General features: G+C 44.6%; 2 protein-coding genes across 2 annotated transcripts in view; one reads left to right on the top strand and one right to left on the bottom strand.

Annotated features, from left to right (window-relative positions):
• The first annotated feature begins 35,961 nt into the window (after window positions 1-35,961).
• Window positions 35,962-58,675, top strand: CHRNA4 (cholinergic receptor, nicotinic, alpha 4 (neuronal)). The gene is made up of 6 exons (XM_010569512.1): window positions 35,962-36,132; window positions 37,404-37,555; window positions 40,961-41,005; window positions 41,100-41,209; window positions 50,882-52,262; window positions 58,088-58,675. Exons 1-6 carry the CDS (start codon window positions 36,072-36,074, stop codon window positions 58,211-58,213), a joined length of 1,875 nt encoding a protein of 624 aa, XP_010567814.1. The 5' UTR covers window positions 35,962-36,071; the 3' UTR covers window positions 58,214-58,675.
• Window positions 58,676-65,870: 7,195 nt separating this feature from the next.
• COL20A1 (collagen, type XX, alpha 1) overlaps window positions 65,871-71,296 on the bottom strand; it is a 48,563-nt gene continuing 43,137 nt past the window's right edge. Inside the window, exons 34-39 of the mRNA XM_010569513.1 lie at window positions 71,267-71,296; window positions 69,884-69,950; window positions 69,113-69,301; window positions 67,701-67,778; window positions 66,741-66,896; window positions 65,871-66,235 (exon numbers count right to left, since the gene is read on the bottom strand). The exon at window positions 71,267-71,296 is cut by the window's right edge and continues 6 nt beyond it. Of these exons, the coding sequence (XP_010567815.1) occupies window positions 66,222-66,235; window positions 66,741-66,896; window positions 67,701-67,778; window positions 69,113-69,301; window positions 69,884-69,950; window positions 71,267-71,296 (534 nt within the window). The 3' untranslated portion in view covers window positions 65,871-66,221. The remainder of the gene's footprint in view (window positions 66,236-66,740; window positions 66,897-67,700; window positions 67,779-69,112; window positions 69,302-69,883; window positions 69,951-71,266) is intronic.

The raw sequence follows: 71,296 nt of genomic DNA on the forward strand, positions 1-71,296 counted from the left end.
AATTTTGCCATGTGGGTGTTCAGTGCAGAGTGAAAAAGAAGTGAAAGGATTTAGTGCCAAGCATGAGCACATTTCTCATGAAAATGAATCAATTCCAATCTACTCAGGGCGAAGAAGGAATTTCATGCTTTGGTAACTTTTCCTGACATAGTAATTCATATGGGCCCTGTCTGTGTAACCGCTGAAGTGCTGAAATGAGTGTTTTTCCCGAGGAAAACACAGCTCATTTCCCCATGTGACACCACGCGGAGTCGCTGAAGCTGGAGGAAACCTCTGGGTGCCTCCTGCTCCAGCCCCGCTCCGCAAGCAGGGAGGACTACGACGTTTGACCTGCCTTTGAAGTCAGACCAGGTTCTTCAGACCCACTTGCAATCAATTTTCGAACGTCTCCAAGGATGGAGACTTCACAGCCTCCCTGGGCAGCCTGAGGGCTCGGCAGGGGAAACCTGCAGCCGAGCAGCAGAAGGGTAGAGACAAAGCTGACTGTCTGCTAATGACCTGGTGGTGGCTGTTCTTATCAAAATAGAGACAGCACTTGGTTATTTTATCTAAACTGCATAGACACATATGCTCTCCCTTTTCAGTTTTTCTGTCAAATCACATAAGCACATAATCAAATGAAATCAAGTTATGGCATGACAAGTTTAAGCTCACCAGATGAGCAGAGTAGAAAACCTTATACATGCTTTTATCCCTTCGGACGGTGAAATGTATTTGCTCAAGCTTCTCTCATTAAGTCAATCTAACGTGATCATATTAGCTGGCACCCTGGACCAGTCCATGCTGATGTGGAGGCTAGGATTATGAAAACAAATCAGCGGTCTCCCCTCTGTCCTTCCCTTTTCCTCTCTACACAACATAAGATAAGGCAAATAATGCAAAAATGAATGCAGTTTTGTCAGGTGTCAAGATTGTGGGAAAAGATGCTATTCCCTTCTACAGGGTGATAAGCATTGAATATGGCAGTAGGAGACAGTCTGCGGGCAGTCAGCAGTGGTTTGGGAGGTTTAATTTAGCGCTTTTTGCAACAGCACGATTCAATCCGGCATGATAGCATCTGGACACAAATAATGTAATTCAGCCAGACAGCTAAGGGAAGGAGATACTTTTACTATCCTGAGAACCACAATATGGTGTGATTTCAGACTACGATAATGAGCATACTGTTATTTTGTCACACCAAGAGTGATTGCATTCAAGTCCTTTTGCAACATTACAGCTGACAGATCTGGTCTCAGTGGGAATCCCAAGGAAGTGAGTCAAAAGCCAAAATTCATCCCCTGTGGGTAGAAGAGAAAAACTTCTGATGAACAAAAAAAATTACCTTGATAATATCTAGCCCTAAAATGTCCAAATGTCACCAATGCACTGACATTTCAGCTCTGCAGGCACCGGCTACTGGGATTGACGCAGTATCCACAGCAGTACAGCTTACCAAAAGAGTCTGAAAATGTCTCAGGTGTCTCAGATCCTGGTTTCTCAGCCTAAAATGCAATATTGCAACCCCTTCTGTTAACTCAGAATCCTAGACTTAATTTTTAAATTAAAAGAGGAGGCTGTCTAACCTCCATCTATGAGCTTGTCCTTTGTGAGCTTTCTAGTGCATCCTTACATCCATCCATGCATCCATCTATCCAGTCTTTTCAGACCGTTTAAACAGTACCTTCAGGTGTCAGGCTGCAGAGCTGCCTTACAACAGATTAAACACCAAGGATATTTCTTCCAATGCAATTCAGACATGAATCTCAGGAGACATAGCTTTATTCACTTAAATGCTCTGTTTTAAAACTAGTGAAATTCAGAGTGTGCTAATTTTATTAGTAATCACCAAATTATAGCAGTCTTGGCTGGAAAGGGCTTCTGGAAGTCTCTAATCCAACATCCAGCTTGAAGCAGGACTATTGCCAACACTTGATCATGCCAGCCATGGCCTTAAATCCCTGACCTCGTGGGTTTTATCCCTGCCCTTCACATTGTCCTATTGTCCCATATTTTTCTCACTCGGTTAGTATTTGTATTATTCTGCATCCAAGAACCCCTAACTGACATCGTGCACCACGGTGCAAAAAGATGCACGGATACATAATAGATGTGATTTGCCTGAAAACTGTCTAAGTAAGCAAGAACCAGCACTATCTTTATTTTGCAGTTGGAGACACATGGAGGTACAGATCTATACATTATATGCCTTAGGGCAGATGAAGGGCAGAAGGGACACAGGTAGAAAGATGGTGACAAACGAGGGACTGTGTGTGTGTCTCAGGACACAGACGCTGGTGGGTGTGATGGATGGGGAGTGCGCACAGTAAAGTGTCAAGACCTCAGTACCCTGATGCCTGGAACAAATCGGCTCATCAGAGTTTAAAATGATTTGTGCTGCCCAGGACTCATCTCTTGCTGTCTTTTGTCTTCTAGACTCCAGACCAACTTTAATCCAAAGCAGGAAAATCCCACTGGTCTCCTACTTACTTCCCACCATAAGAGCTTCTGCAGCAGGGGCTGTTCTTGCTGGTCTTCAGAGTTCTGTCACCTTGCAACACTTCATGATTTTCTGCAATAATTTACTCACCAAGAACACCTCAGAATCAGTGGTTGCAGGACCTGGGCTTGTAATCTATTCTGGGAAGGGAATCCATCTTCATTAACTCCATAAGCAGCCATGTGCATCCAAAGTCCTACGTTAATAATAACCAGTCCCACACTTGATTAAAACAGAGGCACAAGTCCAACACTCATTAAATGTAAGGGCCCAAATCCCATAAACATTCCTGGTGCCTTAATTACAATAGAACGGAGAATAGATAGCAGATAGTCACGTTTTTTTTGACAGACAGTTGCTCTGTATTACAAGGGTGTAGGGAATACAGACCTTATTTGAATGCATCAAGAAACAGCAGCCCACAGAAGAGCCTGAAGAAAATGTCTACCATATTTTAATTATTTTTCCAGCTAATTTTCCACTTAAACAAGGGAGCAGTATCATTGTACAATCAGCTGAGACTCTGACACTAGCTTCCAGTGCTTCCTTATCACATTTACAATAGCTCTTCTGTACAGCTTAGTTGGAATTAGCATTCAGGACCAGCAGCAATGCAGGCTCCCGAGCCAAGCACCTGTATGCGATAGGAAATTAAAATCAGGAGCCAGAACTGAAAGCCAGATCCTGCATACAAGCAACCCAAATCTCCAGAGATGTAGTATAGACTGGAGGATTTCATGCTGCATTGAGCATGAATGTAGCCTGATTTCTAGGACCAAATCTGTTCTTATTAAAGGCATACAGAGCAGGAAAAACCCACAAGGTAGGATTCAGGGTTGGGAACTCTGCCACAGATTAATCTTGATCAGTCACTTTGCTTCTCTGTCCCTCAGTTCCCTGTAAAATGAAAACAGCAGCTTTTCTCCATCCACCTTTCAGGCTGTGAGATGCTGAGATCTTCTGGGTGGGAGAAGACAGAGGAAGCAGGCAGCAGAGTTGCTTGGATAAGCTGTCCAAATACCAAATTGTTATTTGAGTGGAAAATACAGAAATCCCACCAAAAAAAAAAAAAATAGGGAAGGAAAAAAAAAGGCACAGATTCCCTCCTTCACCCATTAAAATGCAAGTTTATAGAAAGGAAAACCTGCCTGCATCGAGACCTGAGATCACGGCTTTCTCTGTTTCTGAATGTGCATTAAGTTACCTGAATAAAAAGCCTTTATTCTTATCCTTGTCTGGTCACGCGGAGCAACCTAGCAGAACAGTTATCTGTCGCAGGCAGGCAGCTCACGACGGCTCCCAGGTCTTTGTGCCCGTTCCTCCCTCTATTTGGAGGAACGATGCTGATCTCCCTGATCAAGCATCTGGTCACCGACAGCTCCCATCAACAGCAGCTCCCCAAACTGGGCTCCACTATCACCAGGCTCCAGCTGCAGTTGGTGCCTCTCCATCTCTCGCACCTGCAGTGCCCCACTTCAGATACCTGCCTGCTGCCACCACCTTGGACATCTTTCCTTAAACACATGCTGAAAAAAAACCAAAAAAAGCAGATTTTTTTTAAAAAATTCACAGCCATTTTTTACAATGTCATAGACCATGAAAAAGTAAAGATCATCTCCACCTTGTAAGCAGGTCCAAGGGCAAGATACTTGCCTTGTTGCACCCTTCCGTGACCCAGAGCAGCTTTCGCTCCTCTTAGAGATAGGGACCACCTGGTTGCAGTGTTTTAGCTGGGCACATCCCTCTGGGAGAGGGGAGGCTGCAGCTTTTCTCCAAGAGGACCGAATCACTGAACTGTGGTTTGCTCTGTGCCCTGAGAAAGGAGCTCACAGGACTTTGTCCAGACAATGTCTTTTTTTTGGTATGCTATCTTTATAACCAGGGGTTACATGCTGTAATAGTGGAGGGTTTCTGTCGAACCCCAGGTCATAGACAGCAGAACCTCGCTGAGAAGTTACTTTCTGGATTTGGGCCGTACATCTGAGATGCCTGCTTCCACCACAGTCACTGCAAGCAACGGGAAGGAGGACGGGGTGTGCTAATTGAGTTCAAGGCATGGCGCTTGGGTCTTCACCATTCAAGTTGGCCCAAAGGAAGCCTGAGATGAGCTGGTGGAGGTCAGACTTTCAGATGCTCACGGGTTAGAGTCATTCACTGAGTCAAGAAGTGTTTTGTAGCACAAAGACCCCAAACCTCTCTTGGAAAAGTGAGGCAGGACCCATCTTAGGGCTGAAAGGAAGACAGACGTATTAATCTTCTTCTCACACCTTCCCAAGCAGGGCTGAACTGTTTGCCAATCCTTAGTTTATACGAGGTAGATAAGAGTCTGGAAAAACAAGATTATATTCACTGAATGCTTCAAAGAGAAGCGGCAAGAGTTTCACGCAGCAAAACCCACTCTGCCTTCCCTGTGCGTGCAGCCGGAGCCCATCGGGAGGAGAAGTGGGATCTGCCTCGACCGAAAACAGCAAAGGGGCTGTCCCCGTCGTTGTCCCCATCCCTATCACTGGGACAGCCCTGCCATCGCACGCTTAGCCACCTCCGCAAGGCACACTGCGAGCACTGCAGCAGCTTTCTCCTTCAGAAATATTAAATCTGGATTTCACTTCTCCCTGGCATTTTCCTTTCATTCCAGATGGCACATGATTAGAGTCCTAATCGGCTATTAGCTTATCAACACCATCCCTAAGTACTGACCAACCCATAAGAAGAAAAAGCAAAAGGGAAGAAAAAAAAACATTCAGTGGATTGCCTCATTTAGCTTATAAGGGTTTGCATGAAACAATTAACTGGAATCCTTTTGATTGGTATTTTGTAGTGAGGGATGCCCCTGTTGACACCTTGGAGGAAAAATCATTATGGGAAGGGGAGTTATAATGTGAGGGGAAAAATATTGAAAAGGATTTGGGTTCATTCTTTCATCTTAAGAAAAAAAAACAAAGAAAAAGTAAAATGTTATTTGTGCCCAACCGCTATTCCCACCTCCACAGGCTCTGAGTCACTCTAACACGCACAGTCTAAGGTGTATGAAAACCTCATTTGGCTCTTGCAAGATCTTTCAGGCACATCCACAGATCGTGAAAAAGCATCTGAATTTCATCATTTTCACCGGAATGATGCTGATTCGTATCCCTTTGATGATCTAGCCCTACCTATGCCAGCCGTGACAGAGAGGGGTTGGAGCAGTTGAGGTGATCAAAATGATACATCAAGAAAACTGGAAACCAGCTAAGACAGCAAAATAGAATGAGAAGCTAATGAGGCATTTAGGGAGACAGAGGAGAGGGAAAGCATCCTATCCGGAAGGGATAGGAAGGAAGGAGCTGAATTACAGAGTCAGATACAAACTTGGCTTGGATGTGTCTCATTCAGTAGGGGGAAAAAACATCTCATTAAAATAAAAGGTAGAAACTTGCTCAATTCTTGGAGCAAGGAGCACCACTGGATGCACAGCTTCTGTCACTGTTAGGATGAGCAGGGCTCCTTCCCCCAAATGTTGCATTGAAGTTAAATTCAGGAGTGACCTCTAGAGTCCTTCCAGAAATGGGAGCGACTTGCCTTAAGCTATATGTATGTTGGGAAGTGAAATAGAGAAAATATTCCTCTTTCTTCATCATGGGTTTGTCTCTTCTCCTCCATGCCACCGTAAATTTGGAGCAGTTCATGTTCCCAAATGCGCTGCGGACTTTTCCCAGGCGCTGCTGCTCCACTGGTGGGCTCCAGCGTGACAGTGCTGTGTGTGGGAACACGCAGGCTCTCCTTTCTGGAGGCAACCCTGTAAGGATAAACACTTCCCCTTACCAATTATTTCCTCCTCATTACAACTGGGAAATCTATTTATTGCCAAATTGTCCATCTTCAGCTGGGCTATGTTTAGAATCACTCATTGCTGCCCTTTTCTAAATATAAAACCACTCCTGCTATAGTTAGAAATGTATTTAATTTTCCTGTATTACAGGAACTAATCTAAAATTCAGCACAATCTGAGGATTCTCCCTCTCTCTCCTCTTGTTGGGGCTTGTTAAAAAAAGAAAGCAAGTCAAATCTCAGGCTACTTTTGAAAGAGATAATGGATTCATGTAACCTAGGCCCTTTGAAGCACCAATGGAAGCTCTTTATTATACATAGCTGACTGGTTTCTCGGGATGTCAGACAAATCAGATCAAGCTCTACAGGTAGAATGAATGTATTCATGTGATATTTTATTCATACACACGGACGCAGCGCTGATAATGCGGAATCGCTCAGCAGGCGCTGAAGGGGTGGGAGCTGACACTGCTCAGCTTAGGTCTCTCTGACAATGTCCTGGGGGGCTCCGACTTTTGCATTAGCCCCTTCTGGGCACTCTCTGCCCTCAGCCCCCACCAGGCAGGGTTCACGTTTCATTTGCTACCAGAACAGTCCTATAAATAGGAGCCTCAGCTAACCCTTCAGATGGCTGATGCTGGCCTCTTTCCCAGCCTCTGTAACTGCCCGAGCAACTCTAGATCAGAAATTGGTACTAACCTGTCCCCAAAGGATGTTGTTGGGCCTTTTTTGCCAGGATAGAAAATTTAGGGTTGGAGTTATGAGATCTTCCACTTTTTGGACAGCCTGGGAAGCTGGTTTCCTCACTCTAATCTGCTTGTTACATGTGATCATAATTCTAATGCTGAATTACTTGTAATTAAGAAGGGCAGCGAGGTGGCAAAGTGGCTTCCCTTCCCCTGCCCCATTTCCCATGGCCCTTTCAAAGGACAATCTGAGAAGTCTGCAGACAGGGATCATTGCCACTATGGCTTGGGTTATTTACCAAAAACCAGATCTGACATTTGAAAGGAGGAGACATTTGTGAATCTCCTGTGAAAGGAGGAGGACAGCTGAGGGACTGGGGAAGTTTAGCCAACTGTAAAACTTTTTTCTTTCCTGGAGACAGGATGAAGACTTTCACACATGCTTAGAGTTGCCCCAAGTCTTCCTCCATAGAAATCAAGAGGAATTGTTTGCGCTGGTTGGGAGCTTTTGCTGGCAAGGCTTTCCTGCTTTTGAAAATCCCATACACTTTTTTTTTTTTTAATTATTATTTTAAATCAAGGTAGTGGGAGATCCCAGTGAGAAACTATCTGGGCTGCTCAACAAGAAGAACATGAAAAGAGTGTATTCTGTGGGGGTGGTGGCTGTTTGTTTGTTTTAATTATTAAACCTCAGATGAAGGTCCATGTTTCATGTATTAGCAAAACCTAGATTTTCCCCCTTGCAGTAAACAGGTATTTAGTTTTGACTAAGTGAACCGAAACTTCGCCAAACCTTCCCCTTCTCCGACAGTAACTTCATGGTGAAATTCCACGCTGAGGCAATTCCCAGCTCAGCGTGCGCTTTGTATTGACAACTCCTGTTAGCAAAAAAGGAGAAAGAAAGAAGTAATCTGAACTGAAAAACTTTGTATGAGTCTATGAATGTTTGATTGCTGGTGCCCAGAAAAAGGCTGTTAATAATGTATTATTGCTGAAGGCTCTACACAGCCTGGGGAGGAGGGCATCAGTATGACAACTAACGTAGTGAGGCATGAGTGTGAGCACCAAAACCAGAGACATCCGCCAGTACGTTTCCATCATACCTTTTACTCTTAAAACCAAAATAATGACAGGCTGTGAAGACATGTAGTACAACTTAACTCAATGTAGATGTGATGACCTCTTCTATTATGTGCATTTCCTTTATAGAAGGTGACATCTCCAGGGGTACCCAGCAATGCACTGCTATCTCCCATGACTACATTTACGTGTCTAATGCAAACATCACCCTCCAGGAAAGATGGCAAAAAAAAAAAAACCTCTCCAAAAAAACCCTCACAAGCTAGTAGTGTTTGTGATGCTTGTTAAACAAATATTAATGAGCAGGATGAGACAGTCTAGCTCAGACCACCTTGTAAATAAATCCACTCAATATGTCAGTGCTGCACCAGAAGGAAGGAAGGTTAGATGTAGAGTCCCTACTCCTTTTTGAGGATAAAGTGCCTGAGGTTTCTTAAAAATATTCAGCACATTTAAGTGTGTTTAATAACTGCCTGTGAAACCTAAAGTAAGAGAGCATGCATCTTTCTCTTTCACTGGCTAAAAAGCTAACCAAAATATAAGATGGGATGCATTATAGACTCTTAAATGAGAACCACCCAAGGAAAAACATATGACCATAAATTTAAAAATATGTCTAATCAGAGGTAGCTGCTAAGAAGGGCATTATTACGCTCTATGAGAAACTGCCAATATTGGTGCATTTTTCTCTTCTCCAGCAAGACTGACAGTGCCTCTGGTCAATGCCATTAGACTAAGGCTGTCTTTGAAATGTTTTTCTTCTAGAATGAAAGGGAGTGAGTCAGATCAAAGTTGAATAATGCAGGCTAAAGAGCCCCTCTTTTCCTCTTCCACTTCCTAATTAAGATTAGTGTGTAATCTCCATGAAGACAGAGGTTCAGCAAAACCAAGAAATGGAAGTGCTGCAAATACAAGGCCAGAACCTTTCTTCGCTAATTGAAGCTTTTCAAGTAGCCTCCACAAGCCATGAAGAGACAAATTACCCTCTGGGACCGGGTGAGTAGGAAGAGGAGGATTGCTAAAGACAAAAGCAGGAGGAGAAAGGAGGAGAAAGGAAAAATATTCTGAATCATATTTTTGATGGGATTTCCAATTCCCTTTATCAGCCTGTACATACTTTCTGGCTCTCTGAGACCTGAGATTGGTGATGTTCACCCTCATCATCATCTTGAACACCAAACCCAGCCACTTCCAGTGCGTGGCTTTAGAGCAGCCCTTTGAAGGAAATAACACTGACTGTCATTTTGGGTCCGCTTAGGGCTTTTGAATATGAATATGATCATTCCTTCCAGAACAAACACAATGCTGTTAAAACTGAGCAGCTGAAGAGGCGGAGGGTCTTAGCTGCTGCCTTTTTTTGCAGGCAAAATTTAGGGAGGGGAAGCAATGTTGGGTGCTGTGGACCTGTCTGGCTCTGGCTGAAGGCTTCTCCCGTTTGCTTGCTCTCTGCTTGCTTGGCAGAACAACTTGTCAGAGCAAACCAGAGCACCCCAGGGACTGCTCAGAATTGTGCCAGGGTCAGCCTGGCCTCTGCCTGGCTCAGGGTACAGACAAGCAAAAAACCTGTGGTTTGCAATAGTTTACTTAAGTAGGGATTTAGTCCTTTTGTCCTGCTGTCTCAAATCGTTGCTTTTGTGCCATATTGCATCCCTTGCACAAAACCTGACCCCGACTTCTCTGCTCCTAGCATCTGGCCAGTATTAAACAGTGGCCTCGTGAAAGCGAGGTGAGCCAAGAGGATAAATAATTATCCTTTGGTGTGGCGAGACGGGCTGGGAGGAGGAAGAGATTAAAATAATCTTTTTGGAAAATGGATCAAAAAGCTCTAAGAGGAGATTATCCACAACCCAAGCCAGGCCCAATGCTATACCTTAAATAAATAAAAAACCACACTACTAAAATGAAAAGTCGGAAGATTGACATAAAGCCCACGGAAATTCGTGGCCAGCTCACTCCCTGGCTGTTTAGACCTAACAGCAGCAGCAGAATGACAACAGACAGATTAGACTCAGCAGGGTGCCTTTTGAATCTGTTCCACTAATCGCCTCCTCCCACGGGCTTATTATTATCTTGTGTGGGTAAAATCAGCTTGTTCCCAGTATATCCCCATACAGGGCTACCAAGAACTCTAGTAGGGCTTTTTCTCTTCTCCCACTGGTGACAGATTAGGGCAATCTGTCTTTAAAGGATGCCAAGAGCACGGAAGCATCACAAAAGATAATGAGTAGATGGTTTTGTGATTTTCAAATTCACAACAACAGGGGGTTCTGCTACTTCTTTTAGCATAAGAGAAGAAATCCATGGAGAAAGTGTGCAATTACCTGTCTCCAGAATTGATGCTGGGGAACCCCAGCAGAGCCAGCAAGGTGTGTGGGGACACGGAGATGTGCAGTGTGAATTCATGGGGACCGGCAGAAGGTGAGAGGGCTTTTGTGTCACCAGAAACATCATCAGAGGAGACTCCCACGCCCTTGTCCCACAAAGAAATCCCAATATCTGTAAAGTGAGGCTGCACCTACCACTGCTGGTCACTCCTGAGCTGCTCTCTCATCCCAATGAGAGTGAAGGGGGCAGTTCAGAGCCTTGGGGGTGGAAAAGAAATGCAAAAATGTTACGTTTTGCCTTCAATTTCTATTTTCCAAAAAAAGGATAAATATTACATGACTCCTTTTGCTTAAAATAAAATGCTGTGAGTCAGAGAGAAACTGGCAGCCAGTTCAAGTGGGCAATGTTGAAAGATGCAGCTTGGTTGTCTTCAAGGTAAAATGCCACGGCATAAAGTGATTGATAAAGGATGCTGGAGTCAAAGTGACAAGTGACCATTCAGGAACACTTGGCTGAAATGTCAAAATGCCCCAATTTCTTTTTATAATGGGATTATGCTTCCAGTTACACAAAGGGAATGGGCCAACCCCTAGGAACTTCTCTGCATGCATGTGGTGGGCAAGAGCAATAGAGGGGCTGCTCGTTGTCTGGCCTCTGGTCCATCCAGGCAGAAGGAAACAAAGCTAAAAGTTCATTTTATGCTGTGGTTCATTTCTCCTCTTTCTCATCTCCCTGCCTCGCTGCTGTTTTTGTTTGCTAGCATCAGGCACGGATTCAGTCCAAAGCCTGGGTGGCTCATCTGCATCCCTCTTTCACTTGAGGAGTAAATATGGCCCTTCTCCCCCGGCAGTGCTGAGTCATTATTTTGGCATAAAGGACAGTCTGTTCTGCAAAAGGAAAACGGGTCTCGGAGGGGCATTTTTCTACGCTTTGTCAGACAGAGAATTTGTATAGACATGCGTGTAAACAGAAATGGCAGCGTAGGTCCCAGCAGGGGTGAGGAGGGAGCAGAACAAAAGCTCAGACATCAGAAAGGATTTAGAGTGATCAGGAAATGAAAGGAAGGACAATTTGAGATGGGGAGAGGGAAGGGGAGATGAGAGAAGGGGGCAAATGTCGGGAAAGATGGGAAAAAAAAGAAAGGGAAGGGAAGAGGGGGGAGGGCAGCCAGGCGAAAGAAAATGAGCTTGCAAAGTGATTAAGACCAAACAGGCAAAAGGCTGTGTTCTGGGGGGTGAGAGGACCCAGCCTTTCAGCAGAGAGAGCCCAACGAGTACGTCTGGATGGGGCCAACCTCCCTTTGATGCTCAGCCCAGCCTGGTCCATAGGTAGAACGAGGGCGACAGCTATTTTTAATGACCTGCTGTTTCAGGGCTCTGCGTTGGGATGCAGAGGCCAGTTTTATTCCTACCTGCTTCCCTTTTCCCTAGGAAAATCCACAGCCCTCTTGTCTCCCAAAACACCATCTCTGCCCAAAGCAGGGGTGCAGCAAGATGCCCTCCCTCCCCGGGGCTCACGGCAGGGCTGGAAGAAAACCCTTTGGGCTGGCTGAGCCCCTTCTGCCCCCAGAAGTGACAGGAGGTTTATTTTACACAAGAGGCTTTTTCCCTACGTGTTTTCACAGTTTCTAGGACAGGTAAACCCTGTTTTTTAGCTCTTGAGACATAAATAAACGGAGGTGTTTCTCCCTCACCTGCATGTTCCCAAGTACCCTGCAATAGACTCACCACCTCCCTCAGCCCCTGTTACATTATGCAGTAGCATAAAACTGTAATTTGCTACTGAATTAAAATGAGATTCTTGGATTATGTATGAAAAGATATCTTAAAGGTAAGAGCCTGGATGAAGAGTCGGGGAACAGGGGAGGCTGCACGCTGCTCACAAGGCAAGGGGTTAGACTCAAGGTCAGTAAATCAATCACCATCCAGGAGACAGAAAAGAAATTGGACAACGCAGAGTGTCTCTGACACGCAGATCCTAAACACAGTCTTTTGGCATGGCTCCAGCGACACAAATAAAGGGTTTCATTCCCTGCGGCACCCTGGGTGTTTCTTCCTTCAGCACCTGGGCAATTCTTCTTCCCACAGTCGAGACAGCTTTCGGGATCCATCACTGCACTTACTTGAACTTCTTGCCCATCCGTCACACTTGTCGGCACTCACAGTAATGCGGACCTCACACTTCACATCCCTCAGACACATCCTTGCCCTTGCAGGGCTTACTTGCCCTCAGGTTGCAGTCCATGGCATGTCAGCACCATAGATTATTACTGCTGAGCGAAATCTTGGGGCTGCTGGGATAGCCTAGCAGCTCTCTCTTCCACCCTTTAGCTTCAGCACTGTACAACTCTAACTTGTATCTGACAACTAAAAAAAATAATAATCTGCTGCTGCCTTTTGTGTTTTTTCCAAGAATTGAGTTGAAATATTTGATTGACATGAATTCTGTCTAACGTGTATTTATTTAAAATCCTAGCCTGCCTGCCCTCTGCTAAGAATAGCTCCAGTTGACATCAGCCCTGCTAATTGTATGTTTGAATGAATCCAAATATCCCCTCAAAATATACAAAAATCAGCAGGTACAGTGTTTGCAGGGATCTGTAGAGCTAGCCAGGTAAAGTACGTGGTGGATTTTTTGTCCAAATGCATGTTGTTATATAAAACTGGTACACCTCCTTCATATCCCGTGGGAACATGATTCATAAGACCATATCACTGCACCAAGGCTCAAACGTGTCATACAATTAAATGTGATTAACCATCTTCCCCAAATCAATTCAGTCATTTCAACTAATTTTAGCCATTTTTCAGCATGACGGTTGAAAAAAAAAGTTATCTTAAGGAATGGCTAACCATGGGGAAGAGCAGAAAACATCTTCATTTGTTGTCATAACAAATTAGCTGCCCAATAGAGGGCAAAGACTCAATCGGACATTGATGCCGTCTGACACCTTTCCGATGCCAATTTTCCGACTGCTGTGACCAAGTGGATTTTTGCTGGTCATGCAGCAGCATTAGCAAAGGCGATGCTGACCAGTGGGGAGCATTGCTTGAAACAAAGCCAAGGGGGTCCTGCTCATGCTGCTTCAGGGTTTCGTTGGGTTTTACACTTTCCACTTCTCCCATGAAGCTGGTTTCTTTCTGTCCAAAGGAAGAGCAAACCTTGTTATCCTACTGACAAGATGACAAGTACAAGGCTTGTGCTTGTCCAGATGACATGGAAAGACAGTTGTTCCAGCAAACCCCACGTTGGTATGCTGCTTCAGGGTGAGAGCCAGAGATCGGACCCAAAAAAATTAAAACCGCAAATGTTCCAGCTAGAACAGTAGCTTGCTCTGCTTCCCTATTTTATTTGCCCTTGATCAAAGTCAAGCTCTTGTTAAGAAAAAATCTTGCCAACCACTAAGACTTGAGTATCTGAGAACTACCACAATCTTTATTTTCCAAGGTGAATAATGATAAGTGATGAATAGGTGACCAGGGGACAACATACTTCAGAATATCAATTTTTTTAAGCTGTCAGTCAAGAAGTATATTTGCAATGAGCTTAACAGTGCTCTCCCCTGCAATTCCAGGAGGGAAACCCTGGACAAATTTGTACTGTTAGGTCTAAAAAAGTAACACAAGAGTGACATGAAAATAGGGATCCAGCAGTCCTCTGGGTGTGCAAGAAATTGTTAAGTGTTGTGTTCATTGACATGTGCAGGTGCTCAGAGGAACATGGGGCAGATCAGGGACCTGCACATTGTAACGAAGAGCAGATTTGGGGTTGCTTCCTCACTCCTCATGCACATGCTTCTCTTCTCCATGCCTCCCCAAGTGAATCCTTAAGGCTGCAGTAACTTGCCACAGCCCAAACACTGTTAGAAAGATTTGGAAATAGATAACGCACTGCACTGCCTCCTCCACTCCTGCACGTCTTGAAAGACAACATGGCATAAATTGCAAGCAAAAGTAGTTTGGAGAGCATGCAAGCCACATCTAATGACACCACTCAGCCCCTAAATGCTTGTCACTCCCATTACAGAATTAGTCCTGACAAGGAGTCATTATCCATGCAGTAAACACACTCAGAGTGTGCAGCAGGCTGTCTGGGCTGAATGATGCTCCCAACTTTATTCCTTTGACGGTGCTGCTGAAAAGCAGGCTGATGTTTGCCACCTTGATGAGATGCAGCCATTGAGGAATCAGCAGCCTGGATATTTCATGGATGTTCTCTGAAACTGTATGGGTGCTGGGGAAACCTCTCCCTGCTATAAGCGAGGCTTCATCCTAGCTTGTAGGCTGTGTGTTATTGCAATTTGTCTGTCTGTGCTCTTCCTTGTGCCCTGTGCTCAGCAAGGCTGAATGGAGGGATAGTAAAAACCCCACTGCAATGCCTTGGCGGCTCCTGGGGCAGGGCTGGAGGAGCACCCTCGGATCTCAGCATAGCTACTCCTGATTTCTCTGTGTCTGTGACAAGATGTAATCACAGCAATGTAGTGTAGGTACAGAAGGCTTACATCAAGCAAACCAAAATTCCAGTTAAATTTCAGTGTCCTGTCAAACACGTACATGAGAAGACCTGTCCAGACTTCAGTGCTTACTTAGAAAGCCATGCCTTAATATTGAGAGTCATCCTAAAACATTTCACCTAACAGCATTGTCATGTGGATGGTCAGTAGTAGGTGCTCCAGTCTAACAGTCAATTTAAAGGATACATGGTCCCCTCCTGGGGTGACTGTTCCCAATATGTTCTGGGAAGATGCTTTTTCTCACAGCCTGAGCTGAAACTTCTTTTATGAAGTTAGAAGTGAGGCAGTCCCTGGAATAAAAATACAGTATTTTAAAGGAGAGGAAAGGGTGGAAGCACCTCATTGCTACGCTGTTGTTGCATGTGAGGGAATGGCTGATGAACTATGTAAAATGGCCTATTCCTGCAGGGCAAGGTTATCTCCCTGCTGTGCTGACCCTCCGGCCTCAGCAAGTCCATCTGCTGAAGATTGAGCCAACGCACCACTTCACTGGGACACGGCAGGAGGAGGAATTAGGAATCTTCTTCTGCTCAGCCTGAGCAAACAGCTCAAATCCGAGTGTGGTCCTCCCTCTGAGATGCTCCAGGCTTTCTGAACAAATACTCACAATGTACAGAATCACAGTTCTCCGCTGCACAATAATCCCAAGCAACCAGGTATTATGCTTAATAACCCTAAAAAACTCATTCTCTCCATGCACACAGAGTATGAAGCTTTGTTAACACTATTAACACAGACCTCACAGTTTGCATAGGTTCAATGAATTCCTTCTTGCTAAAACCTTTCCAGTCTCCTGTTTCCTCTTTAAAGAGGTGGAGAGTTACCCTCAAACTCTGCTCTGCAGCAGATCCTGTGGAGAGATGATCCTCTTATGAGGAAGGTCCCACATTTCTCAAGACTTTAAATCCACTCCAGACTAAGTGTGGATATGGGTTTATTCAGGCAGAGGCTGTCAAGTATTTCTGCTAATTATTTTCATTATTATTTGTTTAAGTGTTAGATTTGAAATTTGCATTATGCTGCAAAAGTCGAGTAGGTTGGTCATACAGCTGTCAGGTGAGAAACCACACATTGCTGGTCTCCATGTGCACATCCCACCATCCCTGTCCTGTCTGAGTACTTCTAGCTCAGAGCACATTGTATTTAAAAGTATCTGGATAAAACTTTTTTCTCGTCTTTGTAGAGAGAGCAGATGACCTTTGTTGAAAGCTGAAAAATGTTCTTTTTGGAGTCTGTTCTTGGTCTCAGTTTTAAATTTCATGGGGAAGGGAGCAGATGAATCAGTTTCCATCCATCACCTGCTGGTTTTAGTGCTGAGCTTGTGGAACAGATCAACCAATCCATCAGAGCCAGCCTTAATCTATTGCTGGTAACTGATTGAAATTTAAGGCCTGGACTCTGACAAACTGTGGGTTAAACTGTTCGATGTTTTGCAAATTCCCAAGTGCTGTTTGTGCTGGAATGTCAAAGCAGATTAGCCACAAGTGTGGTCAGCTTCTTTGGGGACCTAGTTTTTAGCTATTGCTGCCCCAGTCCTCCTGAGTATTTGGACTGGTCTTTGAAGTTTTTTCCTTGCTAAATCACAGCAAACAGATAATGGAAGCATGATTTAAAGCCAAGACTCCAGTAAAAATAAAACCTAATGCCTCATAGCAAGCGTGAGGCTGATGAATGACGCCTTATACTTCTATTGGTTTATTCAATAACTTTTCCTAAGTGAGGGCTGGCATGGGTTATCTCATCCAACTTTATCTAAATAAATTGTTGATACTTCTGTTAGGGAAGAAAAGAACAAAGCAATGAGTTTGCCTCTATTTTGCACCCATACCAAATAAACTGGGTTGGTAAAATGACTTCCAGTGCTAAAAAAGCAACCCTGACAGATCTCAGACAGATTTAACAATTTTCAGGAAGTCTCCTTAAAGCTATCAGAGTATCCCAGGCTTCTGGAAAGAACTGAAATGTTAGCATAACACAGCACAGGTCACTTTTTTCCTTGTCTTTCTTCCCCCAAAACATGTGTTACACTGGGTTGCTTTCCAAAGCATGTCTCAATAAGGCTAGAAGTCAAGAATTCCTGCACTCTTATCCTGACTTTGCCCTTTTGGTCTGCATGGTTTTGGGGCAAAGGTTTCGCTTGGATCAATGGCTCATAGCTGATTTACTCATCAAGGTGAGTAAGCAATTGCTCCACCATGATGCCATGATTTCCTAGCAAGCGTTTATGCTTTCTTCTTGAGTGTTAAGCCTGTTTTTTTATCTCTGAGGTTCAATTAGTGTGCAATGATGTGTATTGACCACAGAGAAAGGCTAGGCATGATAACAGGGCTTATTCTCTGTAACTGACGGGTTTTGTTCGAAGCCCTTTTCCCTGTGATCAGGCTGAAATGGTGCCACCTTGTATCCAAGGGGATGTATGGTGGCTGAAAGGGATGGAGCAGCCTCCCCGCTCTGGAAAGGAGGTTGTGGAGACAGACTGAGTGGTTGGGTGGGAAGATGCTCAGGGAGGAGGGGGCTTATGTTGTCTACATTTGAAAGAAAATCCTGGAAAGCACTTGCTGTGTGGGCTGGAATCCTCAAACAGAGAGGAAGACATGAACTTCCAGACCTTGGAAGATTGCTTAGTCCATTCACCTACCCTAAGGCAAGATCAGCTCTGCTGAAACCATCTGCTTATAGTCCTGCTTATGCAGAGCTGGTAGGAGTCAAACCTCCTGAACAGGCACATAAAAATGCCCTGGAGTTCTGCTCAAAACCAACTTGCTTCATTTTTCTTTTCATGCAATAGTGAAGCCTGCAAGGGTCTTAATGGACAGAACCCCAAAAAGCCCATATTTTGAGAACAGGCAAAATAAGTAAAATGCATCTTCAAGCTCCTGGAGAAGGGAGCAGAAGGGAAACGACAAACCCCAGTGTTCCCATGGCATCCAGTAAATAATGCAACAAACACCTGAAAGGACAAAGAGGGGGAAAAAAAAAGTGCTAGAGTTCACGCAGCAAGGAGCATCTATTGCTGGCACTGTAAGAGAGGGAACTTTGTCCTGGATACTAATGGCTGTGGAAAAGACACGGCAGCCAGGAGATGAACCTAAGTGGGGTGGTGGATGTGATAAGACTCTTGATACAACTTGAGGCAGGTAGTAGCAGTGGTTTGGTTAGTTTTAGACATATGGGACTTTCTACTTTTTAAAAGGCTCTGCTTTCAGCTGCACCAGGAGGAATCAGTCAGGGAATCCCCTGTTCCTGCCTGGCCAGATGGATGGTGCAGAACTGCAAGCAGCATTTGGTTCTGGAGGCTCCATTTCCACTCACCACACACAGGTTGCAAGAAGAGAGATACTCCTGTTGTGGGAAGAGTCACCAGATGGTGCTCTTACACATGGTCGTAGCAGGTCGTTGCCTGCCAATGCTGTAGAGGAGGGCTGGCTTGCTAGTTTGAGCAGTCCTTGGAGCAAAGCGTTGGGTGCAGCAGAACTCATCCCTAAGATACCTAGATCATCTGTAAGATGACCGCAAACGGTGGCACCGGATTAAACTGAGAAGTTGTTTTATCTGACTAGATGCATGCGCTGAGTCCACAGACAAGCTAATTATACGGGATAACATATTTCACCGTGGGCTGGAAGCACACATAGCTATTTGCTGGGTTTCACTTGACTCAAACTGTGACAAAGCATCACTTGTAATTGCCTGTTCATATTTTTTATCTCCTAAGACAGTTTCTGTGCATCAGGTGTTCTCTTGGTACTGGGCAGCTCAGCTTTACCATGGCTATTGTAGGAACGCATAACCAGCACTAAATAGGAATCATTCATCTAGTGTACAAGAAACAAATTTTACACAGCTCTTGAAGACCTCATGTCATTCACTTCTAACAGGAAACCAGTCTGGGATGATCCAACTGTGTTCCAGTCAGATGGGGCTTTGCAAGTATCTGCGAGCTGAGTCGCACAAACAAAAGCAGGAGTTGTGTTGTCTTCTTCTCCTGAGAGACCTCCTTGGAAGAGGTGGACTGGGCTTTGAAGCTTGGTTCCACTTTGTTTGTCCCCTATCCCATTTGGTACCTTTTGAAGTTTTTCCTCTCACTGTTCCTCACTGCTCAAGCTCTGGTGTTCCTCTCAGTGAGTGAAAATAAAAAAAAAAAATAAATAAAAAATATAAAAGTATATATGTGGGGTTTATATTTATTAGTCTATATATTCACATCTAAAATATATTTTGTGTGTATATATACACATATATATAAATGGTGCATGTATATAAATATACAGGGTTTTAAAGTGAGGCTTTAAAGAGTTTCTACTGCCTGCTTAAAAATAAAAAATCTTTAGGGAAAATGCAAACCTGTAATTTCTTATGACAGTAAAGTTATGTTTATTTAACCTATTTCCTGTGCTGGCTTTCAAGTCTTATCCTGCAGAAAATGTTATGCCAATGCATTATCATTTTTTCACAACTTGGACTTTAAAGAAAATGATCATCCGTGAGCTATTTTTTTCAGATCTTCAGAAACTTTAAATAGCATTTTTCTGCCTTCATCACAAAACCAGTTAAGCACTAGCTGACTAAATGCATGAGCAGAAATATCTCACTTTGTTCAAGCTTTTAAACTCTCCTTGTCAACAAATGATTTGAGCATCTCTGCAAAGTGTACTGTCGCTTCTCTGCCATCTGTCATATGTCACTCTTTCTCTCTTATTCCCCAAAAAGAAATGTCAATTGCTGATTTATATTTCATGTTTTCCTTTACAAAGGAAAATTCTGTTAGGATACAAATGAATTTTGTGGCTCTTACTCAACTTCACAGAGGATATTAATTGTTCTCTTCCAGGCACTACATAATTCCTTCCTACCAGCATATTCTGTTTGTCTCTCTCTTTTCTTTTTCCAATTGTTTTTTAAGAAGCCATACCTTCTGTTCATTTTAAAGTAAAGCAAGCGTAAACAAGGTTCAGCAAAAATACTAATTGTCTGTTGATACTGGTGGGAAGATGCTACTGTGAAATCAAGGGCTGTGGATAAGATTAAATAAGAGGGGAGAAACATTATTATAATTACTTGAGTCTAGGACAGCCTCAGACTCACAAGATTTGCTTTTGGAAAAAATATTTTAAAATCATCCGTGGCAAACCTTTTCCAATTATCTCTCACTTACTGTGGGGTAAGAGCTTGCATATGGGCAGACCAGAACAGCTGACGTGTTCAGAGATAGACAGAATTTAGATACCCTTTTGATTTTAAATCTAAGGAAGAAGGAAGGGAGGGAAGAGTTCTTTTTACTGCTGTGTATTTAAATTGATCCATTTATGTAGCCACTGTCTGTCCATCTAAGGAGTCTGTTCATTCATGGAAGAATAACTAGTAAAATGCTGCTTTTCTACCCATGGAAAATTATTGTTAACCTTGAACCAGAGGACCTCCTGTTTAGCAGTTTTTGGCTCAAGAAGTGTGATCATGGTGTCTGACTGTCCCTTCTCCTTGGATGCTCCTGCTGAGCTTCCCATCACCTGGCTCAGAGCCTTGTGGGACGAGGACTGACAGGGAAAGAGGCACCATGGTCCCAGAAGGGAAGCATCACAGTGGGTTGTATCAGAGAGGCAGAAAGAGGCCAAATTTGGAGAAATGGTTAGAAACCTGTTTGAAACTCTCCATGCTCTTATTTCCTTGTAAATGTGTGGGCAGCGGAGGAGTCGCAGATGGAGGGAATGCTTTTGCAGCAAGGGTACCTGACTGCAAGAACCATGGAGGAGGAAAGCAGGGCTCGTGGGGGCCAGCAGTGGACTTTCCCTCTTTAAGGCAGTGGGGGGGGAGTTTGGAAGCTTCCAGAAATTTTGGTCACAGTCTATACTTCACTTTCACAGGAAGATTTATGCTTTTGAGAGAAGAAAGCTCTGACACAGCAAGAACCCAATTTGCAAATTTTAATAGTCGCCATGTGTTTATTTCTTTTCCATGTGCATTTGATCGCTTCTGCTCTCAAGCTCTGGAGAGTCTTCAGCTGATGTCTAGTATTTTCACTTTAGCTTAGAAAAGATGATGGTTTCAAGATCTAATTAAAAGTAACACTCATATTGATTTATGAAGTTTCCCTATTCCACATGGCAGTACCTGCACCAGACTGCTGATGTAGAGCAAATGGTGCTGCTCCAGCTTTGGGAAGAGCCTTGGCTTGGATCAGCAGCTCCGACTGTGGTTATGAGGTGAAATGTGCAGTCAGGAGCAATTACTTACAGCCCTTTTCCCCTGCCTCAGATTTCTACCTTTCTTGGAAAACTCCAATCTGTCTTCAGTTTAAAATGCCATTAAGAGAAGCTCAGGCTGTGGGGAAGCAAACCAGGAGCTCGGGTAACCTTCACTTGGATCCCCTATGAGGGGATTCGCTAGAAAAGAGTCACTCAGTGTCCCGTACCCCTCTGCTGCCCCTTTGTAAGCATTTTTCTACTAAACCAGGGCTGAAATTTGAAGTGAATTGAGCAATAGGATTTTTAAGCTGAGCCTCTTCAGTAAAAGCAGGTACAATGTTAAGCTAGATGAATAATTTTAAAAGAAAAATATAACACATTGCCTAGAGAAGCCCTGATGATGTCATTACCTTATTTTCGCTGTGCTTGTGATGATGTGCTGTTTCCAACAGAAGGTGAAAGACTACTCACCCCTCTGGATTCCTGTACATTACAAATTAGACCCAGATGAAGCTGACTTTGATTTAAACACCCTTGCAGTAGGAACATTGGCGAGCTGTGCTTCAGCTAATTAAACTTTCAGCAGTTCACCTTTGTGAGAGCTTAATTAGCTGAGATACTGCCTTCTCTATATTTATCTTGTGTGTCTTCCAGAGATGCATGTCGAAAGGAGGTTTGATTTGCAGGTTGTGTAACCACGAGTATGCATAAGGTTTTCTTCTCATCTCCCAGGAAGGATAGGTGCTGTGTAAGGGTCAACAGCGAAGTTGGTTTTTTTACACGGAGCCTGAATGTTAAAGGTACCTGCATGTTTTCAGAGACACAAGTCCCATCATTTTAATAAGAGTTGCATGGTGAGATGTCTCAAACGCTTTCAGTGCTGAAATTGCAGAAGCAAACCTGTTGCGTGTGCAGAGTCTCATATATCACCTCTGCTGGTATTTGGATCAGGAGCGTGAAAACCAACTTTGGTAAATGGTCTTTACTTCCAAATCACATCCACTGTGTTTAAAATAAAGTACAAAAGCCACTGAAATCCCAGCTCATCCCTCTGCATAGCACCTGCAGCAACTTTCATTCTTGCCTGGATTTCTCAAGATGTTAAACTTCTCCTTCCCTCCCTCTCCTCCCTGCCTGTGCTGGTTCTTCAGTCTTTCTCCCGTGGGAATGTGGGTGCCGGTTTCCAGTGCAGTTGAGGCACGTACTGCCTTTACTGGGGGCAACGTGCAACACTGGGTGGGTGGGAGAGGCATGAATGACTTGTGTATAATGCCTTTTCTCCAAACCCCTGTGTCAGTTCCTCCCAAATCCTGAGAAAAGCTTAAAATCATGAGGCTTTAAAGGTGATGCTGAGATTTGTCTTCATGCTTGATTTGTTTGCGATTTCTTAATGTCTTCTTTTACTTTAGCAGCAAATATCAGATTTACAAATTTACATTAAAAATAATATAAAATATAGGATGGTTTATGGCTCCACAATCTGTAATTCTAAAGGAAAGGCATTTCACAAGCAAGCCTCGTGAGAGCTGGGCTCAGAAAGTTCTATTCATGTGTAGCCTTTTCTCAGGCAGTTATCACTAAAGTCCTTCAAAATCCCACCTTGGTAGCCCAGGCTAAAAACCAGCAACTCAGCCTTGCCTTCTGCCTTCTAATGGTTTCAGGGCCCATATCCCAAATACACAGGCATCATTAAATCTGCAGCTGCTGTGACTGTGTGATGTGTATCACTGCTTGACTTGCACGCTCTGGCTCCAGAAACTTTCCCCTCCTCCTGAGAGACTGTTATGATCAGTGGCTTTCTTGAGCCTGCACAGAATGCCACACACAGCCCAGGGCACAAATAACACCTTAATTCCTCAATGTATCTCCAAACTATTGTAGAAATAGCAGGTGAACCACTGTTTCTGTTAAGGTCAGGTCACCTCTTCTATGTACCTTGAGAAAAGTCATCGTCCTTCCCTGTAAAAGTAAAAAATATTATAAAAATCATATAAGTGCCACAGCACACTGCAGTTCTGGAAAATAATTGCTTTAGAAGTACATATATCACTTCCTTCCCCTAAAACTACCAGTCCTCTTGGAGAATACCTGCGAACATTCCCTACCAGGGCAATAAATATTCAGCAGGGCTTTGGTGGATGGCTTTAGAGGACTTCTAATTACCTCTAATTAGGCTTACAAAGCCTCCCTTGTGCACACTTAACTAATTCAGACTTTTCTGGTTGTCATTTTTTTCCTCCCCTAAAGGCCAGCTCTCAGCTCTGTTCACACATGGCACCGTTCACATGCAGCATCCTCTGCCAGGAGAGCAGATCCAGGGAAGGGAGCTGGTAAATTAAAATGGGGGCCTGAGGGAAAGGGACTGTCCTGCCAGAGGTGGAGGGGGGAGTGCCAAATCTGGGAAACGCAGGGAAATCAAGCTGCTTCCCAGCCGTGGGAGCTGGGAGGAAAGCGTGGCTGGCACCATCTGGGTGCAGACCACAGCCTAAAAACATGGATCCTCTTGGAAATCAATGCCCTGCTTGGCATGGGGTCTTATTCTGCCAGGAATTAAGTGTCCCAGGATCGATGCTGGCAACTTTCTGATGTTTGGATGGTGATTTGGTAGCAGCAGCAGCCCAGCTTGCCCAGGAGATGCTGTCAGCCCCGGCTTTCCCAAGCGTAGGCTCTCAGTAAGCCCCCGTGCCTTGGAGGACGTGTCTCAGGGACGGTCTGTGCTCAGCCCATGATACTTTTTCCTTATTTATACAGCACTTGGAGGGCTTTGCACTGGAAAATGTTGCTCTGTAAGGCAACTTGGCCTTCTTAGATGCGAGCAGTTCCCCTGTACCTGGCTCCTTCCTATCCAAGGAAGGGCTAAAGTCAGAGTCAAGCATTGAGTTGAGACTTATTAAGAAAGTCCATGGGTGGCTGTGTCACCCCGAGCACAGACCGCATGGGTAGGGGGTCATTCCCTTGCTCCCAACTCCAAGCCACCTCCAGGCAGCACCTGATCCAGAAATACCCCTTGCCTTTGCAGGGTGACATTGGAAACGGTCCCTACGGAGCACTATTCCCCAAATGCTGTGGCCCAACCAGCATCCCAGCTTTTCTGGGCACCAGTCCTTGGCAATGCTTTCTCACCACATCCACCACCACCACCAAACATGGGGCATTTCCCTGTTCCTTCATTTGGCTTTCACATAGGGCAATTAGCCTCTCCATAGCTTCAGTGTGCTGCAATTAGTCAAGCCCCAGCACAGCAATGGCAATGTTACCTGTCACTATGTGATTAATGAGTATCTCAGAGCCTTGGGGGGGAAAAAAAACAACTAAAAAAAGGTCGAATGGTCTGACAATGGAACCAGTGCCTGGAGCTAGGTGGGAGGCTCCCAGCAAAGCTCCCACTATCCCAAGGCCAGGTCATGCATCTTGCTCTGAAGGGCCAGTGCTGCTGCTGCGCGTAGCAGGGATGGGATCTCTGAGTGTCTCTGAGCCTTCACAGCCTTTCTGAGTCAAAGCTCATTTCTACAGTAGTCATCTTTCTCCCTGAATTCCCCTACCCTTTACATCACTGAATTTTACTTTAAAAGCTGTTTTAAAAGGACTCAGGCTGGGAGCTTACAAAGGAGCTAGAGTCCTATAGATGACACACCAGCTGCATGGAGCTGTCCTTGGGAAGTAAACCTTTTAAAAATGAAATAAACCTAGGCAAGCAGCTCTGGGCAAGTGTTTGTAACCCCTGTTCCTATTCCCTCAGTCTCTGTTCCCAGCTGTTTACTGTTGCGGCTCCAGCCCTGAAGCCTTTGGATGAAGGTCTTTGGAAGTGTGCAGTTCACTTGTGTTGGCTCGAAACACCATGTGCCTGATTTCCTCCAAGGTTCACCTTCGGTCAGGGCTGACTGTTCAGATTCGGAGGCAAGTAAATGTCCTGGCACATATTGTCCTGTTCCAGCCTGGTACCAAGATCTCTAAGCCACCCTGATGGAAGTCAGCATCTTGCCAAGTCAGTCTGAGCACATGTGGCTGTACCATGAGACGAGGGACAGAAAATCTCGGGATTGCCACAAATCCTGACGTTCACCCTTGCAGACAGCTGATGCCCAGAGCACAAGGTTGCACTGGCATGGTTTGCCCTGGGCATAAGGATCATCCTTGTTGAGTGCAAACACCTTTTCAGTGGCAGCTAAAACCCCTTGACAAACAGATATTGTCCCACGGTGGACACGCTGCCCTGTGCTCCATTATCAGGTACTGCTCAGTGCTGGTCTGATGGGAACTTTAGCTGCAGCAAACAAAGAAAGGAGGCAGCAAAGAGCAACATTCAAAAAGGCAGGTCAAAATGGCATTTGAAGGCTTGTCTGACTCTCTCAAGGTGGTAAAAGGGGAGGTTTTCTATGAAAAAGTCTTTTTCTCCAGTTGATTTCTTCTGGCTCTGCCTCTGATGTGCTTTCACTGCACTAGGGCCTTGGTATTTATGAACAACTGAACCTGCCATGGGAATCTTTACTGTGTCCAGCACTGCCATGCAGGAGGATGTGGTGGGACAGGTCCTACCCTCAACTACCCTGCGAGGGATGTCCCTAGCCAGCCAAGGGCCGTCTCTAGCCTTGGCTGCATTACATACCCAACAGCTTCACTGGAGATGAGGCATAAATTTAAATTTTTGGTGCAGTGTTTCCCTAAATGTGGCTTAAGTCTCCACCAAAGACAGCGATGGCATCTGAGGGGCAAGAAGAGCCTTGCCAGAGCTGCGCAACTTGATGTGCGTAAAGGGAAATGACGTGCGTGGCTCTGAGCTCCAGCGTTGGGACCAACATTGCTTGACCCCCTTGGATCTCACTTAAACAGACATCTCTGCAGGGATCATTTTTGCAGGCATCTGCTTTCCCATTTAATCAATTTTCATGGCTGCCAGCTAGATTATTTGAGCAAAAATGTTTATATCTTGGATAAACACCAAGAAGTAGAGGTGCTGATCTAGGGTGAACCATCTCCTCAAATGTTTGGGGAATTGCTCGTAATAAGTTGTTGCTATGGCTCTGGACAGATTTTCTTGTATCCTAGCAATGATTGTGTTTGACTGAAGCTTTGGTTGCTACAGTCGGGATCCTGATGGAAATATTCAGACTGTCAGTCCCTTGCCTGCTCTTGTGCCGCCTCTTCCACAAATGATCTCCTGCCCCCCTCCACAAAACTGATAGCTTGCCTCAGGCAACGTCATTCCTTGCAACCTAGCAATTTATCCCTTGCCAAAATGATTGCGGTATTAGAATAACATCACTTCTGCATGGGACCTGACTCGATTTTTAATAAACTGCAGGGCTGGTGTGATCGGTACTTATGAGTCACTGGCTGTAGCAGAGCTGAGCCGCTCTCTGCCTTCAAAACCCGTTTCAGCGAATCCCCCCTCAGAAGCCTCATTGATTTTTTGCCTGCATAATTTATACATTTGTGTTTGCCTTCTGTGAGTAAAGGAGCAAACAATGGCTCGGTCTGCTCACAGAGGCAGTTCTTTGAAGCAAATATCCCTCAACGAAACACTTTCATGCATTCCAAAGCTCCTTCACTCGTGGGAGAAGAATATAAAAAATAGCAAACCCCGGCAACAAAAAAATGTTACTGTTCCGTGGGTTTTCAAATCTAGAAAGTTTGCCACAGTTCCAGCAAACAACATGTTACAGAGTAGAACAAGCTATGCTGAAATGTGGCCAGAGATTTGGCTTTCCAAGCTTGCTTCTCCCCTGAAACGATGCAGCAGCGGCACTGGCAGAGGGCTGCACGCTGACGCTGGAAAAAGGGCTGAAAGCTGGGACTGCCAGATCTCAGGGTTACACTGCAGGGCTTGCAACGTCTCATCGGCGGCCTCGGCCACTGAAGTTAAATAAGCGTCTAAGAACCTCTGGTTTTCCTCTTTCTTATAGTTGCAACGAGTCTTAGTCAAGAAGTGAAGTGTATGCTCTCTGCAGGATGGGGCAAATAAGGATTGAAAAGGACCTGGTTTAATCCTATGATTTTTAAGGAAAACTCCTGCTTTTTTAGAATATGACTCATATTTGTGGGCTCTTTTGTTTCTATGTTAAGTGGTCAGCACTTCTTTCCTTGCACAAAGCAAAGCTCAGCTCAATGATTTGAGTCTTCATTAAGGCCAAAGATGAGAAATCTCTCTCCGGCAGAAAGGACGCGCCACAGGAACCTCTTCTGCTGGAGATGTTTGAATACAGAGAGCAAAATGGCTCTTAGGTCCTGGCAGCACAGCCTGTTATATTTGCTATTATAGTTGATTGATTTTTTTCACTCTGTGCTGTGTGGAGCTGTCTGTCTGATTTCCATTTAAAAACTCAAGATGTTTTTGTGTGTGTTATATGGACCTAAGCCATAGGATCAAACTCAACTGCTCCCACATAGGAACAGCTCTGCATCCACCAAAATTTTCATCCCACAAAATGGATGCAATCTGTGATTTCAATGTTCTCCTCTTCCAAGAGCCTGATTTGGTTCCCCTGCCAGTAACAAGATCATGACTGGGAATATTTGAGGATTGCAAATATTCTATTATGAGCCCTTTCTGGACAGGCAGCGGGGATAATTTGCCCATGCCCATCTTTTCTTCCTTTACACAAATTTTACTTCTTGCTGCAGCCTATAAATTAGTCAGCTCCTCTCTGACTGCACTACAAGGCTTTCATCAGGATTACAAGAAAAATAATGTTAGCACAAGCCTTGCTATTAACAAGAAGGGGTTTTGTTATTTGCTGCTCATTTATCCATACCTAATTTTGTGTGAAGTAGTCTAGGGCGTCCTTTTTCATTTCTCTCATAGCCCATAATGCCAAAATTTGAAAGAATGGGTGAACTTTTCTCCTGATGGTCTGGATAGTCTTAGGGACTTCTTCAAGGAAAGTAAGTGGAGACATCGTTGCAGTTTTGAAGATGGTATACATAAAGAAATCTGCCAGTGTCCATTCCTCCAAATTTCTACTCCCAGCTCATTCTGAAGAGTTCAGTTGAACTTCCACCACGGCAGATGAGAGGAGGTGGTAGATCTCACGTACCTTGGGTGTGGGTATTCCACACGAGGGTTTCAAACCCATGGAGCAGGAGATTATTCAGACCAAGAGTTTTGTTCTGTAAAGGAAGGAGCCATTAGATTTTTAAACCTGGAGGCCAGAGCTGGGAATGGATTTCTATTTCCCCAAGTTCCATTCAGAGCTGAATGTCTGACCTGAAACCCGTTTCCACTTGGAAATATGCTACAGGAGATCAAAAGACGAATATTTTATCCCCTTAGAGAATAAACTTTTATGTATATTGCTCAGTGGAAAAAAATGTCTTCTTCCTGTTGAACAGTGAAATAAAAATGACATGACTATTTCCATTTGCCAAGAGCATTTTCAGCCTGAGCCAGCCCAAAGGCACAACTTGGTATTTTCAAGTGTCAATCAAAGATGCTTTCCCTTCAGCTGGTGCAGGGTCCAACAATAGGCCATATGGGACATTAGTCTATGCCAAATGAAGAAGAATTGAATGAGGAATAAAAGATGTCAAAGTATCTTCACACTAATTCCAAGCTCTACAGACATCATGATGGGAGGGGACTTGTTGTAATCATGCCAGCCCAATCATCTTCATTGGCAAAATAAGAAGCAACACAGGTATAAATATCCCTGCGGTTTTGGATATTTAGAGTGGCGGGATGAGGCCTAAAGACATCATGATAAAATATTTTTGCAGAAAAGTGCAAAAAATAACTGAGTTCTTAAATAGCATGAGACTGCTGTGTTTTTTCTGACAATACAGTGATGGGCATGGTCCAGATCTCCAGAGATATTCAGGCACTTGAAATCAAGTGTTTGTGTTCCTCTACTCAGACTGAGCAGTACCTAGTCCCGTAAATAACTGCTGTGCAAATACACATGCTGTACACGAATCTGGACCTAAGTAAAGGCCGTTGTGTTATTAATATGCAGGACTTCTGCTTTGAAAGCAGGCAAAGAAGCTGTAATTTTAGAGGAAGATGGTATAGTTTTTTTAAATCAGTGGGAAATGGATGCCTTTTTGAAAAACTTCTTCCTTAATCAACAAAACTCTTGTGATCCAGAAAACTGTGGGAGTAACAGATGGCTGATGTTTCTTTTCATATAGGCCAGTTAGCAGGAAAATAATAGAAGCATGTGTCTTAATGAGCAGAAAGAAGATGTAAGCCTGAAGGTACCAGTAACGTGGGAGATGGACGCAGACAAACCAGGTGCTACCCTCCTGATTATTGAAAGACTTTCTTATCTGTTTCTCAAAAAGAGATGTGAAGGGAAAAAGGATCTTTGGCCCTAATTCAGACTATTATAGCATCTTTTTTGGGAGCACTTGGACTGCCCCCTCTCCACCTCCCTAGGTGCGCACTGGAGAGATGCAGCACCCAGATCAGACACCAATATAGCAAGTGTGGCCACAGCTCGTTTGGCAGCCATAAAAAGATGATGCTCTGAACCGCCCTTTTTTTTAATTTTTAACTTTCAATGCAGACTTTACAGTAGGTACCAAAGGTCATGTCATCTGGCTTGATTATAGTCAGTCTACCAGACAGGATGGTAGCATCTCAACAACTCCCAATTCCATTGATTTCCTAAAAAAATCTTTCCTCCCCTATTTGGACAGTACTTCTGAAGATTCACATCCTAAGACTGTCTGTCAGCTATATATGAATGAATCCAGCCAGTAATGAGGAGGCTGATGGAAAAATAGGAAGCTGGAACAGAACTGTCATTACAACATCTACTGCAGGAAGCTTTTGGACAGACCTTAAAGAAGTATGTATGTGTCGGGTTTTTTGGTTTTTTTTTTCATCCTAGCTCTTCCAAACTCTAGGACAAAATGGTGTTGAATTCTGGAAATCATCAGAAATCAGCACTTCAGGGTTGCTTCAGAAGCTGTGGGAAAGCTGCCCTTATTTCCCGCACAAGCAAGGCAGGACCCCGGTGCCAATGAGCGTGAGCCAGTTACTACTCAACTATAATTGAGATTTAAGAGCTATCATTTCCTATTGGTTAACCAAGGAAATATTTATGGCCAAAGCTTGGTGCCAAGCACAATATTTATGACCAAGTTTTTAGCACTGACTGCATTTTTTTAATGCTGATTTTTGCACAGAGGACGCAGATCACATTCACACTGATGTGGGCATGAAACCGAAGCCTGAAGTCATCAAGACAGAGCTTGGAGCAGGGTCTTTCTCTAGCAAATCTCATCCTTGCCTTCACAGCAGCCTTGGTGAGAGCACTTGAAGTAGACATCAGAAGGCTTGGATTGCTCTGCTCTGCTCTCCGTGCCTGGCTAAAACGCCCTCTGCTCAGGGTGCTAATGCCTGCCACAGGTGTTGCTCTAGATCTATGCATTGAGATCAAGGGCTTCAAATCAGGGTGACACCTCCTGAGCTCCACCGGTTCAAGCAGAGGGTGGCTGGAGAAGCTCCCAGCTCCTGCTCTCCAGCTGGACAGGTGATGCATGCCCCACCGAGCCCCTGATGTTCGTAGCCCTGGGTGTTCTGCAGATCTATTACACTTCACATTAATACATCAGGCCAGGAGCTTGGGGGAGGTTGTAACTTATTGAGCCGCCTCATCTGGCTAATTACATTGTGGCTGTCATCAAGTCCTGCTTTGCTTGTAGCATGTAGCACCCTTGGACGGGTTTGTGCTGGTTGGGAAGATGTGATCTGTAGCTGGTGCTGATTATGGAGAGGAAAAGGAAAAGATTTGTCAATCAGTCAACTCTAGATTTGTTTAGTGAATAAACTGGGCGGCATTTGCCCTCTGGTGAGGAAGGACAAAAGCCTAATTTAGGTCTACAAAGCTGAGCAGTGAAACCAAAGCTATCCTTGGAGAACAAACTTGTCTGGAGAGACATACTTCTGTTCTCTAATTTAAAAATCCATCTTCTTGGATCTCAAGAGAAGTGAAAGCTGCCTTCTCGCTCTTTACAGGCTCTTTACAATGAAGTCTGGCATTTACAAATAACATGTAGGGGTTCATCTGATTTGTAACATGAGGTCTTTAGTAGCTGTACAGCTGGAAGCCTTAATGAGACCATGACTTGCTGCTTTGCTTCCTTTCTGTTTTCAATGGTTGGCTCACTTTGTTGCTTTGTTTTAGCATAGCCAGAATCACAAATCCTCTTGTTGCTTTATTAATAATGTACCTTATTTAGAAATTCCCAGGATATGTCTGAGTAAGGAACAGGAAGAGGAGAAATCCAGAGAAGAAGAACTGTCTGGATTAGTGCATTTTGTTGACACTATGAGTCAATGGTCAGAGAAAAAGATGATCACCTTGTGACATGGCTGTGGAGGAGAGAGAAGTGGGAACCAGCCAGGAGACAAAGGTGGTGAGAGGATTCCCCCGATCTCCATCAGCACAGCCTGTCCAGAGGTAAATACAACTGGATGCTTCCCAGAGCTTCATTACTGAGCTAATCCTGCAAAGTGCTGAGCTCCCTTAACTCCCAGCTCAGCAATGCATGAGAATTTCAAGGCAACACAATAGGTTAATGCATTAGGGCTCTTGTGCTTGGATTCAAATCTTAATCAGCTGACAGAGAGGAGGGAGAGATGTTGCATTAGCCATACTTCCCTGCTGTGAGAAGTGTATCTATTTTCTGCTCCATGCCCCACTGAGCATCTCCACATGGCTGGAACTGGGGGGGCTGCCCTGGGTCAGGACTGTGGTGCTCTGGCCAGAGGACACGTGCCTCTGGTAGCCCCAAATACCCGGGGCCAGGCTGCCAGGCAAGGGGCTGCCAGTTTTGTCCGCTCACTGTGTGCACTTTGTGACCGAAGCAAGTCTAGAAAGGAATCACGTGGGTGATGCAGCTTTGGAGCATCTCACGTCAGATGCATTTCTCGTCGCCGATGGAAAGCTGGTTTCTCACTGTGGATGCTGTACTTGTTATAAAGCCATGACACTGCCTTTGTTCCCAGAGTCTGATCATCATCATGAGGGTGCTCCAGGAAATAACAAGAGGCTACAGTAGTATTGTATGGTTGGAAACCCAGCCAGTCCGCAGCCAATTTCCAAGAAGGAAAGAAGCCTGGGAGAAGCCTGGGCTTCATAACAGTATCTACTGCTTTGGAAATAATCGTTACTACACTTGCATTTTCTCTGTTGTTTTTACTCCCATGCGGGTGTCTCAGCTTCCCTGCATGGCCAAAAGTGTCTTACACAGTAAAAATGTTTGATTTAGTTAAAAATGTCTTTCAAAGTCTTCTGGCACTTCACAGGCAATCTGAAAGAAATATGAATAAATCAGAGTCACTCTTGTGAGGCCATCAGTACCTTGCAGATTTCCCCAGAGGCAGATCGAGCCTGCTCTTCTGAGAAACAGCCTTGCACGTCCCTCTGCTCTGCTCATTTCAGCGCACATGTCACTGAAAGGAGATCTCTCCCCCTTCTGTGTTGGTTTTCTTCATACTGCTTTTGCTCCACCTGAAGTCTCTGTTGGTGACAAAGCAGTTAAGAACAGGAGAGAGAAATCTTTATCACAGGAATGGAGACAAGGAAAAAAAAAACATCAGATCACCTTTGAATGCAAAGATGGTGTTTCTCAAGCATTCCATTAACTGGCTTTGTCCCCTGTGTCAAGCCCAAACAGGGAACAAGTAAGGAGATATTGTCATTATTATGTCCCACTTCTGTAGATTCAAACATGCAGATGACATTTTACAAAATAAACAGAGGCCAAGGGCTTGCTCTGGAGAGCTGGCAGTGACACCCAAGACAAAATCATGGAAAGAGAGGGCAAACTCAAAGAAAACTTGCAGTCCTAGGATTCCCTGTTAGTGCAGCGTGCCTCTGCCTCCTTGAGCAGTTGAATTTTTTCCATACTGAACTAGCGATGGCAGGAGAGGGGGGTCAGGCACAGTTTATATGCAGGCACTCAACTCTGAGGGACCTTCAAAGCCCTTCTGTCAGTGCCTTTTATAGGATGAAAACTAATTGAGAAAGGGCTAAAATGGGGAAGACGTTTGCAGGAGTGCAGAATGCAAGACAGTGGATTCAAGACTTACCAGATCCTTGCAAAATCATGGAATTCTACTAAATGACCCAAAACACTTTAACCCGAGCTTGTTACTGGCTTGCCCTTATTCCAAGGGCAAGTCTGAGATTTCATTGAAAACCTTGCAGGAAACACTGCCTTAGTTCTGTTTAGTTCGGTCTGCAATCTTCAATAGCTGGGATGTTTGCATTCGGTTTTTGTGAACATCTGGATTACCCAAATTATCCACGTCTTTTTCAGACAAAGGAAGATAATAATAATGAGGAGGCTCAGAGCCGGGTGCCTGAGAATCAGGCCAGAGTCACAGCTTTCTCCCACAATAAAAAATCATTAAAATCTTTAAATGGCATCTTTTGTCCCAGTCAGACTGAGTCCCTTGCACATGTACCAGTGGAAGACATTGCTTTCCAAATACACACAGGAGCTGATGGAAATTTTGCTATGGCCCAATGATGCAGAAAGAAACTGGCAGTGAGATTTAACAAGGTCACTTCAAGGCACAGAAACCTCTGTGAAATATGCTCATTCCCCACATCATATAAAAACAGGGCCAGGGAGGTGAGGGATAAACCTTTCACTTATAGGAAATGATGATTTATGATTAATTTCCAAAAGAAGGAAATCCTTTTTTAATCAAAATTATTTATAGGGTTAATCCAAAGGCAGTATTTGCTCGCCAGCTCCCTCGCTTACCAGCACAGAAACCAAGGCAAGGTGAAGATGGATGGGGTTTGTCCATGGGATTTGAATCAGCTCTGCACAGGAGGGTCTGTAGTCAAGGATACCTGTATTATTTATGGCCAAGGTTTTCAAAAGGGAATAGCTGATCTTGGATCCCTTGGGTTTGGTCGCCCAACGTGTGACCTGTGCAAAGTACTAGCCTCCTTGAATAATGGCCTTTAGAAATCCTATTTCCCCCCACGAGCCTTTGGGAATTTGTAAGATTATTTGTATCTGGTGCTTGTTGCTGGAACTAGACGTGCTGAAACCCAGGATTCCCCCATTTAACGCTGCTGGGTACAAACCGAGCAGCGCTGGACCCAGCAGGGAGCGGAGGAGCACGCAAACTGCGGTGACATCCCCCTCCCTCCAGATTTTATAGAGCAAAGGAGTTTAAAGAAATGGTTTTTTCTGGTTGCTGCATGGATGTTTGGGAATGTGTGGTTGCAGTGTGTGACTGACTGATGCTGGTTTTACCCTGATGAGGAATGATTGCCCTTCTGCTACCCTCTTGCTAGCTGTAGGAAGGAGAGGTGCTCAGTGCTGCACAGGACCTGGCTCTCAGGATGTAACCCGTGCTTCAGCTTTAAGTTAATTTGATCTCACATCTGCTGTTTATTAAATTAATGCTGGATGGTTCCCTGGAACGAGCACTACAGATTTTTATAGCATGTCACAGGTACTCAGGTGCTGCGGTGAGGGTCAGGACACCGAAAGCAAGGCAGGCAAACCATACAGGAGTCCATACACCCAGTGAAAATTCTGGTGGGGTTTGGCATTTGAAAGGCTGACAACTGTTGAGGAAGAGATGAGACAAGAAAAGACAGGACAAGATGAGTTTGGTACTACACTGATGTTATTTATAATCTCACTACAGACCTAATTTCTCTTGTGGCTTTAATCCTCCCCATTTTCAGCCAGCAATCTATTATATTGGGAGATATTTGAGATGCTTCGGGAGTAGGGAAATTATTATACATAAAATATGTAGCTAGCATTATTAGAACAGACTTTGATTAATTTTGCAGCTGGCAACATTACCCCTGCCTGAAAATGAAATCCATTTGCTATCTGCGTGGAAGTAATTGTGTTAATATCAAAGCTAGTTTTAAAATGAAATGGAGAGGGCTGTACTCCCTGTCTCCCGTGCAAGGAATCAGGGATGCGAGACGAAGGGCTAGAGTGATAATTCCTTGCTAACACAAGGAATTATCCTTTCCTCCACAAAAGTCTTCATGACTTCGACAGAGATATTTGTGGTATATTTAAGGTACATTCAAGTATATAGATACGTTCAAGTAACCTCTTGTCTCAGTCGCACCTTTGATTTGCATGTTGCCTATGGGCAGAGACAAATATTTGTATTTGTGCTACGTGTTTGTGCAGCACCAAGCACAGCAGAGCCCTGTTCTCATGGGCAGGTTCATCAGCCCAATAACCGCTGACAGCAAAGATACATGCCCAGGCCAGAATTATCTCTCAGGCTAATTACCCTGTTAGTCTACAGAGGTGATTTTGAAAAGCACTTGGACAAGATTAAACAGACAGCTTTTGCTAATTAAGAACTGTTTGGGCTTCGGGTGCTCTAAAGATCCCAGGTGGCCCCTTATCCACCACCTCTGGCTGCAGCTGGGCTCTGGATCCCCCCCTTTATTTCTCATGCTAAAAGTTTTCCTCCCTGCAGCCTGTTTGCTGGAGCGCACAGATTCTCTCCTCCTCCTAAGCAGGGGGTGGGCAGGTCTAACTACATTAAATATACAAACATACCGTGCTCCCTCTCTGCTCCACCAAGGGCTGGCGTGGGCATCGGTGGCCCATCAGCAGCAAAATCTGAGCGAAGGCTGCCCAAAGGGCTGGGGGAAGGGTGAAAACAGCAGCGGCAGCAGCAGCAGCAAATAAACCGAGCAGCCAAACCGCCCCGTAGGAAAGGGGAGAGGAGCAAGCAGGAGAGCCCAGGGAGGCTGTGCATTTTGTGCCTCTTTACGGGAGCTTTCTGCAGCCCTTACGCATCTCTTGCAAGTATATGTGCATCGGTGTCCCAGGGAAGAGCATCCTTCTAGGGGCAAGAGCTGGAAATCAGTCAGAAGAGAAAAGAAACAAACAAACAAACCACCGGCTATTACCTCTTCCCAGAGGCAGGTGAGAGGGAGAGAGAGAAAGGAGTTTAGGGGAATGAAGCTGGAGGATCCAGAGACTCAGAGAGGAAAAGTTGCCCTGACGGGAGACTCTGCGTACTAGAGCTCTGCTCCACAATGGGATTTCTCGTCTCTAAAGGAAACCTCCTCCTCCTGCTGTGTGCCAGCGTCTTCCCCGGTAAGTTTGAGAAAGCTTTTCTACCCCTGCTCTGCTGCTCTTTAGCTCTTTTCTCCCTTATCCCTCTCAAAGATACGCTGCGAAGACCGGTCCCTGTCAACAAGGAATTTCCCCCACTCCTGCATCCTCCCGTCCCATCATTGTGGGTCCCCTAAACACCAGCCTCCGCCGAGCAATGCTTTGCTTTTATTTTCCCCTCCTTGCCTGATTTGATGGGGAAAGGGTTAAAGCCGCGGTGGGGAAGGGGACAGGATGGAGAATACAGGCAGGGGCTCAGCATCCTGCTTCTTGCTTGGGTTTTTCTTCCCTGGGTGAAGTGTGTTAATGTGTCTCCGGGCTACAGCTCTGGCTGGGGAGAGCACAGCCAGCGCTCAGCTAATGCTTCCCTTTGTATAATCCAGGGCAGCTAAAGACTAAGTAGGAGCCATATTCCACGAGGGATGCGGGGAGAGCCCCCGGCTCCCTCTCCCCACCGGCCGTGGTGGAGGATGCGTCTGCGTGCAGCTGGCCCAGGAGCGCAGCTCCCCCGGCAGCCCCCTGGAAGAAGGGTGGCTTTAATTTTTAATAACCAACAGGCACTTCCGATGGTTCCTGTAGCGTACATGCAGGGTCAGGGCTGGTCCTTGCAGCCTCCAACTTTTAAAGTCATTAATGAGGGAAACTGCACTCTTGTTATCCAATTTGTGCTCTCCCTCGTCCTCTTTCTCACCCCTCGTTTTTGTGAAAGACCGGCTATAAAGGTTATTTTGAAGAGCTGGATTTCACTCTGCCTTTTTTTTTGTGATGCATTTGATGCCAGGGTTTTTGTGTAAATCTGATCCAAAATCCCTATCTCCCTGCAGAAGGCTGCTTTTTCCTTTTTGTCTTGCCCTTCTAGCATCCCTCTTTCCTGCTTGCAGACTTCAGTGCTAGAAACTTGCCGCAAAGTGGCCATAAAAATTAGACCATAATCAAGGGACAATGGCTCAGGTGGCATTTTTCAAATGGTTTTAGTGATGGCCCCACTTTCTGCAGACCAAACCTGCTCTGCAATGGAAACCCTACACTGGGACTTGGCCAACGGTGGGTGAACAGAGTGAGAAATACATGGCGATGCCTGGGCTAGCGGGAAGGCAAGTCACCAGGGTGGCATCACCCTCCAGGGTGGCATCATCCCTACTTGCCCATCGCTGGGTTTAGCCCGAGGGTCCCCCCCTGGAGAAAACTCCAGCTATGTGGGCACTTGGACCTGCAGACATTTCACGTCGCCGTGCCCCGTGCCTTCCCCGCAGCCTTCGGCCACGTGGAAACCCGAGCCCACGCGGAAGAGCGTCTCCTGAAGAAACTCTTCTCCGGTTATAACAAGTGGTCCCGGCCCGTCGCCAACATTTCCGATGTGGTCCTCGTCCGCTTCGGCTTGTCCATTGCCCAGCTCATCGATGTTGTAAGTGCAACCTATTTGTGCAACAAGTGGACAAGATTAACCGGGTCGGGGCTTGAGGAGAGGCTCCTGGTGCATGTGGGGTTTTACAGGCTGATCCAGGGTCAGGTTTGGAAGACTTTGCTCTCAGCAGAGAAGGGTTTTCACGCAGACAGCTCTGCTGGAACGAGGGATGACTCATGTGAGTAGCTGGTCATCAAAGTGGATCCCTTATTCTTCATCTAGTACAGGCAAAAATCCCAAATTCCTTATCAAAACGTGTGGGACTGATCACAGCAGGGCAGTGGAGCAACTGGTATAAATGCCAGAGAGTCCTGGCTAAGGAAAAAAACAATAGCTGATTTGGAATTTGAGCCATAATTATTACAACTAATTTGCACAAGCTAATAAGAATAGTGGTTTACTCATTTCTGGAAGACAGTTTGCCTGAAGAGCTTTCTGCAAATGAAAGTTTTGAGTGATTTTAGCTACTCTGGCAGATATTAACAAGAAAATTGTTTCTGAATGTTTGCTCAAATAGAAGTTACATGTGTGCAAACTGCACATGCCATGTACAAAACAGAGTGGTTTGCACTCTAGACTGATGCGCACTGAAATGGTATTTAAAGGATTACTCTATCACGGTGTGTTGGGGTCAAGTGTTGAATCCAACGGAGATCCCTGCAGGGCTGCAGATGTTAAGCACACACACAGGCTTTCTAGCTTGTGCAGATCTTGCTCCCGCATGCTTCTCTCTCCTGTCCCTGTTTGCATGCAACATTTCCCAGGACAGCGCGTTTGTGTAGAGGCAAAGCTCTTGAACAAGTATTGTCCTTGCTTTTGGAGGCTCTCTGTCACTTTTACTGTACTTGTGTGGCAGACTACAAGGGGTGATAATGGAAAGTGTAATGCAGCTTAAAGACAAGACTGGTGTGGGACAGTCATAACAGATGACCCTCCACAACGTTTTATATTTTGAGATAAGGGGGTTGAGATGCAGAGGAAACAGAGCCAAGGTGGTGCAGGAGGTGGGCAATCAAAGACACTAGTTGCTGGAGAGTTGCGTCTCCTTGTGCACAAGCCATCAGCTCTCAGCTTTGCTGCACAGAAATGGTCTTCCATTCCCCGCCTCTCTCTTACGTCAGCCTGAGGGATCCAGGGCTGTTTGCAGTTGCTAATGTTGAAGTTGTACGGTTCTCATCTGAATAATTGATAAGACTAAAGATGAGACATTAGTGACTGTGGAGGCATGAAAGAGATTTTCCATTATGCAGCTGCTGAATTGTGGAAGAGGGGGGATCGATACACCTGCTTCATAGTGCTTTTCCCAGTTTACTTAAGAAGAATTAATCTTCTTAAAATCATGTCAGTGGTTAGAAGTGCAACTAGCAGGCAGTTCTGTGCCAGGGCCGGTGGGTAGAGCTGGAGGAGAGCTCTCATCCCCTCCTACCCCAGTCTGTGTGGTTGGGACTGGTGAGACCCCTTGCCACCGCTGCAGCACTTCAGCTGTCTCTCCCCCTTCCCTACAGTGACACTTTTTTGGTGCAAACCCTGCTGCAATTGTTAGACCCGATGTTCAGCTCCCAACGACAAGAAGTCTGAAAGAGAAATCAGAGCCGTATTCAAACCCCAGCTCCTGCTGACAAAAGCTGGGGGCGGGGGAACAAAAATCAATGTGGAACTTGACATCCCTGCATGTCCTTACCTCAACCTGGCGTGCTGAGGGTTTTCTGAACCCAGGAAAAAGTGGTAAGGGATCGAGCACGTGTCTCGGAGCAGCCACTGAGAAACACACTTGGACTCCTAAAGCCGTGTCTCTGCAGGACCTTGAGCGCTGTGTTCACCTTGAGAAAAGAGGCCAGGCAGCGCAACACCATCCTCAGCTGCAGAATCCCCCCATGTCCTCCGGGCTGGCTCTGTGCAGGAGAAAAAGGCAGTCAGTCATTAGCACATTGCAACCCTCCCTACGAGATAAACCCGTGGGATTAGAGTCATGCTTCACTTGGGTCAGGAGGATGGCAGAGCCCTCAGGTGTGGTGAGGGGCAGGAGGTTCCACCAAGGGTCTGCACCCAGCCTGGCAGGAAAATTCCAGTAAAGGGTAGCACCTGCGACACTGGGATCCCCAGTGCAGGGGCCGTGGTGGAGACCCTCAGATGCTTGAATTGCAAAGTGGTAAGAGAAGCAGATGCTCGAGGACTGGTGCAGCCCAAGGGATGGCAGCCTCCTCCAGTGGCATTCCTCATCTCCCAACAGCACCCAAGAAAGTAGCTGGATATTTTCCCTTTCTTTGTTGCTCATTTGAATGTTTTTTGTATTCCTCCTTCCTCCATGTGCTTCTGGTCCCTAACCCCGGACGAGGGTATCTCTGATCAGGTTTTACACTTGGTGCCACAACAGTAGTGAGGAGGCTCAGCAAGGGGGAGGCACAGCCCCTCCCCGAATCTCCAGGCTTTTAATGTTCAGAATTAATCCTGAACTGCCACAAGAGCCAGGTTAATGACGAGCAGTTTCCTTCCAAATTAGCCCTGTCAATTGAGCTGGTGTTGATGCCAACCAAAGAGGGAGAAAAGAAACAAACCCACAAACAAGCTCTGAGCTCTGGTGCGACACTTAAATCAGACCAGCACTGGGCTCTGCCCCACATAATTCATCTTAGTTATTTACATAGGGGTTCTAATAAGCATGCAAAGCAAGCAGCAAGCAGTAATTAATACTACTACAGTGCTGCCAGTATTATATCTGCCTTACATTATTTAAAAGTATATAGATATATAGTTCTACCTTTCCATACTGCTTGTACTTAGAGTTGGGAAAAAGTCTACCAACTGACAGCATGGGTATACACCAGGCTGTCCAATGCTTACGTGTCAGCACAGTAGCTTGGGTTTATTCAGAAATCCCAATCCATAGTGCTCTAAGTTCATGTATTTGGTAGAAGGAGAAAGACTGCTGAGCTTCATGTTCCCAGAACTGTGTTCACGGATAATGTTTCAGAGTAGAAGTATTAAACACTACTTGCAGATGAAGCTGAGCATTGTAATCCATGCACACATGTGTGAGTAAGGAGATACATATCCATCACTCCCCTTCCTTCGGTGCTCGGGTCAAAGCTGTGGAGCAATTTCCTCTGCCTGGCCCCATCGTCCTAGGCTGAATCCATCAGCACGGAGGAAAATCCCAATAAATTCAAGTCTGTCTGCTCACAAGATTGCCTAGGTGCAGGCTCAGCTGTTCAGTGGTATCAGGCAGCTGTGCCCTGTCCCATGTTAAATTACAGAAACATCTGCTTTTTATTTCCAAGATGGAACTTACATTTATTGCAGAGGTGACTTATAATTAGAGAAATGAAGTACAATTAAGAGAAATTTAATTACTTCCTTGGGCCACTTCATCTGCTTCTGTAACCAATATCTGATCTTGCATTTCAGGATGAGAAAAATCAAATGATGACCACGAACGTGTGGGTGAAGCAGGTGGGTGCACCAAAATATGTGCTTTTCTATGTTCCTTTTCAGTTTTGCAATCTGAACTCTCCCAGCTTTGTAATAACTGCCTCGTTTTTGGCAGGAGTGGCATGACTACAAGCTACGTTGGGACCCCCAGGAATATGAAAACGTCACATCCATCCGAATCCCCTCGGAGCTCATCTGGAGACCAGATATTGTCCTCTACAACAAGTGAGTGTGAGCACTGTGGCCAGAAGGCAAACCCCTCCTTGCAAATTTTCTCTGCCCGTGGTGTTAAGGTGCTTCTTGCAATTATTCCTCCTTATTTTGTTCTCTGTGGTTGAATTCCATGTAGATTCTTATAACATCTGTTCCTGAGGTGCCTTAAATGACATGACTAACATTCATCACAAGGGCTTTGTTCTCCTAATGATCCTTTGTCTGGACAGCAAGTTTTGTTGGGGGATGCCAGGTACTGTTTTCTCTTCACATGTCAGATACACAATTAAGCTGGATTTGAGCTTTCAGTCCTCCTCATTTCACCAAGGAGCTCTCCCCTAATTCATCACCATCAACTGGAAAAGCCAATTACCGAGAATGGGCTTAAATAAGGAAAATATGCTGAAACATGTTAGACTTGTGTGTCTACAAATACAGGTTTCAGGTCAGCCTAATACCATTCTAGAATTATTCTTAAATAGGTATTTGGTCCTGACCCTGAATGCTTGAAAACTGTCTCTTGCATGCACACCTCCTAGGGAGCAGGTTGTTTTCTTTCTTTTCTTTGGAGCCTGTTGATATTCTTAGAAAGACTGTCCAAGTGCCAAGACTGGTTTCTCCTTGGCTTATCATACCGGAGCTCTCCAGTCTCCTAGGTTGTAGCATATCCCAGTCTCCCTCCCCAGCACAGGCTCTAGAGACAACATTTGCTGCAAGCATCAAACAAAAACATCTTTCTATGTGACTAACACTCAGACAAAACACTCACAACAGCAGCCAGGCTCATTTTTAATAAACTGTTGCCTGGTTCTAGTTTGATACAATTTTGCTTTTGTTTTTTAAAAAAAAATAAATGGCTGAAGGAGGAACCTGTCCAGGGGATTGTGAGCTTTGGAGACTATGGAAATTGTTATCTTTCCCATTAGCTTGTCTCTGAACCTCAGTGGTGTGGTGTGATTGCAAACCTCTTGGAAATCACTGCATCCTCACATAGCACCTTTCAGAGATTAGACCAATGGAAATGACTAATTCGTAGACACTTGGACCTTCCCATCCTACAGGGACACACTCTGAGCATGAATATTATATTACAAGTGCCTCACATTGCAGCCAAGAAAGGTGTTGACAGCTTCCACTGGAAAAAAAATGAATGCCCTTGTCCTTGTCATTGCTTAATTAATGACAGTGTTAAGGATGACTATTTTTGGAGCTTCTGGTGGTTTTTGTGGTGTACTGTAGTGCCAAAGCAAATAGCGCTACACAAATCTACATTGTCCATGGGACCTTTGTGCTTTAAACCATCCATTTGCTGGAGCTTCTGGTACACAAGAGCCTGATGTGTCATCTCTGCATCTGCTCCCTTGGCTCACCACATTCACTACGGTTGATGAGCGTGGTCCATGCAAGGAGGATCCTAGCACTAACGAAGGAGGCCTTGGTATCCTTTTGTGCTCTAGATATTTTGGGACTTTATGCCGAAAGCAGCCCCCAGAGGTCAGTGGGCACGCAGACCTCTCAGCTGGGTAGCCTTTGGCTTCTGCCCCTCTGTCCTCATGTCCTTGTTCACTGCCGCTGTCACTTGAGCAACTATGGGGACTCGAGGGAGCCGTTGCCTACCTGCTGGCCACAGCAGCTATTCCAGAAAGTCCTCCTTAACCTCTTCTGGGGTGCGAGTCTTTCAGCCTTGCCCACCTTATTGCTCGACTCAGTCTGACTTGCAGGGAGGTAGGGCAGATAGCCAGTCTAACTGTACTGGTGACCTGCTACCGTGCAGGGAGATCTAGTGCCCCAGCTCCCTAAATCCAAGCTACTTCTCTCCCTTTATCCATAGTGACCATTAATAATCATGCATTCTTCTGTTGGTCGTCATGAGTCTATCATGCATTTTTAATTGGTTACTTTATCCATAAATTAAACATGGATGTAGGCGCCAACCATCAGCCAGTCAGTAATGGTTTTCCATTAATTCTATACCTCTTAACAGCTATATTTGCCCATGCTTTTTCATACAGTCTTATGTAAACTCTTTTCTGCCCTGGGATATATTTCTCTCTTCTACCTAACTTCCTATCATCAAACACATCTGAAGCTGCAGTCAGTATCTTAGCTGCACTGCTCTAACAATCAGGTTTCATGTTTTTTAGGGATTGCAGGGCAAATGCAATGCATGCAAGGCAAAACCTGTAGCATGATGGGACACCGAGATGAGGCTCTTCTGCATGGCAGCTCACCAACTGCATAACCAGGCAGTGCTTCTCCTTGCAGGCATCTCAGCTAGAAATGTCTCAGAAAGAAAGGCTTTGCAAAGATAGCGACTAGTCATGAGTGATCTAACTAGTGATCTAACTAGCTAACAAGGATCCCCTCCCATATTTTACATATATATAATATAAATATATATTGTTTAGAGGGAATTTAAAGTAGATGCATGTAATTCTGGGTCCCTAAGAGCAAGAGAATGTGTGCAGAGACCTTGGTGGAAGAGAGAGAGCGGCCACATTTGCCTTTGCACTGTTCAGGCTTTTTAATGTGAGCTATTTATTGCTTATCACATGATCTGGCAGAAGTACAGCATTTTTGTTTGGGATGGTAACCTTTGGAAAAGAGATTTTCTGGGCAGGAGATTATACGAAGGCCTCTTCTGTTTTCATCTTGGGGTATATATAGAAATGGTGAAATTTAAATTGATTTGAGATTTACATCTTTAAGGAAACCTAACCCCTTGTTGTGAGGTTATTCTCATATCTAAGCTCATTTTTGTCAAAACCTTCCATTTATCCACTCTAGAGGTCCAAATTAAATCAGTAAACTCAGCTGGTTTGGCCTAGAGAGTATATGTAGTTGTCAACATTCATAAGGAATCTAAAACCAAATTAATATCCTACAGGGAAATTAATATGCTGTTGAATTTTCAGTCTTGATGAGATAAGTTCCAAGACTCTGTAAATAGTTTCTACTAGATGTGACAAAACATATGTATAACAGAGGAATATGAGTTAATAGTGAAGTGACAAAGCCTCTTCTTCTCTGCCAACAAGGCCAGCTGTTGCTTATCTGAGCCTGTAAAGGCTCTTCAGATACCACCAAATCATTTCTAAATTAATTATCTAATCCTTTGCATTGACTTATTTTCCCATTCATGAATGGATTTTAAGCACATTTTAGTTTTCCTTTCTATATTTAAAGTAAAAAAAGAAAAATATTTTTTTGTCTAATCAGGAAATAAGCTCTTGGAGCTGCATTTTTTTTTTTTTTTTTTTTTTTTTGCTTCTCCACCACTGTGTTGAGGCATTTGGACCCTGTGCAACATAGAAACTCCAGAGGAGAAAACCCTGAAAGAGCAGGTTTGCAGCCAGGTGCTCCAGCTGCTGAAGGCTGTCCAGAGGAGTGCAAGACCATGTCCTTGAGCCTAATGGATGGGCAGGGAACTTGAAGCGTGAGCTTCACTGGCTAGTTTTCAACTGGATATTCATGATAGCATCATAGCATTTGTCTTCTCTAGCCTGATGGTTGTAAAACCTGGGAAGAAGCTACTGGGAACATTCAGACTTCAAAATTTTCTTTTTTTCTCAGTATTTTCTGATGTTAGCTGTTCCAAAAACTAATCCCTGCCTTAGCCTTGATAGTCACAAAAAAAAAAAAAAAGAATGAAAGACAAGATCATACATGAAGGAAATTCAAATACAAATTTCTGTAATTAGGAGTAGGAAATATCTTGAGGAATTCACCCAGTGGTAATATGGACACAAAGGATTACTGGACTGGGTTAGAAGATCATCTGGCAGCCGGCTTTTGAAAATCATGAGAAAGCAAAGAATTCTTTTGAACTGAATTATAGCAGCTTGTTCTTTTGAACTATACTGTGACATTTGCAACCAGTGAGACTTCTGGAGTAACACTGGTTTCCTGACTCATCCCAAAGCTGTTTGGAGGAGAAATACCAAAAGATGCCCCCTAGTCTAACCTTTAAAATATTGGAAATGTTCTTGACATTTTTCTTTGTGTGTGTATGTGTGTACTTGCACAGATCTTGTCATTTTTGCACCAGATTGTACTTATAATAGGCCCATAGTTGCTACTTCACACTTAAGATTTCCTGATTCTTCTGGGAGTTTAAATGACTATGTTTCTGGAGAGGAAATATATCTCTAGATTTCTTTGAGGTTTGCTGCCAAGCTCTATCCAGAAATACAGGAATGGATAGAAAGAAATCTATAAGAGGGATCTCTCTCATGGGCTGGCACTGTCTTAGCATCCAAAGACTTCTGCCACTATGCTAAGAACAGAGCTAGAGTTTTGCCTCCAAAGTGCTGATGAGGATGCTTTGCAAAGGGAAGAATTGAAAGAAAATGCATAAATTCAGCACTGTTAGAGCCTTCTGAGAAACTTGTGCTTATTTCTTCGGTGTAGCACAGCCATTTCTGAGACAGATGACTAATTTACTAAGGAACAATCAAAATATCAGTTACCACTGACTTCTAAACATCTGAAGCAAGGAAAAGCTGGGATGTGACCTAAAGAAGTACACATCAGTGCACAGACACCTCCATCTATCTACCCAAAATGTTTTGTACCCAAGTTGCCAAGACCTTGGAGATATTTAAAACCCAACTGGACAAGGTCCTGATCCTCTTGTAGCTGACCCTGCTTTGAGCAGGGAGTCTGGACTAGTCATGTCCAGGGGTCCCTTCCAACCTGTGAATTTGTAGTTACCATTTTGGTGGCACAAACCAATTTTTAAATAAAATATTCTCTGATTTTCTTTTGGAGAGTATTTTAATCTGAACATTGCAGAAGCATCTCTTTAATGTCTACCAAAGGGGTACATTCTTTAAAGGGGTCTTAAAAGTCCAATTTGTCTTAGTTACTGCTGTTCAATGAAAAATGTTTTAAATAAAGACATTCTAGCTGTATCCATATATGTATATAGCTAATTTTCAGGCTTTTAAAGCTCTGTTTGGATTTAAATTGTATCATCAGAAATTAAAATAAATGTATGCCTCATTTACATGCATTCTGAAAACATTTAATTTTGTGAGATGATGTATCTCCCAACTGCAGGGAAAATAGAAACTGGCAAAAAAAAAAAAAAAATCTCCATCAGCAGAGCTTTTTAATGAAATACAGTTGGTGGCTGCCAGTAAAACAATGCCATTCTTGAACCCTTATAAACTTAGAAGAGTTTAGAAGAGCAGCCTTTATTCTCGAAATGAGGAATCAAAGGCTGCAGAACACAGCAGCACTATTTCCCTTGTCAAAGGAATAAGCAACCATCTTCTTTCTTTACTGGTGTACGCTGTTGTATTTGACATGAAAATATAACAGCTCCAGTACTTTATTACTGACAGATTTTTAGAGCTGTCAGGTCAGGGTAATCTGGAGAGCCTGATTATCTTAATTCTCATGGTTTTGTTGTGATGTTTAACTTGTGCTCACTCCATCTTCCAAATGGTTTTTCATGACGACTGTCACAATACAGTGGTCTAGACTGAACGAGATGAAAATGTGCTACCACCATAAAGGGATGACTGCAGATTTTCTCTGTCCCACTGTGTCAGATCTCCCATCTTTCTGTCTAAGGAAATATTCACATTATAGAGTCAGGGCTGTCAGCACAACTTAGCCAGGAGTGGGTTTTCCCACAGCAGAGCTTTCCACAATAAAACAGGGTTTCCCCGATCTCCTACCTGCAGACTTCATTTGCAGTCGGTTGTCTCACCTTCATCCCTTGGAGGAGATCGGGGAAGAGCTTTGGAAGACCATCAACAGCCAGGTGACCTTGTTTGCTCCCTCTCTTATGTCAAGAGGAGCAGAATGAAAACCTCACCCAGGATGAAGACATCTCTCTAGGTTCACCCCACATCGGCAGGGTGCCTGCAAGCGTAGCTTCCAATCCAGTAAGCGTATGCTTGAAGGTCCAGTGTGGTAAGCTTGAGGAAGGAGGCAAAAATGTATGTATGCACAAAGGGTTAAGATGACTGCAAACACTATCTTTGCATGCTATAGCTGGCTTGGATACAGTCTATGTCTGTACAACAGCAAGGCTAGTCTACCTGCTTACAAATTGCTCAAATATCTCTACGTTGAATGGCAATGGGAAGTTCACACTTGCCCAGTAAAGTCCAGAATTACTTCACAGCCCTGTTAGGTTGGTAAGCAGGAGGATCCCAGGATTTTTTATTGCTGCTCAGAGTCATTAGCTGACTCTCAAAGGCAAGACACTGTTCTGCTGCTGGTTTCACTCCTGTCATGGCACTGCAGGCAAAATCCAGCTTACAAGGGAGTACCGGTGTTATTTGTAACAGCGTGTGAGCCAAAGAGGACCCAGGATGAGGCCTGGTTTGTTAGGCAAGCAATTAAAAAATATCTTCCTCATCAAAGAAGCAGATCGTTTATGGAAATAATTGACACAAGAGATCTGCAGCATCACATTGCAGAAGAGAGCTATGTGGCTAGTCACACAAAGACTGCAAAACTGCCAGACAAGACATTTCTGGGAATGAAACATAATTATTATTGTTCCTGGATGAATTTTTAGGAAGAGTTTCATGCCCTTTTCCAAGTTTTTAAAAGAAAAAACACACACCTGTGTTATTTACCTAGCCACTAACATGTTGCTCCACCTAAGAAGGGAAACACTAGTAGGTGCTCCCTTTTCTGTAACATGAGTTGAACTGTAAACATATTTTTCCATTAATGAATGGTTTAATCATGCCTCAGAGATCTCATTAAATGCAGAATTGGATTCCAAATTCCTATTGAGATTTAGAAAGAAAACCACCAAGAACAGTAAACACTGGACTGTCACTTGTTGTGCATGTTTCATGTCTCAATCTGGCTTTACAGTGCAGGCAAAACTCAGGAGAAAAAGACAGTTTTCATCCAAAGCAAGTGGTCCTGGAATATAAATTAGATTTAAGAAAGAAGAGGTAAGAAAGGAGTTGGGAGGATGGTACAATGGCATTGCTCGGTTTTATTTGCATCTGAGTAAAACACAATGGTGGTTTTGCCTTAATCCCTTTTGAGAGCAGTCTGGGTTTGTGCATATTTTTAGCTTTCCTGTCTTTAAAAAAAAAAGGACATTTTAAAGCTTTAGAAAAAGTCCGGTTCAGAGGTCAAAAAGCACTGGGTCCTTTTGTGTTCTTTTGTTTTTCCAAAATCTGCCACAAAGAGCAAAGGCTTTCCATTATAGAAACAAAGAAGAGTTTAGTAAAAACCCTGGTTCTCCACCACACAGTAATTCTGAGTTTATTTTCCCATTCATTCAACCGACCTAGAAAATCATCTCAAAAGACAAAGATCTGGGCTGTGATCCTGGGGCTCAGGGGCATGTGCCATCTCTGCCCAGATATCGTGTTAGCCAAGACAGCTCACTGAGGGCCGCATCCTGCCACTGTTTCCCAAAATGAGCAATACAACACCAGTCTCAGTGGAAACCAGTGTGGTCATGGACTGACGAGGATGCTTTACAGGGCAAAACAAAATACCAGAAGGCCTTTTTCTTTTTTTTTTTTTTCCCCTTTGCATATGAATTAATGGATGATCTCCTAAAGAAATAAATTTAGGGAAGTTCCTCCACCTTCAGCAGCTGGAGGGGCCCCGCCGGATCGTCCCTGCACTGTTTATCTTGCTGCTGGTGAGGAAGAGGAGAGGTGTGACCCCCGCGCACCCCGTCCCTGTATAGCTGCTGTCACGGCACATCTGAGCACTGAAGCAGCAGAGCAGGGCCAAGGGAGTTTGCCAATTGCTGGGAAAGTGGCTGCAGGCTGGATCGGCTCCAGCCGGGAGGGCTGGGCGGGAGCAGAGAGCTTTCTATCTATATCAGCCTGAATAATTCATCTCAAGTTTTTAGCAGAAGCTCTCCCTCCCCTGCTCAACCTCCCTTTTGTTTGGCAGCGTTGCTGTTTGCAGTTCAGCATCGCACGACAGGCTTCTTCCTCTGTATCCCCGAGTTCTGCAGCGGCTCAAGCCGGGTGTGTAAGATGGTCCTCAATTCCCTCCCTGCTCTTTGGATGCTCTTTTCTCTATTCCTGGAGCTAGACTTGAGGGCATTGCTCTACAGATTCCACGTGCTGGTTTTGGTTGGGATTTCAACCTCTCAGGCATTTGCTCGTGATGAAGAAAATTGCGGCTCTATCCAAACCTCACCCACATTTTAAGGCTGCTTGAACCAGGGTGTTTGATCCGGGTTGTGACTGTCCAAGGATACCAAAATCCTCTGTCCACAAGTAGAAATCAAAGAGGAGAGAGGGGGTTTGAAGTTTCAGCCAGTCACTGCCCAAAGGGGCTGCAGATGTAGGGCCTTGGCTCATTTTCAGGCGAAGGTGTGATCTTGTGATTCAAACACCCAGTCTCCATCACAACGATTATTCGAACAAGGAGATATGTCACCTGTGCAGCTCTCAACGCTTCACTTTTTCCCCTTTGTGTAAGCTAACGCAGGCTGCAGGTCCTGCAGACGCTGCCCGGAGAAAGGATGCTGCTGTAGAGAAGGTACCTGTGGACTTGGCCCCAGAAATGGAATTTAAGCGTCACCGTCCACGTGTCCTCCTCACCAAGAGCAGGGGAGGAACAGCCCTTTTTGATGGCATAGCCACGCAGGGCATTAATTACCTGCTGCGCTAGTTGAATCTCTTAATGAGCTAATTCCTTTCGGTGGCCTCCGCACACTGGGGCAAGGGGCAGGTTCCGTGTTTAATGTGCAGTAGCGGAGGTGTGGGGGTGAGGAAGGAGCGGAGCTGTGGCTGGGGATGCTGAGGCAGGGGGAAGGACAGGGCTGTCTCCAGGGCTGGGGATCCCATTCCCAGTGTTTCTCAGTCTCCCTCCTTTCTCCAACACTATTACAGCTTGAGTGTGGCGTTCCCCCGTGGTCTTTCTTCCCCCAAATCCTCAGTGCACTCATTTGTCCTGTTGCCTTTTTGGATCTCCCTCACTTGTATCCCAGTGACAAGCTGGAAGCAGCTGGTGTCACGGGTGCACGGCACGGTGCTGTGGGAAATCAGTGCACTGATCAGCTGAGAAAAGCAGATCCAAACCAAAAAAAAATGCTGTTTATGCAATAGCTTTTTCGCTGGCTGAAAAATGGCTTTCTGATATAAAATCCTAGGTTGTTATCTGTGTATCTTATACCAGCACACAGACCCCAGTTGAGAGTCCCTGTAAGAAGACACCGTAAAAGACAGCTCTCTTCCTGACTGGGAAATCAAGAGATTAACTTTCATTATTCCTATTAATAGGATGTTCTTGCTGTTTTTCATGTAAGAGACTGAATGATTACCCAACACTGTTTCATTTATAGCAGCTGTCACAATTAATTCTGCAGAGCCCACAGCCACACTACCTGATAGTGGTTCCTCCCACCTCTCTGAAGCAAACTCAACCCTTTCCAGGGCATTTATGAGACACCTTTGAGGAAAACTTGCGTACGTTCACCTCAAGGACGTGAATTCGGCAAGTTGAGGGCTGACATTTGCATGCAAATCCAATGCTTGCATAAGCCAACAGAGTTCAAAACCCACTGGATGGAGTGGATGGATCCTGTGTTTGCACATGATGTGCCTCTTGCATCTCTCAGGTGCCCCGAGTGCATTTTTGGAAGCCAGGTGCTAAATATCCTGTTTCTTTAACAGAGCTGAGATGTCCCGGAGAAGCCTTAGTCTTTTTTTATCTTCTATCTCTCCCTAGTGCTGACGGTGACTTTGCAGTCACCCACCTGACCAAGGCCCACCTATTCTATGATGGGAGAATTAAATGGATGCCACCTGCTATCTACAAAAGCTCCTGCAGCATCGATGTTACCTTCTTCCCCTTTGACCAGCAAAACTGCACGATGAAGTTTGGCTCCTGGACCTATGACAAAGCCAAGATAGACTTGGTGAGCATGCACAGTCATGTGGACCAGCTGGACTACTGGGAGAGCGGGGAATGGGTCATCATCAACGCTGTGGGCAATTACAACAGCAAGAAATACGAATGCTGCACAGAGATCTACCCCGATATAACTTACTCCTTCATTATCCGGAGGCTGCCACTGTTCTACACAATCAATCTGATCATCCCCTGCCTGCTGATCTCCTGCCTGACTGTCCTGGTCTTCTACCTGCCCTCCGAGTGTGGAGAGAAGATAACCTTGTGCATCTCCGTGCTGCTGTCCCTCACTGTGTTCCTGCTGCTTATCACAGAGATCATCCCATCTACCTCCTTGGTCATCCCTCTGATTGGAGAGTATCTTCTCTTCACCATGATATTTGTTACCTTGTCTATCATCATCACCGTCTTTGTGCTCAACGTGCACCATCGTTCCCCGCGTACCCACACGATGCCTGACTGGGTGAGGAGGATCTTCCTTGACATAGTCCCACGTCTCCTTTTCATGAAACGTCCCTCTGCGGTGAAAGACAATTGCAAGAAGCTCATCGAATCCATGCACAAAATAACCAATACACCGAGGCTTTGGTCCGAGATCGACGTGGAACCCAACTTCACTACCTCATCTTCGCCCAGCCCCCAGAGTAACGAGCCGTCACCCACATCTTCCTTCTGTGCCCACCTCGAGGAGCCAGCCAAGCCTCAGCCGATCTGCAAGTCCCCTTCTGGGCAGTACTCTGTGCTGCACCCAGAGCCTGTACAGGTGACCTGCTCCTCTCCACAACCCTCATGCCACCCCCTGAGCGACACCCAGACCACGTCCATCCTGAAAGGCAGATCACTAAGTGTTCAGCAGATGTACAGCCCCAATAAGGCAGAAGAAGGGAGTATCCGCTGTAGGTCCCGGAGCATCCAGTATTGCTACCTGCAAGAGGACTCTTCCCAGACCAATGGCCAATCCACTGGCTCTCCAGCATCCCAGCGGTGCCACCTAAATGAAAAGCAGCCCCAGCACAAGCCCCCTCCGTGCAAGTGTAAATGCAAAAAGAGCGAGGCAGCTGGCATGCCAGCTCAAGGAAGCAAGACTCACAGCGCCAAAGAGCAGCATCTTGTGTTGATGTCCCCAGCCCTGAAGCTGGCAGTGGAAGGGGTTCACTACATTGCAGACCACCTGCGAGCAGAAGACGCGGATTTCTCAGTAAGTATCCTAACTTAGCCTGCTCGCCTTGGGTAAGTCAAAAATGAGCTGCCAAGGAAGCCCCACCAAACCTGGGGGCTATACAGAGAGTACAAGTGCTGATGCAGGCTCAGCCATTCCTGATGTTGTGGCTTTTGAACACATTAACCACTATAAGCTGGAGAGTTTGTCCTTGGGGTCTTGGCAGGCATGTGGGCCAAGGGGGTAGCACAACCAAACCATGCTCAGAGCTGCTCTAGCACAACGAGATTCTCCAGCAGAAAATAGGAGTAAAGTTGTTGTTAGGTAGGAAGGAAGCAGCTAAGATTGTGAAAGGGACCCAAAAAGCAGTCATGTGGTGGGAACGTAGAAGACATTCTTTATAGAGAAGCCTCTGACAGATGGGGAATTCACATTCTCTGTTTTTTATTAAGCATTGACTCTGGCTACTGAGCCTAGGAAAGCAAATTCCCCAAATAGGTTGTGGATGTGGGAAGCGCGTAGTAGCGTGGGGACATTGCAGGGTATGTTTAGCTCTGCGTGATGTGATTCCTCGTTAGTGAACTTCCACTGGAGCAGTTGGCTCTGTGCGGGAAGGTTGGTGGACAGACAAATTTCACACTTGCTCGGAAGGGGTAAATATGGCTACAAATAGAGAAGGAAAGTAGAGGCTGAAATAATTTCTTTTAATGGAGGTGGTGATGCATGTACAAATGCCACATCCTTTCACACCTCTTGTAGCTCTTCCCCTGCAATACTATGGATGCGGTGTGCTAGCTAATTATGGCCACAATGAAGGAAGCCACAAGATAACCTGAAGTTAGTGTTCTTACTGAAGAAAAGTCTTACCTGGCTTTTCCTAGAGGGATCTGTCAGCAAAAGGTACTTTTTCAGCTGTGCTTACAGTTTGATTTTCTCAAGATTTAGAGTCAGTGCAAGTCATAGTGCTTTTATGCAAGACTTCCTGGGCATGAAGAGTGTCTTTATATTTGCATTTTTCACAGCACTGAGCACTTAGCAGCAGCAACAAAAGATTAAGTGCTACTGTCCATTTATATACTCTTTGGTACCATAGTTTGAGAGACCCCTGTTCTTTAATGTATTTCACTTCACAAGATCCCTTTGAGGAAGTAACTGTTTATTCCTCATGTTGAGAAGCAAAAGCCAAAATACGGAGATGAAGTGACATGACCAAGGTCACAGAACAAATCTGTGTCAGAGATGGGCTGTGAATCCCCATCTTCATTAGTTGACAGCCCAGCACTTTTTGCCAGGCTAAAGCACTTCACAAGTACATAGGACTGCAGAAATTAAACTCTGCTCTCTCCTCCTAGCAATAGCTGCAAGTAAACCCATGGAAGTCAGTTGATTTTAACTCACTTATTTCCCCATGGTGCAGATGAAAGACTATTACACCAATAATGCTTCCCATTTCAACTGAGTCTCATTCTGCTAAGCTTGTTGGTATCATCAAGAACTGAGTCAATGAATATCTTGGGTTCTTCCCTTCTAAACCATGACTGCAACTTTCTTTAAAATGAAAACAGTCTTCAGAAGCCACAAATTTTCTTCTTATACCTCCCACTACTCTTCCCTCTTGAAAAGAAGCGATTATCCTGAGGAGAAAGCTATTTACAGCACTAAATATCAAAAGCAGAAGAAAAGGAGCAGTTTTGAGGGCTCTGACCAGACCTCCTGCCAGCCCAGCCTGCAAGCAAAGGCACCAGGAAAACATCCAACAACGAGCGGAGGAGGGTCCCCCCCAGGACCACCGATGCCCCAGGCTCCCCATAAAGAGCCTGCAAACCTGCCCGCGGTTCTCTGCTCTTTCACGGCAGTTGTGGTCGGCACGGTAGGCAGAGGTTGGGTTTTCAGATTTGGGGGAATAATTGCTGACCCCAGTCTGAGGCTATACTGTTTCTTTTTCTGGATCCAAGTAATGTCAAGTGGGAAAGCACATTTTTTCTCCCGGTGGAAATGACAAAGAAGGAGACATGATCTTTTGGAATTGAAATTTAGAGTAAGGAGCAGAACTGATCTAATAAAATGAGAATTTATTGGGGAAAAAAATCAGTACTCAGAAGTTTGCTTTCATCTCAAGATCAAATTGTGGCATTTCTTCATGGAAGTCTTCAACAAATCTATCAGCAGGCACCTCTGATGCAGCTGCAGCCCCTGGGACACAGCTCGCTGTCTCTGGGGTGATATTTTCAGAGACATGCACCTTCCCAGAATGAGAACAGAGCTTCTTTTGAAGTTTCTGTCTTTTTTCTAAAGCACCATTGCCACGGGGGCAGTGCTTCTAAATTAAAAGTAAATAGCTTGTTTAATTAAGTGCTTCAGCAAAGAGAAAATGGGAAATGCAAGAGGCAGTTGTTTGTTACAAAAAGATATCTACAAACAATACAAACACAATGGTACACTGGGGAAAATGCAAGACCAAATCGTCCCAGCATATGATAGAAATGCCATTAGAAATTAATTACAGACTGAGAAGCAAAACAAGTTGCTTGTCACACACGAGCCAAAATAACCAGACACCAACAGCACCGTCTGGAAAGCCTTGGTGTCCTCATGCCTGTGTGCATCTCTGGACTGCTCTAATAAGAAGACTTTGAAGACAGCCTAAAAATAAAATGGGAGAGAATGTAGCCGAGGGGGAGGAAGCACGGGATAATCTCACTGGTTTATTTTTAACAAAGTACAATAAAACCACCCGGGACTGCTCTAATCTGTGTTGCAGGCTCTGGGTCCTTGGGATTCGATGTCACCAAGGCACCCCAACCCACCATGCAGACCCCGGGGCAGGATGCCCTGTTCCCACTGCTCAGACCTGCAAGGAGCTGGACCAGGGAAGAGCTGCAGATTTCCTTACTTTTGGGGAATTTGGGGGGTGAGGGAGTCAGCTGGTCCCTGCCCCTGATCTTTTCCCAAAAATAGTTTTGAGCGAGCTTCTTAAAAACTAATCAAAATACAGCTCACGAGTTGGGGTGGCAGATGTTGACAGCTGCATAGATGTTGTCAGAGAGGCCTCTGCGGATCATGCTCCACGTGAGGTGCTGGACCACAGGGAAATGCTACAGTGCTGTCAGAAAACAAAACAAAACAAAAAATCCAGATAATTTCCTTTTCCTCCTCCTCTTTTTTTTTTCATTGTCTCTCCAAAATTTCCAATTTCACCCTTCTGTGCTCTCGGTCTGGAGCTGGATATTGGTTTTGCAAACACCTGATGTACTCCCGGCCATCATTTTCAAGATGGGCTCAGTATTTATGCATACGCCATTACATCTGAAAGCAAATTTCTGTAGAACTTTACAAGTTGTTCCTCTTCTCCCATTTGCTCCTTCTTTTCTTAAAGAGAAACTCATCTAATTTCTTTTCTTTGCGTGACCTAGCACTTACTTTTACTAGCACAAATACTCAAAAAAGCTTATTTTTCCAGGATGGGGCACTATTTACTCAATCCAGCTTTCCAGTTGGACATCAGATCGTAAATTGCAGATTTTCTTTACACGTTGGTTGCATCATGAGACACTAATGCCATAAATACAATCACCCAGAGCTTGCTTAGCTGCCCTTCTCATGAGGGATTTTAAGCATCAGAGACTCGCTCCAACTCTCAGCAAGTGATGAATAGACCAGAAAACATGTATAGCAAAGGGGAGTTATCCACCGAGACTTTATCCTTGGGATGAGACAATGCCTTTTGATTTCAAGGGACACTATTTCTTTTACTCACCCTAATTATAGATGGATGTGCTAGGGGCTGTACAATCAGAAAACAGCATGGTTTCCCCCAGGGAGTTGACAAGCTTCAGGACGAACCTCTATTTGTTTACTTCTGCCCATTGAATAGTAAAGACCTGCTTACCTTGGTGCTATTTTTAAAGGGAATAAAATTATCCATTGCATGAAAATATTTAACCGATTCTTACGCTCTTGAAAAGGTTCAGGTATTCCTGAAATTTAAGATGCTTTGTTCAGAGAACAAATTATGGGAAAACATGATATGCTCTCCAGTGCGTGCCTCATTTCCCAATTTACAAAGCTGCTTACTGAGCCAAGGAGCTGGAGCAATACCAGATGATTTAAAGGCCTAACCAAGCAGTCCACATGGCAAATAATGAGAGGCGTAGTTAAAGAGCTCCCTTTGCTGGCGTTGCTTCAGCTGAACGTTGTCTGCGTTGAGGCACAGAGTGACGACAGGTACTTTGCAAATACCTTGGAAGATTGATGATCAGTTTGTGAAGGGTTCAGCACTCCAAAATGAGGTAAATGCACATACCTTACCTGCAAGGAATAATTCTCTTGGCTTAATAAAATGTCACAGCATTGGCCGCGGAAGCCTGGATTGTATATTCTCTCCCTCTGACACATCATGATTTCTCTGTACCACCCACAAGGTGTAAGATAAAATTTAGTGGTGCATCCATGACTGGTAAAGAAAGAGAAGACTCAAGGTGAGTTTACAGAGTCACTGTGTTGTGCTCAGAGCTTGTTTGTTTGGTGCTTGGCAGATCATAATATTTTAGGACCTGAAGTTGCCACTATACCTGTGAAACATCATCTGCTGCAAATGGCTATTTCACCAATACTTGGATTGCTTCCTTTACCAAAATTAATTTTCAGTATAATCAGCAAATCCTTAAAAAAAAAAAAAAAAAAAATCAAGCCAGGTCTCCTACCAATTGTGTTTTAGCTCACACCTAGTATTTTGGGCTACTCCCTTATTATTCTCTCTGTTTAAAACAAACCTAGGATCTGTGAATGAAAAGGCCTGTATCCTTAGAGTTACATTATTATTGCACTGTGCTTTTCATTCATGCTACAGCCCAATGTACAGGGCAGCTTTGGGCACGGTGAAGCCACTGTTTGCTCAGGGTCACAGACTGGTAGGTGCAGTAAAGCAGCCCCAGCAAAGCGCAGCCTTGGCTTTGCTGTCTCCTTCTCCTTACAACACACTATGGGCTTGCTGCAATCACGGCCACCAAAGAGGTTTGAGCTAGCTCCTGCTGAGATGTTTTCCCTAAAGAGCAAGGCAGCGTGCCAAATTTCAGCCCTTGGGTCTATTAATCACCAAGTGGTATATTGTAGGAAATTATAATCGGTACAGCCGTATCAAATAAAACTTTGCCATCTGATCAGTCTTCTTCTGGGAAAGAAATTAATAACAGCAATGTAATAAAAGAGGTTTTCATATGTATGTGGTTTCTTACTTAATGAAATAGCCATTTACAATTCTTTCCTGATGGTATTAATAAGTACCAGACTTCCCCAGAGAGGAATTGCTGGAAAGCCTTCCCCAGCAAGACAAAAGTGGGGAAAAAGCAGGGTGAGGAAGACCATTTCTTCTATTTGCTGGTTAGCTTTCAATGCTTACTCACCCAGAGCTGTAAATCCCTTTGCAGAGAGTTTGGCTTCGTTAATCTGTAAGCAAATCTGTTTACAAGCATGGGGAAACGAGTAATTTCTTCTCCCCCGCCCCCCCGCTTGAATCACAGCCTCATTTACACACCCAATTACAGCTGTTGCTCATGGAAAATAGGATAGTGAGTGTGCAGATGGGCTTAATTATCCACGGGCGTATGGCATCCCTGGGGAGCTGTGAAACGGGTTTGCAATTGCACATGCACACCCACGCAGTCTGGGAATCTGTCTCCCACATCAGTGATTGATAGAATAAATCTTTGCTATCGTGTAGGACCACTAAATGTACGTGAGACCTTCCTCTCCTATCTCTGGACTTAAATGAAAATATCCTGGTTTGGAATAAAGCACTAATAGTCTTCATAAGTTCTAATCTCAAATAAACGTTAATAATTGGCCTTTCACCTCTGTGTTCCCAGGTGAAGGAAGACTGGAAGTACGTTGCAATGGTCATTGACAGGATCTTCCTTTGGATGTTCATCATTGTGTGTTTGCTGGGAACTGTTGGTCTCTTCCTCCCACCGTGGCTGGCAGGAATGATCTAAATATAGCCCCAGAAGGAAGAAAGTATATCCCACTCTATGGATTTTAGTTCACCTGGAAGGAGAGGAGCAGAGAAATGGAGGCAGCCCTTTGAATAATTTACTGCGTGCCCACGCTTGAGTTGCTCCAGAGCTTTCTGGGAATACTTTCCGAGGTTGCGCCGTTTTGCCAAGCCATTTTCATCTCCTCCATCTAATTTAGGGGAAAAGTTCTTATTAAAGTCTGTACATAGCATGGTGGCATTCATTGGCATATACTCAGCAATGTAAGAACACGAGCTCGTTCCCTAAAGCAGCACATAAAGAGGCTTCGCATCTACAATCCAGCCCCTGGCAAATTAGCTCCAGTTGTCTTCAGAGGTCTCAGCGTGCCCTGCCTAGTAATTTTGCCCTGTCAAGCTGAAGTGGTTCAGGACCGTGTGTCCCTGTATGAGTCATTTTATAAATAAAGTTCCAGATTTGGGATACCTGTGCAGGATGTGGTCTGTGGTCAGCTGGTAAAGACGGACAGACTGGAGAGGCTGAAAGAATTGCTCGAGGCAGCTCAGCCCCATTGGGACCGACAGTGATCATTAGCACAGCAGTTGCAGTCTTTGTATTGACAGATTTTACTTTGGCCAATGCCTTTTAGAAGCCATGGGGACCATAGCTGAGTGAGCATCATGCAAATGAAGGGAGGATTTGGGGTTAAGATTCAGACCGTGTTGGTAGCACTTTGGTGTGCTTTCCAAGGAAATTTCCTAGATCCAGGTTATGGCCGCTGCAAAATAGCAGAGGGTCACCCTGAGCTGTAAAACTCTTGCTGTAGGTGGGGAAGGTATTTAGACATGGGGAAGCCACAAAAGAAATCCAGGACGGTGTGTTAGCATAATAAGGAAACGTGCCATTATCCGGGGAAACCTGAACAGGACACACAGCCGTGCTTGGGAATTCAGAATGGCACTTTGCAGAAATTACAGGTATTATGGCCTTAAATTTGGCCAGTTATTTCAGCAGCTGTTCTCTTCCCAGCTCTATCCAAACTAAACCGACCGTTTTGCATATCTGGTCCTTGCTTTGGGACCTGCAGCAAGAAGGCAGGGACAGGCACCACCGGCCAGAGGGAGGGAGGGACGTTGGAGCCGTGTCCTGCTGCAGGGACACATCGGTGCACAACGGCACGTGTGGGTGAAAGGCTGGAAGACAGAGGGCAAGTGTGGGCTTCAGCTAGCGTCTGCCTGTTCTCTGTATGCATTTACAACTGCAGGAGAATGGACCAGACCAGACCAGAACAGACCGTAAGTCTGTCCAGCTCGGCATCCCCTCTGGTTGGTACTTACAAACCCACCATTCCCATCCTCATTGCTGGGTGCCGGGGGGGGAACAGCACAGCAGCACCCAGCCCAGTGTCTCCCTGCTTACACCAGAGTTCTCATAGGCACAAGGGTTTATAAACATTTTACCGCAGTGTGCAAGGAAAGGCAGACATAACCTAAAAATACAGGCTTCCCCCGGGACCTGCCGTGACTGCATGACTCAAAGCCCAGGCTGGCAGCTGAGGGGCTCCAGGCTTCACCCACCATCTCCTCCGCACCCCACCACGGGGATCAGCACGCACAAGACTGTCTGGCCACTGCAAACTTTACCTCTCGGCAGCTCTGGGTAGCCCAGAGCTTTGGAGAATCCACATGGGGAGAAGCAGGCAGCTGCCTGGAGGCCAGCACAGAAGGTCCCAGTAAAAGCCAGAGCCTGCGGGAGGTGAGACCCCAGTTGAGACGTGTGGTACCTCTATGCGGTAGCCTGGCACGTGAGGCTTGGCTCATGCCACACAGCTCAGCGAGCAGCAGAGAACTGCATTAGCTTGTGACAGTAATGTTGGAACGGAAACAATATAGTTTAAAGAGTTCGAAAAACTTATAGTTTAAAAGTTGGAAATACAAGTTACTGCACTAAGTCCAAACAGTACAAGCTAAAAGTCAATGCAGTAATCAGCCTGTTTGGCCTCATTTAAGAAGCTACAACTGACCTCTGAGTTCACAGACTCAGCCAAGTACTTAAAATCTGTACAGCTCAGAAAAACATAGAATAGCCACGGTTTGGGCCAGTTCCACGAAGAGCTGTGCTGGCACAGTGCGGGGAAGGAGGATGAAGGAGCCCGAGCTGCTCCTCTTTGCTTGTTTTCAGAATAAAGAGAGATTCAGTCTTTGGAGATGCTAATTTATCCCTTTTCACAGTCAGTGAGTTTGCTTATGGCAATGAAAGGAAAACAAACAGTCAAACATCTTCAAGGTCTAGTGCGTAAATGTCCCAACGCAGCTGCAGTCTGCGTCGCAGGGCTGCACGCCACAGAGGGGCACCGCGGCAGGGCCGGGTTACGGTCTGTGTTGCAGACAGGCTGGGCTCACGGAGGTAGCCTGAACCCTCTCCAGCGCCTTTTTGCATTTTGAGTGCACCGATAAAATGATCATGAATGTGGGAAGATTGCTGGGTCAGGAGCATCATATCGCCGGACCACAGCAATACCCACACTGGCTGTTCAGAGCTCCTGCTGCAACCTCCTCCTTCCCCGAACCCATGAGCACCGATAGCAGCAGAGCAGGTGGGAGGCTCGGCTGTGCATGCACGTTTTTAGCAATAAAACCACATGCGCTTTCCATGCTAGGCTGGAGAGTCAGCAGCAGCTCGAGTCTCTGCTCGCGTCTCCCAGTCAACGTGGGCTCGGGCAGCAGCAGAGCGATGGCCAAGGAGCGGGGACCCGAAGGGGCGAGGGTGGCTGTACAGCAAAAGCTGAGGTTGGGCACCTGCCTAGCAGAAGGGAATGCTTTGGGGGTAGCAGGAGAACTGATAAAGGTTTAAGGACAGGCTTAAGAGCAACTGTTTAAGGTGGCATATTGGGAAACTCATTAAAGGCAGGCATAGGCTGTAGTTTGTTCACAGCAAAGGGTCCGTCTCAAATCTTCATCTTTTCTGCAGAAAGTTACTGCCAGTGTGCATGGTGTGACCTGCAGTGTCTCAAGGGGAGCGTGGCACTGTGACAGGACCAGAGCAGGACTGCCTGGCAAGGCCACGAAACCGCAGTGCAGCTCCTGGCAGAACTGCCCTGCCACACAGGAGGAAGAGGAGGAAGGAAGAGCCACATGCATTTGCTCCATTAGCACATCAAAAATATCAGGTGTGATTAGGAGTGCTAAGGATGTGCTTGCATCCCTGAAGAGTCAGCGCCACTGTGGGATCACAGGATTTGGCAGGACAAGAAGAGAAGTGACAGCTGAAACTGGTTACAAAGATGTTACTGGCGTTTGGGGAGAAGCTTGGGTAATGCAAGTCACCGGCATCCTCTGTTTTGCTAGCATCATAACATTTTTCATACGGTGGCCATTCCGTTCCTTCTCATGTGGCATTAATCGTTCCCCAGTTTAAAGTTCAAATAAAGCCTTGCCTTCTGCTTCTGATGTGCCTCCTTGTAAAATCTAAGGGGAGAAAATAGGAATCAACACCTACTCCTCTTTCTTAAACAGGTTATTCCATCTTGGACGTTGTTAAGGAGGATGCTATCCCTCCATTAGATTCTATGATCAGAAACTGGAATAAAACTGGGACATGAACCAGACTATAACTGTAGAATAATGAATAATTCTACTCCTCTAAACCCATGAAACACAAAGAGAGAGTTTTTTAGCATATGAAAGACTCCAGGAAAATGTATGCAGCCAGGCTGTTAACATTTGCAACGTTGCCAGCTCAGAGCTGATTCCCAGGACTTGACTGAACAAGCTGACATCAGAAGAAGAGTGAGGAAGCAAGACTGGCATACAGCAGGAGATCTAAAACTGCCTTGGAAGAGACCCAGAGCAAAGGAACTCATTTTCAGGATCTGGGAGTGCAAAACTAAGCTCAGACACCCCAAAGGCACCACAGAAAGCAGACATAGATGCTGATCTTTTCTGGTTTACTTGTGGAGGAGAGATCAAATCCTCACCATACTGTTTCATGCCTTCCCACCAGTAGAGCTCCACTGGCTGTGAATGGAAGAAGACCAAAGGCATAGAAACCTGACTGTAATAACCTCAGTTATCACCATTTTTCTGGTTTCCCCTACATCCTCTTTCTTCTGGTTCCCTAATGCTCACTTTGTCTTGGTCATCTTCCCAGCCATAGGGCACGCAGGGTATTTTATCCGCAGCTGGCTGGTAGGATGATCTATGTAATCCCCAGCATTTTCAGGACTGTTTTCCACCATATCATCTCATTCTCCAGTGAGCTAATCCAAATAGCTTGTATCCCTTTTGGATAAGTTTCTCCCTAGACCTTCATCAAGAAACTAGACTCAAGGGAATCCACTTGTGTAGAGACAGACAGGCAGAGAGATGTGATATGTGAGATGTAAGATTCACATCCAGTACTAAGGAAAATCCCTGTATAACAGCCCTGCCTGCCTTGATAGCCCCTGTGGGCTCTCCCCACTGCAGTGATGTCCATTTATGAGACCTTTCATCCCCGCTCAGGATGTCGTCTTTGTTTCCAGCCCTTTAAATCTGGTCAAGCCAAGCTGTTAAGCCCTGGAGAAAGCATTTTCAGAGCTGCTTGTCAGAAGCGTTGCTGGTTAGTCCTCTGTGCTTGTTGTGTCTTACTCCTGAGACCAATTTAATACCTTAAAATGATGCTTGTAGCAAAAACATCTGTCTCAAAGGTCCTCAGCCTCTGCCAGAATCCAGCTGCACCATGTGGGTCAAACTCTGCAGCAGGGATAAAAATCCAAATTTATCACAATTTAAGGACTGGAGGATAGAAGTTTTTAAAGAAACTGAAGATACGATGTCACACTACACACTGTGTGGAAAAGAAAGTCTCCCTGACACAGATTACTCAAGGGCAGTAATATGAATAAGCAAATCAGGACAAAGGATTTTAATAAGGACTGAACAGAAGGGCAGGTAAACAGGCACTACAGTCTTGCAAAGGTGAAGAGATGGTAGGAACTTGTGGGATTTCACAAGGAAATTTATGCACTGAGCTTACTTCAGGTTTATCCAGAAAACAGGTTTAAATCCAGAAAAACTAATATCCAAACTTTCATTTGTAGCAATTAAAACTTTGAGAACAAAGTCCCTACTAAGGAAAGATCTGCAAGAGAATTTTTTAAACTGCAATGCTAATGAATGACACTGTTCTTAACTACAGTTTGCATTAAAAGTGATAAATTGGGCCAGAAAAGTACAAAGTGTGCTAAAGAACAGCACAAGAGGGAAAACAAGAGATTGTGTTCAGCAAAGAGCTTGGGATATTAATATTCACAAATGGCTGGTTTCTGTACTCACTGACAGAGGATGGAATTGCAATTTAGGCTGGGGCAGGGTCTCCCGAGCCTCCCTGCACCTCCACCCTTAGGGCTGCTGTGTTTCTCCAACCGCTGAAATCTTTTCTTTTTGCTGATTAATAGCATGCAACGTTCCTTGCTAGATTAGGACACTCTCAGTGCCTAAAATCTTTCAGCAGAAATGCTCCTTGCCTTCAAGGAATTGGGTTACAAAGCACTTGCGCACATGCTCTGTGATACTAGGTGGACTAAATATACATGATTTCAAGTAAATAAAACCACTTATGGGACAAAGTTTAGGAACATAAATGGACAAGTTGTTTGTGCAGGTTGTCTGTCTCCTAATCAATAGCCCTTTTGGGACCCAATTTTGTTAAAGTCTGACCTTTCATGTTTTATCTGAAATAATCAGACAAAAGCAAATATCACTTGAAATTCTACCAAACAGGTTAAAGCCCAAGGCAGGCAGTGCGATGATGTCAGTAACTTTCAAAAACAGTTGATAAAGAAAAATAAAGGACCTCTGTCTCAAACCACCTGCAGTTACTAGATTTGAACAGGCAGAACAGCAAGTTCAGAACTGGGAATTTGGCTGCACTGATTTAAATGGGAAAGGAAGCAGAATTACCTGCGAAATCAGATGTTCCACAACAAACTGCTTGCCTTCCCCAGTTTGTGAGCGTTTCATGGGAACAATTCTAGGTTCTGCTGTGCTGGGTACCTCTTTTACTTCCATGCCTTTCCTGCCCACTGCTTTGCATCTGCCAGTTATCACAGCTATTGGGTTTTATATCCAGTGCTAAACGCAGAACCATTCTGAATTCAACTTAGCGCAGGTTTGCTAGGTTTATTTTCAGAATGCCTTCATTTTTCAGAGAATAGGGAAATCACAGATCACAAGCTGTTTGGCCTGTATAAATGGAAACATCTGCAACTCCACAACACGTATGCAGGGTGTCTATCCCAATGAACGCATCTCTTCCAAATACCGTGCTCCCAATGTGCTGTCTACTTCAGCTCCTCTGACCTCTCCTTTTTCTTCTAGCTGGAGTTTTGTCTGCAGCAACACTTCATCTAAGGTAGAAAGACTTCTGGTTTATATGTCAAGGCAACTCTGGAATACTCCAAAGTGAACAGAAATGTTACTTCGATCAGAGTGGTATGTCTATGCATTTTCCTACCTTTTCCAAAGGGAATGTATGTCATACTGAAAACATTAATTCTTGGGAATTTCTAGAGAATGAACATACATTAAGCCAAGGACTACTTTAAATACTTACAGGATGCAGTAATCATATTTTTATGTGACTTTTGTTGTAGGATGTATCCCATACAAGTCTGATACATTCAAATGTTCTTTTAGCAAAATTTCTTAATTCTATAGGATTTTTCCATAATGACAAGAAGAAATAATATTTGGATTCCTTGTCTAAACAACCTAATTTTCTTAAGGTAGACCTCTTTCTCTTTGGTATTTATGTGACAATCTACTTTTTAAATGTGGATGTATTTGCTGTTAAGTTTTCAAATGTTGACTATAGCTGTATGAATACCCAGCTACCAGTCTGGATGTAGCTGCAGAAATTGTGCATCCAAACTAAGCACACAGGAATATGCATGATGCTCTATTTTTTGCCTCCTAACATCTTTGAAAAATCTGTACTGATACTTCTTGCTTCATTCTGCTTTTGCAAAAAATGAAATGTTTTGTTGCTCCAGGTTTAAATCATGGTTCAGAAACAACTGTTTCTGAAGAAGGAGCAGTTTACAAGCAGTGTAACCACGCACAGCCTAAAGTAGCAATTGCAAAGGAGAAGGTACATTTTTATCAGTATCTATACGGTTTGTTGTGGATACATATTAGACTATGCCTCATGCAAGGAAAGAGGTGTAACGTGGCAATTACCTCCATGTCATACAGGTAAAAGTCAGACTCAGAGCTATTCAATATTCTACCTGATAAAATGTAAAATAGCTACTCAGACTGCAGGAGGGAGAGATGGAGAAGGGCAGTAGGTTAATTGCCAGCTCCTCTCGGTACATGGCTGTGCTCTGTCTGATCTAAGGCTTTGCTTGACAGTTACCAAGCCCCAGAGGACAAAGCTAAATGGAAGGGTTTGTCACATCACGGGAAGGTTATCACGCTGTCTGCGGTGCTTGTGTACATAACACCCCTGCAAGGAAGCCATCAGCGTTTTGCCGAAAGCAGAAACAGTCAAAATGGTGCTAGACTTTGTTATCTTGTCAACCAACAGAAAATGCAGTTTTGCTCCAGTGGATTTGCATCTTTGGGCACGAGGTGCTGTTTTTCTCTGTGCTGGGGGCCCAGAATAACATGTGACAAAAATAAATGACAAGCAGCCAAATGGGCAAAAATTATCTGTTATTTCTGAGAATTTCAATACATTATTTCTTTTTTCTTACAAGTCTGTCAGCCTGCACCTCTGACTGTATTTTTGTCTTGCTGTGGGACATGCAATGTGAGTTTGAACACTGCAGTTGTCCAGTGCTGAAAAACAGAGAGATGACTCATCTGAACACAGGCTGGTTTGGTGGTTTTAGTGTTTGATTGACTTGTCCATATAGAAATGATGGGACATTAAAAAAACACAACACATTTGGTGTTCAGGTTACTGCTTCTCTTGGAGTGCGTGGAGCTTTCACCCAGAGATTTCCAGGGCAAAGCAAAGTCTTCAGCTGCCTCCGCACCAGTGGTCAGGGGATGAAATCTGTGTGTGGAAAGGAGATGAGGCCACTGAGCAAACGAATAAATCAGTGTCAAGTACTGAGAAGGAATGGCATAGAATTAATTCTTTTCCCTTGTAAATCTTTTGTTCGGTGCCAGTGATTTTCTTCATTGCCCAGGACTTTGTACAATTGAGCCTCCATGAAATGTATGTGTAGGAACTGAAATATTGTTCCTCTCTATCCACCATGGAAACATTGCTGGGGACATTAAGAACCGAAGATACCCCCACGATCACTCCACCAGCTCAACTACTGCTGCAGTTTTGTCTTAAACTATGAAGGATGGCTGAGGGGCGGTCAACTGAACTGGCTTTTATCCGTATGAATTGCATGTGAATCATCCTGATTGCTTTGCAAAGGAGGCTCTTGCAGGACTGACAGTGCCTGAAGGATGAACAAAGGTCTCTGCCTAGCTTAAGAGAAGTAATCAGAGAGACCAGATTACTGTAAAATCATAACTTTGGTACTGAGCTAGTCAGGACTTACCTCTTCTACCTGCCCCATAACATCCAGAGATATCACAACCCCCTGGATATCCAGACTGCCCAGGCTGCCCTCTGACACCAGGAAAACCTTGAGGACCAGCATTCCCAGGGTGACCCTTTGGACCTGGTTTCCCCAGCACAACTTCTCCTGGTGGGCCTGAAGAAGGAGAAGCACTGTAAGCTGTGGCACATCTACTTTAGCTGCTTCAGTGTAATACCTCTTCTATATTTTCTCCGTCCTACATGGTGGTTAATTTCCTCATTTTGGAGGAAAAATAGGACCCACCAGTTGGAAACCTCCTCTGAATCCCAGTAACTAGAGGGGTTATTCTTGACTTTAAGGGTGCCCAGCTTGGCTAAAAATGGAGTATGGTTATGACAATCCAAAGTCTACCTACGTGTCAATGCAGAAAATCACCTTAACCCCAGGATCCATCCCAGAGTCATTGGTTTTTGTGTCTTTACATCTCAACCATAAGAATATAAATACAGAAGAATATGTTTGACCACACTCTCTTGATAATGCCTTGTTTGTTACATCAGTAGCAAACCTCCCACGGATTCCAGGTAACAGTGATCAGGATGGAGGAGTATGCCAAATCCTAACAGATTCCTCAACAATCTTTATGCTTGTGAGCTGAATTTTCAGAGTTTCTATCCCCTGAGCATCTAGTCTTGCATGCAAAAAGGCAGGAAAACTAAAACTCCCTGGATGTGTCTCAGGTCCTTAAAATACATCATTACCTGGGAGTGGGTACCAGAGGGAAGAAGCTGCCTGGAGCAGTCTCTCTTACATCTTAGCAGACTGGAACCATCCAGGATGCTGCCAACAGTGCTGTGGTGGGAAGGTCAGTCTGCCCCACCACAGTGGTCCTAAGGCTGAACGATGCTTTGAATCTGGCAGCTGGTGAGCTCCGGATGGCCCCAGCGGGTCAGTACAAAGAGGTTCTATTCACTCTACCTGTTCTGCCTCTGGGTCCTTGGATCCCTTCCTCACTGGCCCCAGACATCCCTTTTTCTCCTTTGGGCCCTGGGGCACCTGATCACAGAGAAGAGATAAGTGTCACTTCATTGCATTTTGCATTTCACCCTGAATTAATGCTCCTGCAGTCTCCCCACCAGGCTCTTTCTTAGATGTTGAAGTGGAGTCACATCCCTTGGCAACAGAGGGAAATATCCATTTCCTTTAATTCTGTCTGGGCACCTACCCTCTTTTCCAGAGTAGCCATTTGCCCATGACCAACAGGGCTCCAACTGGCATTGGTCTGCAGCCTGATATGTGTGAAAATGGAGATTTTTCACGGGGAAACGCATAGCACTGGTGTTAGTGCACTGACCCGAGCATGAGGTCCACTCCCATGCATGGATCAGACAAATCACAAAGCTGAACTGTTTCTTCAAGCAGGTGCTAAGTCAGGATTGCTGTTTTTGCATGAAATTGCTCACGAAACGGGTACATCTCAGAGAAACAGGTGCATTTTGACAAAATACCATTGTTCATATTTTTAAGATGAAAATATCACAGCCATGTCCTTAAGATTGTTTTTCAGTGAGATCTGTCTTCTCCCATCTCCTCGCTTGACAGACTGGAAACATCTGCAGGTTGTTACTTCCCTTTTCTCTCTTAAGTGACATTTTGATAAGCTTTGCAGATACCAGCTCAGACTGAATAGTGCCAGAGTAAGTTGTTAAGCAGAAGGTCTCTAGTTACTTAGAGCTGTTAGGACACTGCTGTAACCAACATTTTTCTTTTTATTTTGACAGACAATTGCTTGAACCACTGACAAACATTGTCTGCAAATCCAAGCAAAACATATTCCCACAATTCACTCATTCATGTGCAATAACTGATGCCACTTTCTGAGATTACATTGATCTATTTCTTTAGTCATGTGTGAGGCTTTTGTGGTTGGAAATACCGATCCAGAAACCTACTTCCACTTTTGGTATTACTTCAGTTGCCTCATGCCCTTCTCCAGTGTTTTCCAAGACTTGTCATTTCTGCCCAGAGGTGACCTGTTCCACCACCACGTATTCAGCCAAACGGCTGTTTCTTTTGCCTTTCTGTAGGGATAGCCTCCTGCCCTCTAAAATTAAACTCTCCATCCCCAAAACCTACACATGGTAGCAAAACTGGCCTTCCTCTCAAAGCAAAGCTTGCAAGAAGAGTGGGCTGCATCTGTCTTCTCCCTACTTTTTTGAGCTAACTTCGGCTTCTCTTCCTAGAAGAGAGAAGTCCAAAAGGAAAATAGCAATGAGATGAGATGAGATAATATCATGGATTATCTTTACAGTACTCCTTAAGGCACTAAAATGTTTAGTTAAAGTATCAAAGATATAGTAAAAGATGCTTACAAATGCTTCTGTCCATACCTCTTTCTCCAGGATACCCATCTTTGCCTGGCTGCCCGCGGATGCCATTTTCTCCTCTTTCTCCGTTGCTCCCAGGGGGACCTGGAGGACCTGGCGGTCCTGGTTCTCCTGGTTTTAACCTTTCTTCCCAAACAGGAACTGGCTTCCTTGCATGTTCATGAATGAATGAGTCAAATTTCAACACATGAGCTGAGAAGTCAAGACAGAAAATGAATGTTTCCTTGGCTGGGAGATTCAGAAAAGAGACAAAATCAAATAATGTTGTCTAAAAAGGTACTTAAGATGATCAGCTAGTGCTAAAAAGCTGTCAGTCCAAACTGAGAAAGCCCAAAGCTGAAGAGGAAGATGGGCAGCTGAGTCATGACTTTGCTGCCTGACCTTGGGCAAACTGGTGCTTCTCTTCGTGCATCACAGCACAGGAGCTTTACCAAAAATGCCTCATCTCAAGAGGAATCAGCACAAATCACCGAAAGAATAATTTCTTTCAAACTAATTTCAAGCTTTTCCATTTAAGAAATAAAGGAGTCTTTGCAAAGTGCCAAAGGGGTTTCCAGAGAAATATTTCCCAGGTCTCTGTGCTAATGCCACCCAATAAAACCAACGTAGTGCTGAGAACCTGTGATGGGACGTTCGCGACGTGTGGTGCTCAGCACGGTACAGGATGATGGAGCAACCTGGGTCACTACAGCTTCATGCTGTCTCCCCTCTGGTTTTGTTCACCACTGCTGGAGAGGCGCGAACACACTCGGGAGCTAGGCTGGTTATACTCACTTTGAATCATCCGCTCACAAGCCTGGCTAACGAGCTGGTAAATTGTGGCCAAGGACTGTGGTTCCCCCTAAAGTGAAACATTTTTTTTAATTAAAAAAAAAAAAAAGGAACTATTAATATCTTTTAAAAAAGATCGATATCATAATGCATGATAGCTTTCTGCCCATACTTTTCATCAGCTTGAGTTTCAGAGTTATTAATTACTGTGAAATGCAGCTTTATTTATTTATTTATCACAAAGCTCTGAAGCCATAAAATTGAAATTGGGAAACATCAATAATTGCTTTTCTCCTGCACATCAAAAAGCCCCGACCAAAACTCAATAATTACCGAAGCTACCAAAAAAGGGAGAGTAAATTTCACTCTCAAATTTTATCAATAAAGATGCTAAGTCTATAACTCAATGTTCTCTGATATGTAAAACATTTAATATGATCAGATATTGCAACGTCTTATCTTTGTCTAAATCTTTTATGAATATTGATTCTTGCCGCTACTGTATTCTGAATAAATCATACACGAGGGGTCTTTAGGAAGTTTTAGTAAAGTAGGGAAAAGTAATAAAAATGCAAAAAGCTGCTTAAAAATAAACACTGACTCTATCTGTAAAAATTCATAACTAACACACTATGTACTTCCAAAAACATTTATAAAATATACATCTCTACCTGGATTGCTGTGCAGTTCACTCAGAATTAAAAGAAAAGCTTAGCACAACAGCCAAGGGAGGGGAAAAAGGAAAATTCCACTGCCAAAAAAAATTCTAGAAAAGGAAAAGCTGGTGGGAATGGAAGGAGAATGTTGTTAAAAGTTATGATACTGAGGCATTAACTTGAGACAAAAGCACCTCACCCCTGTCTGAAGCCTAATTCACATAAGACAGTCTTGGTAATGACACTCAGACTCCTAGAAAGACACAGGGTTTCTTTTTAACCAAAAGTCAGGATGAGAAAAACTTCCTCTCACAATAAAATAACCTTCAAAGGCAGCATGGATCTCCTGACCTCAAAGGCTCTGTGCTGGGGCACACCAGAGGATTATTACAAATTAGTCCCCTCTTATGCAATACATTAAAAAAGAACAACTTAGTGCAGCCAAGTGGGTTTGGTTTCTCCTTCTCAGCAAAGAATGGATCTTGGCATTTCTTCTTCATTACTACAACTGATACTAAGGAGCTCCTGACTGCTGCAGGGTTATTTATATCCCACCAGCATAACCAGTGCAGGTGAATGGAAAGGCAGCAAGCTATAGGTACAAGAAGTTATTCAGCACTACAAAGGTTTGGTTTATATTTGTAAGCATAGCTTGCAAAGCAGGTTACCACCTCCACTCTTCTGAGTGTAGGACACAATGACAGTGGTGCCTAGCACCAGAAATACTCACTTTCTCTCCTCTTTCTCCTTTCGGACCCGG

The sequence above is a fragment of the Haliaeetus leucocephalus genome, unplaced genomic scaffold (assembly GCF_000737465.1).
Source record: "Haliaeetus leucocephalus isolate CR32 unplaced genomic scaffold, Haliaeetus_leucocephalus-4.0 Scaffold273, whole genome shotgun sequence".
Classification (NCBI taxonomy): Eukaryota; Metazoa; Chordata; class Aves; order Accipitriformes; family Accipitridae; genus Haliaeetus; species Haliaeetus leucocephalus.

Excerpts from the sequence above, each read along its gene's own strand:
- CHRNA4 (XM_010569512.1), top strand. The coding sequence starts at position 36,072 with ATGGGATTTCTCGTCTCTAAAGGAAACCTCCTCCTCCTGCTGTGTGCC. Across the intron at positions 36,133-37,403 it reads GTGTGCCAGCGTCTTCCCCG|CCTTCGGCCACGTGGAAACC; the intron begins GTAAGTTTGAGA and ends CCTTCCCCGCAG. Across the intron at positions 37,556-40,960 it reads TTGCCCAGCTCATCGATGTT|GATGAGAAAAATCAAATGAT; the intron begins GTAAGTGCAACC and ends CTTGCATTTCAG.